General features: G+C 35.4%; 2 protein-coding genes and 1 long non-coding RNA gene across 4 annotated transcripts in view; all 3 read right to left on the reverse strand.

Moving 5' to 3' along the window:
- Positions 1–18,864: 18,864 nt before the first annotated feature.
- On the reverse strand, positions 18,865–54,142 carry LOC125647538 (uncharacterized). Of its 2 annotated transcripts, XM_048874249.2 has the most exons (30): positions 54,027–54,142; positions 53,686–53,767; positions 45,821–46,051; positions 45,356–45,430; positions 45,153–45,248; positions 44,631–44,783; positions 44,299–44,453; positions 43,301–43,346; positions 42,318–42,545; positions 38,834–38,908; positions 38,143–38,211; positions 37,960–38,028; positions 34,641–34,774; positions 32,799–32,844; positions 32,345–32,572; positions 31,891–31,965; positions 31,675–31,767; positions 29,136–29,225; positions 28,869–28,987; positions 26,923–26,998; positions 26,432–26,662; positions 26,196–26,270; positions 26,015–26,080; positions 25,776–25,856; positions 25,438–25,541; positions 25,269–25,323; positions 24,930–25,148; positions 23,522–23,596; positions 23,095–23,172; positions 18,865–20,040 (listed from the first exon to the last, which is right to left on the reverse strand). In XM_048874249.2, exons 2-30 carry the CDS (start codon positions 53,761–53,763, stop codon positions 19,567–19,569), a joined length of 3,594 nt encoding a protein of 1,197 aa, XP_048730206.2. In that variant the 5' UTR covers positions 53,764–53,767; positions 54,027–54,142; the 3' UTR covers positions 18,865–19,566. The 2 variants fall into 2 exon arrangements, with proteins under 2 accessions (XP_048730206.2, XP_048730207.2); XM_048874250.2 differs by lacking the exon at positions 26,196–26,270.
- LOC125647539 (uncharacterized) lies at positions 50,329–52,825 on the reverse strand. Its single transcript, XR_007359995.2, has 3 exons — positions 52,522–52,825; positions 51,573–51,658; positions 50,329–51,468 (listed from the first exon to the last, which is right to left on the reverse strand). It is a non-coding gene; the product is annotated as an uncharacterized LOC125647539 (long non-coding RNA).
- Positions 54,143–69,783: 15,641 nt separating the features above from the next.
- The window catches only part of LOC125646958 (uncharacterized), a 45,861-nt gene continuing 43,555 nt past the window's right edge, over positions 69,784–72,089 (reverse strand). Inside the window, exons 36-38 of the mRNA XM_056140651.1 lie at positions 70,336–70,413; positions 70,079–70,231; positions 69,784–69,913 (exon numbers count right to left, since the gene is read on the reverse strand). Of these exons, the coding sequence (XP_055996626.1) occupies positions 70,103–70,231; positions 70,336–70,413 (207 nt within the window). The 3' untranslated portion in view covers positions 69,784–69,913; positions 70,079–70,102. The remainder of the gene's footprint in view (positions 69,914–70,078; positions 70,232–70,335; positions 70,414–72,089) is intronic.

The raw sequence follows: 72,089 nt of genomic DNA on the forward strand, positions 1-72,089 counted from the left end.
CGAAGATATTGTCAATGGGGAACTGCAGCATATTTTTTTTTTCTAATTTCAACTTCAGAGTACTTGTGCGTGGAATCAGAGTGGCGTTTAACATAGTGATTTTTTGGATGACTGATCACTAGATGTGAATATTTCCGTTTTCCATTTTTGTTGAAGCAACTGTCTATGATGTCAAAAAGTCTAGTAATCGGTGGATAGGAATATTTGTTGAAGAAGCAACTGTCTATGATGTCAAAAAGTCTAGTCTTTAATTTATCGTGAGGAATGTTCGTGTAAAGTGTAAAAGTCATACGTTTTGATGTTGATTCAAGTTTACTAAAAGTTCTTTAGAATTTTTTAGAATCCACATTTGATTTATACCACTTCTGAAAACACCACTCATGCAATTTGTTTGTTCTGTGGAAAGGTCACAAAGAAAGATTAAAAAAATTCGTTTTACTGATGTTTGTTTCGTGAAATCATTCGAATTTCAAAGAAATATTATCCATACGTGCAATGAAAGAAGACGCTTGGTCGACTGAGATCAAATGAAGGATTGGATCTGTTACTGATTTACATGCAGCAGATGCAATGCATCATGAGAGATGTAACTCAAATTTCCCATCACTCTTCTCAACAAAAGAAACATCGGTTAAAAGAGGTCAACCGAGTACAACGAATGAATGATTTAAAAATACGATAAAGTACAGTCAATCATCTAGTGTCCATGAAACGAGATATGTGTGGTGATCCAACATACACTCCAAAGTTCATGTTTAAATTGTAATTGTATATTGTTTGAAGTTCCTCTCGAGAATATTTCACACATCTGTTGACGACACCATTGCCGGGGAAGGGCTGCAAAATGTAGGCCTATGCTCGGCGCTTATGGCCTTTGAGCAGGGAGGGATCTTTATCGTGCCATACCTGCTGTGACATGGGCCCTCGGTTTTTACGGTCTCATCCGAAGGACCGCCCCATTTAGTCGCCTCTTACGACAAGCAAGGGGTACTGAGGATCAATTCTAACCCGGATCCCCACGGGATTCATAGGCCTCTGATATTTGGTATATTGGTATACCATGATGATACAGTGTGTCGCGTATCAATTTGATGACCCTTGACCTTTTATGTAAAGGTCAAACAATAGAATTGTTGGACATTTTTTGTCCGGACCATACGCTTTTTTGTCTTTTGACATAGGCTTTTGATATTTGGTATATTCACAACACTGTTCATTGGTTGAAGCACACCATATACATATAGACCTCGGTGACTGTTTTTATATTCATATGAAGCAGAATTTATTAAAAATTTCAACGTGAGAAGAAACAATCTCTTGCTATGGCCTTCAATTCAACATTTAGATAGATCGATGACGTGGTACAGAGGTTCCAACAGTCTCGTTTAAAGTCAGTATTTCGCAAATTATATGGTCATTATAACGATCTAGTTTGCCAATACAGCCTGTCATTGGGTCAAATGCTGTCTGACGTGTTTCATACCGATTGTTAAGCCGTTTTTGGCACACTGATTTTAATTACGAATAACTCCATTTACCTGATTAAGATATAGAGCTCACGGCGGGTGTGATCGATCGACAGGGAATGCTTACTCCTCCTACGCACCTGCTCCCACCTCTGGTGTGTCTAGGGGTTCGTGTTTGTTCAACTATCTATTTTGTATTGCTTATTTCTGATAAATCTTAAGATGTGATAGAAAAAAAGTTGAAGGACGATGTTTTAAATTCTATGGAATGGATGTGTAACGAATATTGCACAACTTCTTTATGCATGCATGCGTCATCTCTAGTATCTGATGATACATAAATCCACACTATGATTGTGTGAAGATAGCATACATGATATGTTGGATGAATACCCCATTATATCCATATTTCTAACTGTTTATGTATGTATTACGATTCCGGATTTCCTCTACAAAACGAACCCATTTTGCAAATGAATGGAATACTAACACAAACTTACCCATTTCTATAAAGGTATCATTCTAGGACTTTATTCACCCACCCATGAACTACAACACCTTATAATCGCTGTATAAGAGCCCCTTTTTCATTATGAACATTTTGTGTACTTCCCTTCGAATATGGCGCCAATTCGTTCGGTACCGTACGATTTGCGCGTGGTTAAGTTCGGCCCTGCCAGACGTTAGGTATATAAACGGCTGAAAACGCTGGTAGAAGAGGAGATCGGGTAGTACCATCATGGAGCCATCAGAGCCCACAAGAATGGTAATTATTTTATAGATATAACCCGAGTATTTAGGTTGGGTAAGTCTGATACCATTTCATACCCAGTACATTTGGGTCCCCAATCAATATTCCATTCAGTTTAGACACGTTGGGTAAATTCCCAACGTCATTGGGTATATAGTTTCGTTGGGTAAATTCCCAATGTCATTGGGTAAATTTCATACCCACAGAAGATAATCATTATATATAATATATGAATGCTATTTCATGTTTTGATATATTCCATGCATTTACAATAATTAGTAAATTCGAATCTTAATAAATTCATAGAAAATCCAATAGCTTGTTTTCATTTTTGTAACTACCCAAGGCGGAAAACGTTACAGATGCATAAGAACAAATTGACACAATGTATTTTAATAGGAACGTCACAGAAATTATCGAAATGTAGAAACCTTTGTATTAATATTGGTGAAATTTTTATACAAAATGTCAAATGTGCCAAACTTCTAGGTGTTTACATCGAACAATGTCTAACGTGGTCTTTTCACACAGATGTCTTATGTAAAAAAACAAAACAAAAAAAAAAACAAAAAAAAAACCCACCAAAAAACACTTAGTCAGAAACTAGGAGGCACTACTCAAAATTTACAATACTATTGTTTTTCCTCATTTTAATTATTGTTGTACAGTATGGCAGGATGCAAAGAACAAGACAAATATTGATAGGCTTTTTAAATTACAAAAGAGGGCAGCAAGGATCATTTTACACATCAAAGTACCTTATTCAGTGTCAACTTCTTGTATGCTCTCAAATTTGGGATGGATGCCTTTGATTGACCTTTTTATTTATCGAAAATTATTCTTATGTTTAAAGTTTTACATCATATGACTCCAGAGTATTTGCATGTTTTTAGATTTGTGCATGAAATACAAGACAGAGCTCTACTAATTTAATTTATGTTACAAGAGCCAAAACAGAATATTTTAGAAGATCTTTTATCATTTCAGCAGCAATTTTATGGAACTCATTACCAGATTTTATAAGAAAATGCACAACTACCTCATCTTTTAAATCAGCCTATCTAAAAAACATTATTTTGATCCTCAATGATACTCATGTGTTTATTGTCTCTTTTCATTTAGTTCTTATCTGTATGTATATAAAGTGTGATATTTCCATGTTTTGTGATATACATGTATGTTCTCAATATGTATATATGTTATAGACAGGACCACAATGTAAACTAGTTTATATAACTAATTGTGCAATCCTGTATAAATAAAGGATATTATTATTGTTATATAGGAGTTAGGAGATTGATCCACTGTTCGTTATCTTCACCTTTCATGGAGACGTTGAAGTGTGATATTATTTGTCATGAAGTTGAGTTGATAGTTTGCCGATAACAACTATGTTCAACAAAATATCTAAGTGCAATGCAGATGCTGAAGAGTCTGTGGTGTCTTTTACTTCGAGTACACTGGGATACATCGAATCGACATACTGAATGACAATGATTATTGTGAATAGACAAAACCATCTTGTTGGTCGATATGATATATCTAAATGATGAAGGCTACAGCAAGTCTTAGAGATGTTTTTCTTCTCATTTGGAAGCTTTTGAATAAATTCTGGCTCATAAGAATATATAAACAAGTCAGCTAACAAATAAACCCAATATTTGCCCATGGGAATTTCAATAGACTGTTGGAAAACCTGATCACCAAAGACTACGAAGATATTGTCAATGAGAAACTCCAGGATCTGTTTGATATCAACTTAACAGTACGTGTGCGTAAAATTAGAATGGTGTTTAACAAAGTTATTTGTTGGATGACTGTTCACTATATATGAATATTTGCTTTTTCCATTTCTAATGACGAAGCAACTGTCTATGATGTCAAAAGTTCTAGTCTTTAATTCATCCTGAGGAATGGTAGTGTAAAGCGTTGACAAGTCGTACGTTTTGATGTTTGGTTTTTGTGGAGTTTAAAGCTGATTTTGAATATTTGTTGAAAGGAGCACAGGAACCTGAAGTGTGAATAGCTTGTATAGATCTTATGTACACCCCTTCTAGAATGAAAATATTTTGATACAGAAGCAATAATTTTTCCAAAATATGTTATTTTCCCATCGATCACCCCTATAAGTCGTTCTGAATAGTCAGTTCCTACCTTCTGTACGCTTTTGAGATAACCACTTGTGAGATACTAATTTATGTACATAATATGTGTGCGCGTTATCTGATTGGCTCTTCAATCTTCCGACAACCTCAGCCTTTTTCTTAGCAATGAAGGAAAATATACGAAAGAGCTTTTTAAGATTTATCAAAGGCGCATGGTTTTAAAAACAAAAATGAAAAATAGAAATATTAACTCAGATTATTTCATGGTAAAATGCTATATTTGATACATAACTTTATAGAATTAATTATTTGAAGATGATAACCAATCGAAATTGATTAAGCTGAAATACTTGCAATAAATGGCAGAATACCTATACGACAAATAAAAAGCTTACAGAAGGTAGAAACTGACTATTCAGAGCGACTTATGAGAGTGATCGGTTGGGAAAAAACATATTTTGATAATTATTGGTTCTGTATAAAAATAAGTTCCTTCTAGTGTGTACATAAGATCTATACAAGCTATCCACACTTCAGGTGCCCGCGGAAAGGACATGGTGCGTTAGGGTCTAGCTTTGGTACGATGTATATGTAGGTATTGTTGTTGGTACTGCATACATTGTTTTCTCCTTTTGGGTTTTCAGGGGTATTTATTCCTTCCTGTCAATGTTTTGTTTAGTTTCATGAGATAATACATGAAACTCCAATGAGTCATCCGTTAACTGTTCATGGAACTCTAACCCATAGAGTGGCATTTAATAATCAGATTTGGAATCTTAAAAGAACACAGGCGTTGATTCTCCCAAAAAGGAGGTTAATATTTTATCGAGATCTTACTTGGGAATGTGTTTGTGTTTTGCAGGTGGAGAGAGTCCATCTTGAAAGTTTTTTCTTTATTCCATCCAAGATGTCTTTGCCTTAAATCTCGGCCACGCACCCTATCAAATTGCCATCCAATGTTATTAACATGACTGTTAATCGCTGATCGTATACTCTTGAATGTGTTGTTTTGATATTCGGATGCTTGGTCTTTGCTCATGCATGTAGATAAATCAAGCACGTTTTCTTCATTGACAGACGGTTTTTTGTGTCAGTAGCAGAAATTGTGTGAAAATCTGTTGGATGCCCTATAAGTCTATATAAAAGGGGAAGTATTTATTATCAAGTCATAAATTTATGTAAACCCAGATAGCTTAATATAATAAGAGCGATGCAATTTATGTGGTTTACTTGGTCAAGTCCTACTCTTGGTAAAATATGTTGATAACTTGATTTATGAGATTGATCAAGTGCTACTCGTTACCGCCACCTTTCTCTGACATTAATGCAACAGGCATTTACCTTGTAACAAATTTATACCCCACTTTGTATTGGACTTTGTAGCCTTGGATTGTCTTTTACCTTTTAATTCCTGAGTTCAGTTGCATTGACAGAATTGAACCTTTTCCTGATGCCCGTCTCTTGCAGCATGACTCTCTGTTTTTCTGGGATTTAAAACCATACCCAACCCTTTCTCAGCTGCATTTGTTGATGTAGAAACATCAAATTCCCCATCAAATATTTCCTACAGGGTGCCCTAATTTATGTCCTCGATTTCAACAACTTTTGCTAATACCCAGCAAGTCAAAAGCTGCCATTCTTGTTTATAGCAGCCGACAACAAATCAAAGCCATATATTTTCTTCTTATCAGTGTCTCAAGTATTTGTTTTACATAATTTACGTGTGTTTTATCTTAAGCAGATAAAAATAACATTGAAAAGCATTAATTTATAAAAAAGAAAAATGTATCCATGCACTTTTCGTATATTTGTCCTTGATGTACATTAAATGATTTTTATAAAATGTATAACAAGGTGTTCATTATAACCATAATTGATGCTAAAAGGTATGTCTATGTCTTTAATTGAAAATTGACCGCAAAAACACCGTATATTATCAATTATTTATGCCTCCCCATGGTTTTCAAGTATGCTGTATTTTTTTTTTTAAATAATGAAAGATTTATTTTTTTACTACAACATAATTTTGATTACAAAACACTTTTAACTTCCAAAAGAAAGACTGGCCATAGGAAAACATGAAAAAAAAAAAAAAAAAAAAAATAATGTGGAAAAAGGTGAAATGTACAAAATCGCTATTTTAAAAAAAATAATGTAAAAATTTCACAAATAATTTACTGCAAATGAAGTTCAATCCCTATATTTTTGTTAAGCAAAATTATAAAGATATTTACCATAGAAAACTCAGATTATGCTATTTTGACCCACCCCCCCCACCCCCACCCCGAATACAAACATCTGAACATTAAAGCATGTTTTGATGCAACATTCCAATTCAAAAGATAAAAGTAAGAGATATATAAAATGCATTATTAAAACATTGAAATCATGGGAACTATAACAAAACAATGATAAATGTCACTAACCTTGACCTGACCTTTAGGAAATGCTCATTATCATATAAATATTATTTTTCACATCTAAAGACCGAATAGCTCATGTATCAAATCCCACCTCTGGTGTGTCCAGGGGTCCTTGTTTGCCCAACTATCTATTTTGTATTGATTTTAGGAGTTATGAGATTGATCACTGTTCGTTATCTTCACCTTTCATATACACGTGTCAAACACAAAACATGCTTACAAAACATGACAAATTTACTGTTCAAAAAATGAACAAAGCTTTGGAATGATATTTCCCAACAATTATTTTTATCTTTGGTAACATGTAGTTTTTCAATACAGGTTTTCGCAGTAAAATATTTCTCAGAACATCTTTACCATCTCTCTGTCAAATTTTGTAGATTTAGATCAGAGCATGCTATAATTTCTGCAGTAGCTAATTTGAGTACACCACGGGCAACAAGACAATGTAGAATGCCAATATTTTAGGCCTTTGCAAGATTGAACGCTTCTTGTAAAAGATGACAATTTGATGCATATGAATGTTTTACATACGAGGGTGAGTCAATAAGTAACCAGCCTATCCCATTTCCGATTGACCGAGACGGACACAATTTTCATGCCTTGTTCCAATACATGTTTTATACCTGGGTACAAAATTGCACGCGTATCGAGTCATTCTTTACTAAGATATTGAATGTCAAACATGGCTATTATTATTATTATACAAAATTTATAAAGCGCTAAATATGATATAAAATTACTCTAAAGCGTTGTACATAAAACAATCATGGACACAACAGCATAAAAATTACTTAATAAATACTAGAGCTTAAAAGTGCAAGTTGAAAATCGATTAAGAATATACATATAACTTTAAAAGGACTAGTAATGCTCACATGTAAAATTGCTGTGCTGTCCATTGTAATAAGGTCAATTTAAAAATGAGCAATTTTAAATAAACACTAAGAAGAATCTGGGTAAACAATGGTAAAAGGGTAAGTTTTTAATAACTTTTTAAAACGAATAGAATTCCTCTCAGATCTCAGGTCTTGGAGTAGATTGTTCCAGTGTAGCACTCACCTCGTCGAACCGTCTGTGCCCATATGTCTTAGTATGTGCGCGTGAGTGCACCAGAAACATAAGAGTTTTCTGATCGCAGGGATCTACAAGGTGTGTAAAATTTGACAAGTTCTTGTAAATATGTAATGGCGATGTTCCATTTAAAGCTTTAAAAGTCTGTAGCAGCAGCTTAATTGTACTGGATTCGCTGTTCTACGGGGAACCAATGTAAATTGACTAACACGGGTGTTATGTGGTCATATTTCTTTGTACGTTTAATGATTCTGGCGGCGGTGTTTTGAATCCTTTGGAGTCTAGTCAAGGAACTGGTACTTATACTGTACAGTAAGGCATTGCCATAATCCAGACGAGAGGTCACAAGTGAGCATATAAGGGTCTTACAAGCACTCTCCGATATTAAAAGTAGAATTCCGCCAATATTATGTAGTTGATAGTAACACGATTTAGCGATGCTTCGAACCTGGTGGTCCATGTTTAACATAGAATTAAAAAAAGACTCCTAAGGTTTTCACACATGATGAAACGTTAATTTTGGTTCCGTCAAAGTTGATGCTGAATTCATTAAAATAATTAAACCTTAAAACATTAAATTAGGAAGTTGGGACGCATCCAAGAACTAATATCAGATAGGCAGGTTTGCAAACGAGATGTTATGTTAATCCAGTTGCTGGTAGATGTTATTGCCATATACAGTAGAGTATCATCTGCATAGCACTGGGAACTCATGCTATGTTTACGGCATATATCACAAATTGGCTTAGCAAACAGGCTGTATTACACTATATAGCTTTGGTCCGAGGACCGACCCCTGAGGAACACCAAATTCCAGATGGAAGTCTCTAGCCTCTGAGCAACCCATAGCAATGCATTGATATCGATCACTGAGGTATGACCGTATCCAGTGATGCAAAGGCATGCTTTTCATCTAAAGTTGAGTACCGTGCTATAATTTGGTATTTGTATTTAAAAGGTAAAATAGGCAAGGAAATACACGACGAGTTAGCCAATGTTTATGGGTCTTCTGTACCATCTTATGCTCAAGTTAAATTCTGATAGGGGAATTCACACGCGGTAGAACGTCTTTAGGAGATGAAGCCAGGTCTGGACGCCCACTGGATGCCACTGACGAAGAAATGTGTAAGAAAGTTCGGGATATGGTATACTCTGATAGGCGAATTCAGGTGGAAGAAATAGCGCAGGCATTAGGCATTTCACGTGGTAGCGTTTCAACAATTTTACATGATCGGCTAGGTATGCGCAAGCTAACAGCCCGTTGGGTCCCCAAATCCCTTAGCAGTGAGCAATGACAATCAGAGCATCAGTATGCAGCGCCTTGTTGAAGCGTTTTAGATCAAAAGATGATTTTCTTTTGCGTCTGGAGACTGTGGATGAGACTTGGGTTCATTATTATGAGCCAGAGAATAAAGCTCAAAGTCGTCAATGGGTAGAGCCTGGGTCCCAGAGGCCAAAGAAGTTGAAGACGCAACCATCTGCTGGCAAGGTGATGGCCATAGTACTTTGGGACGCAAAAGGCGTTATTAAGTTGGACTTTTTACCCAAGAGAAGTACAATATCTGGAGAGCACTATGCAAACTTGCTAGACCAGCTGATAACCGCCATCCGTGAAAAACGCCGAGGTAAACTCTAAAAGTATTTTGCTGCAACAGGACAACGGGAGAGTCCACACTTGCAAAGTTGCAATGGATGCTATAGAGCGAAACGGGTATGAATAAATACTACATCCTGCCTATTCGCCTGACCTAGCTCCTAGCGACTTCTTCCTATTCACAAACTTGAAAAAGGATCTACGTGGACGTCATTTCCGGTCTGACGAAGAAGTCGTGACGACAGTTGAGGATTGGGTCAATGGAAAGGACCCTGACTTTTTCAGTTATGGACTGATGGAACTTGAACACCATTGGTTCAAGTGCATCACACTAGAGGGCAATTCTAAAGATAGAAAAAGAAGAGGTGGATCTCAACCGGAAATAGATTAGGTTGCTTACTTATTGACTCGCCCTCGTAATTTGCTTTTGTCATGCCACTTGTGCTCAAAACTTTAGCTAGCATTTTGACACCATCAACTGCATCATGAGCATTGTAAGATTCTGACAGAAATATTCTGCTAGAAATTCTTTCTTATAAGAACCAATTTTTGGAACTTTTGAACGAAATGATGACAAAGAATCCACAATGAAATGCTAAAACAAGATTTGAAAATTCATTCATCGTTCCCACTCTATATATAGCATAGGAAAGAGCACGGAAGTAAAAAAAAACTCTTCCATTGCGTGCAATCAAAACAACATTGCTAATATTCTTTTTTTTTTTTTTTTTTTTTAAATTGAAAGTGCTTCTGTTATTGATACAGTTGCCACTTGCTTTCCGTGCACAGTCATGTGTTCACCATCCCAGGATATCCCAGTTATCTGCTCAGCTTTTTCATTGATGGGTACTTTAGGTGAAACATAACATGAAAACTCGGAATCGGAATTCATAACTTGTGCAGCAATCTGTGTGATATGAGGCATTAGTCCACGCTGGACTGAAATAAAGATAGATCCATAAAATTTAATTTAAAACTTATGATAATACATATCTATATAAACTATCTAAATACATGTAGGCCCCTAGTTTACTCTAAATACAAAATTGGTAATGGTATTCAAAACTCTAACAAGAAACCCATAGGCCACATCACTCTCCTGAGTCACCTTGGGCAATATTTAAAGATTTTCCATATATATTTGCATGCATAACTTTGATACCATATTGTGGCCCCATCCTACCCCTGAAGGCCATGGTTTTGAGAAAATTGAATCTTCACTATGTCAGGAAGCTTTCATGTAAATATAAACTTTTCTGGCCCAGTGGTTCTTGAGAGGAATATTTTTAAAGATTTTCCTTATATATTCGCATGTAAAACTTTAAATCCCCTATTGTAGCCCCACCCTACCCCCGGGGACCATGCTTTTAACAAACTTGAATTGCACTATGTCAGAAAGCTTTCATGTATATTTTTATTTTCCTGGCCCAGTGGTTCTTAAGAAGGTTTTAAAAGATTTTCCCTATATATTTGTATGTAAAACGTTGATCCCCCTATTGTGGCCCCGGGGGCTATGATTTTAACAAACTTGAATCTGCACTATGTCAGGAAGCTTTCATGTCAGCTTTTCTGGCCCAGTGGTTCTTCAGAAAATATTTTAAATGGCGTTGTGAAAATATCCAATGGGGTAATTATGTTCTATAACGATGTTTTTGATATCCTTCTGCCGTTTTGTGCTGTCTTCCTGCTCCCTTTTTTGAAGGTATCCGACATAAAACGAATGATTATCCACTCAAAATGTTCATAATTAGTTTGTTAAAATTGATTATTGTTAATAATTCTTGGTAAAATTAATTATTGTTAATAATTTTGATATTAAATTTATTTTACTTTGCATGCAGCTGCAAAAATGAAGAAAGGTATCCTAATATGGATTTATGATTTGGGGACAAAGTTGTAAACGTGTTGTGCCGAAATGTCCTAGTGCCGAAACGAGTAGCACCGCAGGAAAAATGGCGGGTGTTGTAAGAAACTCTGAATCTGAAACAGACTCAAACTACGATAACAGTGAATCAAGGAAACAAAATAGATATGAAACAAGTAATGTAATTGACACAATGACAATGTATCTCATTGGAAAAGGGGAACAGCAGAACACTTTGGAATATTTTACAACGCAGATGCAACGGAAATGCTTGATTTCATGAAAATAATCTCGGACAGTGAGCTGAAGTTTGTGAGAGGAATCCCAGCACGGTATTCTTATCCACTGAGGGACAAATCAAAACTTCTTGTAGATTCACTTACAGATTTAACGAAGGAGGCTTTAAATATATCCATCAATATTGACGAGGAGAGACCGGATTAAATTGGAATTTGATGACTATATTTGAATACTATTTGACTTGTCAGTTGATGCAATTTGAGTCTTCAGTGTGTGACCAAAAGTAGGTCACCGTGACCTACTTTTGGACAGTTACATTTACATTTTCAGGTACTATTTGACTTAACATCATAAAACTTTGTTAATTGATAAATCTTGGTTAGTGAGAATTTTTGCCTGTTCTACAATGTATCAGAAGAGCAATTATAGGCCCATGGGCCTCTTGTACATGTATGTGTAGGAATGCTATTTACTTCTGAATACCTCTAGTTCATAGTTTCATTCAATAAATTAGAGCTGCTTAATGATGTTTAGCATACTAAGATGATGTCTCTACAAGGTTATATGGAGAAAATCTCTTCTAAAATCATTTGACATTTTTAATAACCCGAAGTAGCATGTTATGATACATACATACATGACTTATACATTGTGGGTTTCAATTTTGTGTATAAGTATAAACAATTAATATATTTTTGAAATTATGGTACATGTACTGTAATGTAATGCATTGGTCCAATAAATGAAATGCATATTAAATATGACTTGTGTTTATATTTTTGGAGTGTCTTCGGTGCTGAAATAAGTTTTCTTTTAATTTGTAATTACATCTAAAAATGATACCATTGATGAAGCATTTTCACCTCATCTACAAGAGGTCCTCAATACCCCCTTGCTTGTCGTAGGAGGCGACTAAAAGGGGCAGTCCTTCAGATGAGACCAAAAAAAAAAAAAAAAAAAAAGAGGCCCATGGGCCACATCGCTCACCTGAGTCACCTTGGTCCATATCAGAAGACTTTAAATATATATATATTTGCATGTAAAACCGTAATCCCTATTATGGCCCCAACATACCCCTGGAGGCCATGGTTTTTGCAAACTTGAATCTACACTATGTCAGAAAGCTTTCATGTAAATGTGAACTTCTTTGGCCCAATGGTTCTTGAGAAGAAGATTTTTAAAGATTTTTCCTATATATTTGTATGTAAAACTTTGACCCCCCCCCTTGTGCCCCATCCTACCCCCAGGGGCCATGATTTGAACAAACTTGAATCTGCACTAGTCTATGTCAGAAAGCTTTCATGTAAATATTAGCTTTTCTGGCTCAGTGGTTCTTGAGAAGAAGATTTTTAAAGATTTTCCCTATATATTTGTATGTAAAACTGATCCCCTATTGTGGCCCCATCCTACCCCATAGGATCATGATTTGAACAAACTTAACTCTGCACTATGTTGGGAAGCTTTCATGTATATATCAGCTTTTCTGGATCTGGGCACCTATTCACAAAATATTTTACGACTAAGATCAAAATTTACAAACACGGTAATTTCCTTATTTTTCATTTCTTGTAGATTTTCTTAATTGTTATGTAAAGTGGATCCATGGTTTATGACAGTTGAATACATACTTGTGACCTTCGGATCGGCATTTGATTATCAGACAGAATTTTTTTATTCATCTTAGTCGTAAGATATTTTGTGAATATGGGCCCAGGTTCTTGGGAAGAAGATTTTTAAAGATTTTCTCTATATATTTGTATGTAAAACTTTGATCTCCTATTGTAGCCCCATCCGACCCCCGGAGGCCAGGATTTTAACAAACTTGAATCTGCACTATGTCAGAAAGCTTTCATGTAAATCTCAGATTTTCTGGCTCTGTGGTTCTTGAGAAGAAGATTTTAAAGATTTTCCCTATATATTTGTATGTAAAACTTTGATCCACTATTGTGGCCTTATCCGACCCCCGGAGGCAATGATTTTAACAATTTGAAACTTGAATCTGCACTATGTCAGAAAGCTTTCCTGTAAATATCAGCTTTTCTGGCTCAGTGGTTCTTGAGAAGATGATTTTTAAAGATTTTCCCTATATATTTGTATGTAAAACTTTGATCCCCTATTGTGGCCCCATCCGACCCCCAGGGGCCAGGATTTTAACAATTTAGAATCTGCACTATATCAGGAAGCTTTCATATAAATCTCAGCTTTTCTGGCTCAGTGGTTCTTGAGAAGATTTTTCCTATATATTTGTATGTAAATTTTTGATCCCCTATTGTGACCCCATCCAACCCCGGGGGTCATGATGTTAACAATTTAGAATATGCACTACCTAATAAAGCTTATCTATAAATTTCATCTTTTCTGGCCAAGTGGTTCTTGAGAAGAAGATTTTTTTAATGCCCCTATTCTATTTTTTATTTTCTTGATTATCTCCCCTTGGAAAGTGGCCTGGCCCTTTATTTTAACAATTTAGAATTCCCTTTACCTAAGGATGTTTTGTGTCAACTTTGGTTGAAATTGTCCCAGTGGTTTTTGAGAAGAAGTTAAAAATGTTAAAAGTTTACAGACGGACAGACAGACAGACGGACGAACGCCGGAATACGGGTGATCAGAAAAGCTCACGAGCTTTTAGCTCAGGTGAGCTAAAAACGAGGTCCCGTGTCACAGCAGGTGTGGCACGATAAAGACCCCTCTCTGCTCAAAGGCCGTAAGCGTCGAGCATAGGCCCGAATTTTGCAGCCCTTCACCGTCAAAGATGATGTCTCCATTTGAGAGAGAAATTCTCAAGGGGGACGTTAAAGAATTTCAATTAATCACTTCATCTCTAATACAATACAGCTGTCCCATCATCACCACTCCTTTGTGTTGATGTTACGACTTTCACGTTGTCACACCTTTAATTGTATATTGTTTAACGTCCGTTCGAAACATTTTTTAACAATACGATTTTTTAAAATTTTGTACTGTAAGTGAATGAGAGGAATTTATGAATAAAAACTATTTAGTGAGGTATGATCATGAGCATTAATAGAAAAAGTCTACCCCCCACCCCACCCCACCGCACCCCACCCCCACACATGATGTTTGTAGGAAAATGTTTTGAGGCACTCATAATAGAAGACTCTAGCACCACCACGATTGAAGAAAATGAAACCTGAGAGAGAAAAAAATGTGGAAATCACTGCAAAAGATTCCAACACCACCCACTCCACTCCACCTCCGAATTAGGATTTTGCAGATAGGACAAAACATTTTTTTTCTCGTTATAACGCAAGATAAAAAGATTATTTGAAAAGCCAACATCTAATTTATGTCAACAGACCTAAGTTGTTAAAACAGGTAGTGACAGTTCCATCGCCAAACGCTCGGCATCAGGTGTGAATGTCACGGGTCCTCGGAGATGACCTTAAAAACTGATGGCCCGTGTTACAGTAGGTGTGGCACGCTAAAGAACCTTCACTGTTCAATGGTCATAAGCGCCGAGCATAGGCCTAAATTTGAAGCCCTTCACCGGTCTTGGCCCTTCACGACGTCTCCATATGAGTGAAATATTCTCGAGCGAGACGTTAAGCAAGATACAATCAATCTTTTTTACACTAAGGGAAGAGGTAATTGATACCTATTAACAACACCCTTTGGGAGATTGGGGTAAGCGGGGGTGTTTTTATTGAGCATTGCTCACAGTACCACTTGTTTTGCATGATGAAAGGTGAAGATAACGAACAGTGATCAACCTCATAACTCCTATAATTATGATACAATTAAATTGCTACATTATGTGTAAATCTGACTTTAAAATAAAGGATATTGATTTTACATATGATACAGTTACTGTATATAGTTGTTAGCATCTACATAAGTTACTTAAAGATACACTACAGCTCATTTTGCGCAAAAATCTCAAACTGTCTATTTTCCCAGAGCTTTTTGAAATTTTGTTGCATAGTTGAATGTATAAATTTTGCGAAAATAACACATTTCTGAAGTTGAAAATTTTCCTTTTAAACGCAAAAATTAATACTTTTTAACGGCCCTGTATAAAAATACTTTTGAGACTCCTTCTTTCGGTCTGCATACGCATGCGCACAGACAGTAAATAATGTAGCATTTCGTCCATTGAGAGAAAGCGTATACAGGTTCGTTTGTTGTAAAAGTTTTAACATTGATTGTATATACTGTTTAACGTCCCGCTCGAGAATATTTCACTCGTATGGAGATGTCATCATTGCCGGTGAAGGGCTGCAAAATGTAGGTCTATGTTCGGCGCTTACGGCCTTTCAGCAGAGCGGGATCTTTATCGTACCATACCTGCTATGACAGGGGACCTCTATTTTTCATCCGAAGGACTGTCCCATGTAGTCACGACAAGCAATGGATACTGAGGATCTATTCTACAGTGGACATACCCAGAATTTAGATAGATTATGCGGGAAAGGGGGTTAAAATAGAACGAGATACAACTCATTCGGATAAAGATGAAATTTACGTGGGGATCAGTAACAAAGAGCTAGGAGACACACGCAGGGCTGTAAAATGTACGTGCTATTTTTATCCTGAACACGTCGCGTGCTAGTTTGAAGAAAAAAACCCATTACATTTTGGGGTCAATAGGGACCTGCATGGAAGGGTTTCCGTCAGAATAATGATTTTAATTGATTTACATGATTTATTCTTGAAAAGCGAGTGTGGACCCCTTAAGTGATATTTAAATGTTTGCTGTGAACGACCAAGATTTAAATTGAAAACCTGATCTTGCCATCTGACCGAGGGCAAATGCTCTAAAATTCTGTTTGTCTAACCCTGAAGAATCTCATTTTCCCCATGACAATTTTGACCCCGTATTGTGGCCCAATCTAGTCCTAAAGGGTCACAACCTAACTAAAAATGAATTCACATAGCACAGATATGACTAACATAATCTCACTGTTCTGGATAATACCAAGGTCACAGGTCGTGATATGATATGAAAAATCTTGCCATCAGAAATATATATATATACAATATGACAATATGTAAAAGCTCTATTTCATATAGTTCAGGAGATATTAAATAAGACTGATTTTATTAGGTCACCTGAGTAAACTCAATTGTACTAATTGAACATATTTAACTTCATCTTGATAACTAATATTCCAATTCTTTTCAAATTTGGTATGAGACATCTTTGGGACAAGAGGAGCATAAATTGTAAATTTCAGGACTCCTGCACCCCTAGGGGGTGGGGCAAAAACTGCCCAAAATTGACCAATTTTCAAAAATCTCTAGAACTGCACATGTTTAAGAAAAACTAAATGCATAATAATGTAGAGCAGGAAGGCCTCTACTACAATTGTAAGTTTCATGATCCTCAGGTTAGGGGTTTTGACCTCAGGGCGGGGCCAAACTTAGTATATAGTGTTTATGTGTAAAACATTTAATTAAAAGCAGTTAGTGCTATTGATACTAAATTGAAACTAAATGGATATTTAGAAGGAGTAGTTAGCCTTTTATCAAAATTGTAAATTGCATGATCCTAGTGGTAAGGGTTTGGTTTCAGGGTGGTATCAATATTATATTAATGATTTGAAGAAGTTATCTAAGTTTGCTGATACTTTATAAAATCTAAATGCATACTTAGGAAAAGAAGAAAAGGATGTACAAAAAATGGTGAATTTCACAACCCAGGGTTTTGTCTCTAGGATGGGTCCAGATTAGTGATATCTTTTAATGTTAATACACCTATTATATTCTGTAAAACCTTCCATCAGTATATGCACTTTTAAGGACAGTAAAGTTTTAAGAACACATCTTGATTTATACTGTTGTTGAACATTAGAATTTAACTTAGATATTCAGAACAGGAATTTTTCTTCTTCTAGATTTGATAGCTTTTTGGAGTAATGATACTTTTCACTAGTACTCATATGACAGATAAGGCCTGTGGGCCTCTTGTTTAAAGTAGGCCAAACTTCCAGGTCAGGATCAAAATGCCAAACACTAAAGTATAACAAGGTCTTGGCATATAAAATAAGAAAGCTTTACGATAAATAGTTCAGGATATATCAATTAGGTCAGGTTTTTAAGAAACTAGGTCAAGGTCACAATATTAAATACGATTGATCACAAAGTTTTGTCATAACGAATCTATATCAAGCTATGAAAGCCCTACCTCGCATAGATACGAAGATATATAACGGGTTACATTTTTCTAAAAAGTAGGTCAAATTTCAAGGTCATAGGTCATAACATGAAATAAAAGGTATTGCTATTACAAATCTATATACAGAATATGAAAACTTTACCTTAAATAGTTCAGTAAATATCGAATAGGACAGACTTAAGAAGTAGGCCTAACGTCAAGGTCACAAAGTCAAACTTCACGAGATTATAAGATCTTGTCATAAAGAATCTATATACAAAATATGGAAGTCCTACCTTGAATAGTTCAGGACATATTGAATACGTCAGGTTTTTTTTAAAGTAGGTCAATCTCCAAGGTCAAAAGGTCACACACCATTGTCCACAAAGTCTTACCATAAAAAATCTATACACAAAATATGAAAGCCCCACTTAGAATAATTCCGGATATGTTTACTAGGTTATGTTTTCTTGAAAGTACGTCCAACTCCGAGTTCATGGTCAAAGATCAAAATATAAAATGAAGAAATAAATATACAAGAAAGATCTACATTAAATAGTTCAGGACATATTGAATAGGCAAGATTTTTACTGAAAGTAGGTCAGACTAGAAGTCTAGATAAAGTTCACTATTGCATCACTTGAAGAGTCTTTCCATGAAGTCAACAACAAAAAGACAAACAGGTGGTGACAGTTCCATTGCCAATCAGGTGTGATTGTCACAGGTCCTCGGAGATGACCTTTAAAACGGATTTGTCCCTTATCAAAGTAGCTGAGGCACGCTACCCCCCCCCCCCCACCCCCACCCCCCCCCCCCCCACACACACACTGCTCAAAGGCCATAAGCCGAGCATAGGTATAAATTTCGCAGCCCTTCACTTGCAAAGGTGACGTTTTCATATTGGTGAAAAATTTACAATATCCAACCAACCATTTGTGTAGACCTTTATTGTAAAGGTCAAATAATAGAACTTGGGCATTTTTTCCCCAGATCATAACTTTTTTGCCTTTTCTCATAAGCCCTTTATTTTTGGCATACCATGATAAGACAGTGTGTCGCGTGTCATGTGATGACTTTTGAACTCGGCATTTTCCGTAAAGGTCAAAGAAATTTTTTATTTCTCCGGACCATAATTGTTTGTCTTTTAACTAAGGCATGTGATAGTTGATATGTTGGTATACATGCACCATGATATCCTGTGGGGATCCTAGAGAGAGGAACGTTAAACAATATTCAATCAATCAATCTTTTTTCATTATACATTGAATACATGTACCTTAAATTCATGAATGTTACTGAAGTTGAAGTAAAAATAGTCAATTAAGTAACATTGAGTCAAATGCTGTCTGACATGTTTCATACCGATTGTTAGGCCGTTCTTGGCACACTGATTTTGACTACGAATAACTCCGTTTACCTGATCAAGATATAGCGCTCACGGCGGGTGTGACCGGTCGACAGGGGATGCTTACTCCTTCTAGGCACCTGATCCCACCTCTGGTGTATCCAGGGGTCCGTGTTTGCCCAACTATCTATTTTGTATTGCTTATAGGAGTTATGAGATTGATCACTGTTCGTTATCTTCACCTTTCATTCTACGACATTTCTCTCCACACAATTTATTTCATCTGCTTATATTGTAATAAATGATATAATCAAAGCAATATCCACAGAACTTTGAACTGCCTCTTTACTATCGATATCATTAGAAGCTACCATTCTTCAATAGGCATATTTGTTTTCGTAGTTTTGTAGTAATATGTTTCTTGTCCTGCTTCTTCATCTTGAGAACCTACTTCCATTCTTTGGATGTCAAATTCCTCAATCTTTCTTTGTTTTCTGGTTTTTCTTTTGCGGTGTCTTTTTACTCCCGTGTTTGTGATATTTCCATTATCCGTTATATCTTCCGTTTCTTGAACAACTTCGATAAATTCCTATTCAGTTTCGTTTTTCTCCTGTGTATTGTTTATATTGTATATAGAATGTTCCTTTTCTTTGTTTTGAAGTCCCCCGTCCATGGTATGCAAGATTCCGTCTTCATCGTCTCTTTGTTTTACTGTCCCACCTTCGGGTCTCATCGGGCTTTTAGTTTGTTCCAGTTCTTGTTCTTTCCCATTCTCTTTTATGGTTTGCCGGATTTCTCTATTGTCTACATTTTCAGCTTTATCTTTTATTTCACTTTCTTTTCCAGCTTTCTTTTTCCTTCTTTCGGTTTGTAAATCCTCGTTTCTGTTCTGATGATACCTTAAATTTTCAATAGCATTTTCTGCATGGAGTATGTGATGTCTGTTTACGACCAATTCTTGCTGAATATTTCGCATCGCTATAAGGGAATGATTTTCATTATTGTCTCCAATTCGTTTGTGAAATCCTCTGACGAGTTTTAGTGACAGAACCAATACCGTGATCTACAAATTCAAATATTGATGAAATACATTTTTATAATTCACATCTCTATAAATTGTAATTGCTGGGGGTAGTTTGGAAGTCGTGAAAACCTGTTTAAAAAGTATTCATTGCAATTTACTATATTAAACATCTTGCAGTATGGTTTTTAAATATTTTCACGATAGTTATTCTCTCTATATTTACACAGTGCGGTCAATTACTTTATGATCTTCTTCTTGCGAAACATCACACAAATACATTTAAAAATTCCTTTTGGTACACAGGTGTACACCTTTAAAATATTCTGCCTTTGAATGTAAGATCATCCTTATCATTTCTGAATGTAATGCGAGAAAACTGGTTATGAACAATCGTCATCATGCTCAAAAGGTTTCCTCTTGGCGACGATGTGTTTATACTCGCATGTTAATGTTGGTTAAAATACTAGTATTCGTATTCATTTTTCAGCATGTCTTTCTTATCATATTGTATAATATCACTTGCACATCTCTATCTTTTAGTGTTTTATTTTGTGATTTGTAATATATTGCATTATATGAAATCTAATTAGAAAACCTCGGAGAAGAATGCCTTAAGTGAGCCACCTTCTCTAGATAAAATATTATCATTATAAATGTAATCCACAATTCCTCGTGTATGTTCTCTGATTGAGTCGCCCCTGAAGCAGAGTACTCTAATCTGACATACTTTTAGGAAATACATTGTCCATTATCTGCCTTTCTGTCCGTCTGTCAAACCAAAAGAAAACTCTATATGTATGAAAACAGACTTTTGGTGTTAGCATGAAAGGTGAAGATAAGGAACAGTGATCAATCTCATGACTACCCATGATAAATCTAAGTCGTATCATGATTGACCATGCTGACGCAGATGCGACACAGATGATCCCTGGAATATTCGTACGCTAGTTATGTCCCCTTTGTACCTGTCGGTTGGTCGGTAGACCACATGTCCGCTCAATATCTTGAGAACTATTCTTTGATCGTAATGATATTTCTTATGGTTGGTTATGAGTAGAAGAGTAACCCTATTGATTTTGAGGTCAAAAGGTCAATCCCCTCTGGACATAGAAGGATACTGTCCGATCAATATCTTGCGAAACCTTTCCTTAACAGACATAAAACTTTGTACACTGGTACATTGTAAAAAGTAGATGCCCCTTATTGATTTTGAGGTCACGTGGACAAGGGTCAAACTGGACATTGGAAGATACTGTCTGCTCAATATCTTGATAACCCTTTTATTAACATTACTTTATTACAGTAACAGATACAAAGTGCAATATACAGCTCCTGAAACGTGATACTACATCCACTTCAAAGGCGTTTCATACCGTTAAGTGCACAGGGTTTTACAATTTTCAGCCACTTGGAGCTATTACAGACTTCAGTTTATGAATTGGGGTAAGACATTCAACTTAGAAATGATATCCAATGCTGCACATTCTATGTAATAGCTAGTTGCAATGCTCAAACATTCTGGTTAGTTGTATATTGCCAGGGCCCAGCTAAAAGTCGACCAAAAACAATAGGTATTTTTCGGAATTCATTTCTGCTTATCTTGGGAAGTATACGGAATTTCGGGTTTAACTTTGGTAGTAATGTAGATTGATTATGTATATATGTATCATAAATACAGAGTAAAATTTTATACCATTTTGTATTTTGTTTTTACATCGGCAAACTCAGGTACCCTATATTTAAAGTTCTATACCTCTACTCTTTAATAGTAAATTCGAACCCAAACGATGTTATTGTCTGTGCTTGAACAGTACAGCTTTGCTCTAGAGTGCCTCAACTTCCACCCAACAGACACATCATTTGCGTACAGCCTGTGTACGAATAAAATCGGGAATGCAAACTGGTTAAGAAAGTGGACAACATGAAGGAGGAAAGAGATCATATGTTAGGTACATATATATTAGTATTTTGAATAAAATTAATTTCAAAACATACTGACAAAGAAGTTCTAAGCATCTCGCTGAAAGCTTGGTAACTTGCCAAAATTTTCGCTTCGAAAACCATGTTTTTCTATGTTCACGAACACTGGAAATAGGGGGCTTTTCAATGATTGAATATCGCAAAAAGGAATGATAAAGTGCCCTATCGCACAAAGAAGCAGAGACACACCTTCCAGCGAAAATATCGGCGTTGTATCCCACAAGAGGTAAAAGAAGTGTGACCGACCTTGGCTTTCCGACGATGATGCTTTCATCGTGCTTTAATTTCCAAGTGTCTGTTATTTATTTATTTTATTTTTTTTGGACGGCATTTTTGTTATCAATTAAATCATACATTGGACAGAATTAAACATCAGATACGACTAATACTCCCTTCGCCACCCCTTGAAATTGATGAAATGTTTATTCTAAACATGTTCTCTATAAAATCAAAGAAACTACACCTTATTATTATTAGAGATATGATACAACCTGTTAAACTTCAGCAAAAGAAATATTTTGGTACTATAAGCTTTAGTATACCCTATTTGTTTTTAAAGTACTATTTATCTGAAGCTTAGGACCGCATCGCTTAGCACGTTCCCTACTTCCGGTGTAAGGGCAATAACTGTAAAAATAAAGGCCATTCAAATTTATTTCAATGCGAAATACTTCGAAATTTACAAAGTCTTAAATAAACACCAGTATACCGATTCTTCATTTAGATGGGGGCATCTTAACAACAACAAAAATATTGAAAACGTTGATTTTGTGTGAAATGTCTGGAAGAAATTAGGTTTACAATGTACCCCTCTTTCTCCGTGTAACTGTCCCGTCTCATACCATCATGTACATTAGTGAAGATCTCTATACGCAATTCGTAAGAAGTACATATCTAGTTTTAAAAGTCTTTCAAACGCTTTATTGTGAAACAAGAGACTTGTCTTCATGTCATGATTGTACCGATTAATTTTCATTATATGCAGTTTATCTTAAGGCTGCTAAACATGTTTCTACGGTTTTGTATTTACTTAACTTTGTGACCTCAAGGAAGATTAATATACTGCATTAATCGAAATACATATCAACGAAAAGTAAAATATTGTTGACTTACATGTATAATGAAGGTTTCCACGATGTACGCCATCAAAACACACGCTGATCCAAAAAATAGGGCACTAGATTTATGTACCTATATGAAGAAGATGGACGGTGAATTACATAAGAATACTGAGCAAATTACAGTATAAAATGTTAAACTTTGATGTTTATTATTTTCTCTAAAACGCAGTGCGATGTGGGTCTAAAATTCTGATAACTGATTTTTCAACTGTTTTCTTCCACAATAAAGGAATTGTAACCGTCACCTTGAGAACCGTGTTTGCAAGAAAGATGTGTCTATACATTTATAGGAATTGTTTCGATATCATCAGATGACGTTTAGTTTTTTAGTAAAATCAAACTACGAAATCAGTATAAAGCTTTAAAAAAACCATTCAAACTAAATTCAAATAGTCCTTGCATTTTGCGTCTATACTTACAGATTGAAGAATGACCGTCGAAAAGAAAAAATAAATGATATCGCAGATGCCCAAGATGATATCACATACAGCAAACTAGAAAATGAAAGAGAAATTTTCTGTCACAATGTAAAGCAGAACTATAGACAAATATTTTTTTAAATGATCATCTAGAGAACCATGTATGGTATATCCTCACCAAATTCAACATTCGTGCAGTATTTCAAAAGCAGTAATAAATGTATTTTGTGCAAGAAGCCTGTTGTTATTCTCAATTTGGTAAAAATCATGTAGAACCGGATTGAAGACATAACCACGACGTTTTGCCGCCATGTTTAATTTTTTGACATACAATGGCTATTTGTTCAAGCAGTTGGGAGGGTTTTTTTTGCATCAAGGAAACATCGAATGTAGACTTAAACAAAATAACCCAGTAGCTAAGTACTTCGTTACTAGCTTGAAGATGTATATTTAAGTGCTGTTATAAAATTTAGAAATTCATTTCAAAATTAAGGATTATCTCCCTCATGCATAGCTCTTATCCTTGGAGGAATTTGGCTCCACTTGTTTGGCACGCTGTTTTTGGCTATATTTAGATCTAAAACTTCATAGTTATTTCGGATTTCAGACATTTCGGTTGAGCATCACTGAAGAGACATTATTTGTCGAAATGCGCATCTGGTGCATCAAAATTGGTACCGTATAAGTTTTAAACTATAACACATGTTTATCTTTCCAGTACATATATGCGATAGAAACATTTTATTCTTGTACAAAGCTTTTTTTTTTCCAGGATTTTCCCCCACAAAAATCAACATTTTCTAACTTAAATGTTGTAAGGTTAAGAAATTGCATCACTTCTGGTGCAGTTGTAATCTAATTGACTATCTATAAGAGTCAAATTTTGCGAAACTGTAATAGACATGACCTATGCTATGAAATGAACATTTTTTTTTATTATGGCCCAGAAAGACTGTTACCATACATGTATATGTACATAGTCAAGTTTAGTTATATTTCAATGCCATTGATTGCACATACATATATTAGATATTGAGTACATAACTAATAATAGGGCAAACATGGACTCTTATGCTCAAATTCTTTCATATGAATTACTGTTTGTGAAAATACTTTCATTCACATGTTACTATATTCCGGATTCACGTGACACTAAAATGCAGCTTTGAAAAGCATATAAAAATGAATGCATATATGTATGCAAAGTCAGCCATCGATAACCTGTAGGAGTCGGATATTTACTGGGGAATGCAGACTTGGATTGGAAGTGAAGTTGTTCCGTGTTTGAAGTAATTACACCTCTGGTGTGTCCAGGGGTCCGTGTTTGCCCAACTCTCTATTTTGTATTGCCTATAGGAGTTATGAGATTGATTACTGTTCGTTATCTTCACCTTTCATTGATACATACCGTTATAAACACTTCTTTTTTCTGTTTAAATAATGCTACAGTTCCCAACACGTGATTGGCGGCATCTAGAGGAACAACCGGTATCAATGAATACATTACTCCGAGTAATTTCGTTTTGGTATTACTAGATAGGTTGGAAAGAAAACTAGACTGAGTATAGAAATATCCTGGAATTAGTCCCATCAAGATAATTCCTATCCAAAAGGCGAAGTTCAAAATCTGTTTGAAAAGAAACATAAGTAACATAGTATAATGAAAATGGATACGTAAAATAATAGTCAATATTCCATTTTATATCCATTTCAAGTTTCACAGATTTTGAAGTCTGCTAAAACATACCACAGATATAACTTGTATCCCAAGAAATATCCTCTGTGTTTTAGAATATTTTTTTCTGAAAAAAAAAGATATCAAAACCATCAATGAAATGTTGCTCTCTCTCTCTTTCTCTCTCAGAGAGAGAGAGAGAGAGAGAGAGAGAGAGTTAGGGAATAAAGAATAGTCTTACATTTCTCCAATAATATTATGCCACAATCGCATTGTCAGCCGTTTGCAGTCATTTCTCTTTACAAGATAGGGGTTGATTGCATCTAAAATAATCAGTAGGGCTATCTGAAAAATGGAAAGAGAACACCCTATCAATGCTATAGTAATGTATTGATCATTGAATGTATGGTTAATTTATCACAGTGACATATCAAATAAAATGGAGTACATTGAATGTCTTTCTTTCTTGGGGGTAGAAAGAGGAGGGTCATTTATGAAAGGTGAAGCTATCGAACAGTAATTAATCTCATAACTCCTATAAGCAAAATATAGAGTTGGGCAAACTCAATAAATACATACGTCTAGAATGATATGTAGAATGATGTAGGCAACAATCATTCCTGATTGAACAAATATCGTACTCCCAAGTCCTGTGCAAGCCTAAACAATCAACAAGAGTGGAAAATGTGTTATTGACAACTACTAGTCTAGTTTAAAACTCTGCCCGTGAAACATTTGATGCAAAAATTAAATTGTGTCTTAAATGAATGGAACTTATATTCTAAATGTATTATACTTTTATAGCAGGCGATCCTTACCGTACTTCGACTCGGTTCCACATCCTCTGTAAATCTGAAGACAGCAGAATCCATACAATTGTAAGTCTTCAATAGAAAAATATGTGTCCTCAATATGATATATCTTTGAAAAACTGTCATGTACAATTACACAATTCGTCCAGGAATTAGTACGTGTTACTGAGTAGAAAAAATTCTATACCAGTTTAAGTACATAAGATGTGTAGCATAAAATGAGGACTTCTCCCAGCGTCCAGACGATAATGAATACAAATATCTGTAATGAAGAAGGACTGAAAATTGTATTCGAAATAAAAAATTATTGACTATAGTATTTATAGCTTGCGCTTATGAATAAATAAAATTGTACGTCTATATGACGTACAGAAGTAGACCCTATTTCCTTCATTGTTTTTTTAGTCAGAAGTTTGATGTTACCGTGTATAAAGCAAATGTTGTCCTTCTGAAGGAGAACCAGATGAAGACAGCTACACGGAGAGCTGTGGTCAGTGGAATAATGACAAGCACAGTAATGGAGACTCCTCTGTAGAGGGACTCCATGTTATAGCGATAGTATGTGAAACGGTTAAGACTGTCAAGGAAATGGTTTGAATCACCCTCCGTGAAGTAGTACGTATACAGAGATATAGCAAAAACAATCTCAATAAACTACAAATAAAAGAAAGAACTAAAAGTAGGTAACTTCACAAATTATTTACAGAGGTATAGCAAGCTAATAATCTATAATTCCATAAAACATTAATAACATAATTATGTTGCTTGGTTGAAAGTGAATTTAAGAACAACAAGTGGCTTTAGTTTTTAATTCATGGAGATGAACATACATATTGTTGCATGCATTGATCACACCGACTTTGAATTCATATTTTAACTGGAAAATAAACCGAATTCAAACGGAAGACCATTACCGATCCAACCCCCATCAGGATACAAAACACTCCAAACATCCTGCTGTAATTTGGCATATTCTTTTCGTTGATGTATCTACAAAGACATTGGAATTACGATAGGATACGATATGATTATGTTATACATATAGCAATATTCCAGTATCACCTGCATATGGTGTTTATATCTCTCAACCGATTCGATACGCAACAGCTTGTTCTGCGTATGGTCAGTTTTTAAATCGAAGCAGGCTACTGAGAAATAAGTTGATGGTTCAGGGGTTTCAACACTCTTGTTTAAAGTCGGCATTTTGCAAATCATATGGTCGTTACAACGATCTAGCTTGCCAATATAACCTATCATTGGGTCAAATGCTGTGTGGCGTGTTTCATACCGATCGCTAGGCCGTTCTTGTCACACTGATTTTGACTACGGATAACCAGTTTACCTGATCAAAATGTAGGACTCACGGCGGGTGTGACCAGTCGACAGGGGATGCTAACTCCTGCTAGGCATCTGATCCCACCTCTGGTAGGTCCAAGGTTTCGTGTTTTCCCAACTATCTATTTTGTGTTGCTTATGGGATCTGTGAGATTCATCACTGTTCGTTATCTTTACCTTTCACACATCAAGAGGGAATGTTTACTCCTCCTAGTCACCATTTGTAATGTTTCCAGGACTGCATGTTTGTCTTGCATTTTATTTTATATTCTTTCTAGGACTTATGAGGTTGATCACTGTTCGTTATCTTCATCTTTTTCATTATAATAAAATGGCTAAATACCACGAGGAAGCCAAATCGTCGCGCTAAATACAACAAATACACTCTGTTAAGGAAACATGATCCTCGCTTCATTTGCAAATTCGATATGTGTATCCGCAACATAGATAAATTTTGTGTTCAGAACAATATCTAACTAAGCAACAGGGCTCGCGGTGGGTGTGACCGGTCGACAGGGGATGCTTACTCCTCCTAGGCATCTGATCCCAGGGGTCCGTGTTTGCCCAACTATCTATTTTGTATTGTTTGTAGGAGTTATGATATTGATCACTGTTCGTTATCTTCACCTTTCATACAGTTTGGCAAGAGACCATAGTTTGCGGCAAACATTTGGATATGGTAAGGGTAATCATGTCTTAAAACAATCGCCAAATCACGTGACTTTCTTTGATTCTAAAACAAAATATATATACTCCCGGAACGGAACGACAGGTTGTATTTGCAAATTAGATTAATTTAAGAAGTGAATTTGCAAAATGGTGAAATCTACATATATTAGGTGAGAATAACGAACAGCAATCAATTTCACAACTCATATAAGGAATACAAAATAGTGAGTTGGGCTCTCAGATATATGAAAAGTGTGTCTGATTACGTCTGCGGTCTTTAACGTTATATATAATAACATAGAAACAATGTTAGCATGCCTACAAAATTCTACACCTTGATCGAAACATGCAAATCTGAATATAACTTGAAATTTTAAAAATCATATTTCCTGGTCTCCATTTCATGAATTCAAATATTGACCTCAAATAAATGGATATCATTCATTTTGTTAAGAAAGTATTCTTTGTAATGAAGTTACCAACTTTTCCATCTGATTGAAATCCGTAGTCAGAATCAGCTAGCCAAGAATAGCTTAAGAATTGGTACGAAACACGCCAGACAGCATTTGACCTAATGGCAGGTCGTATCGACAAACTAGAACGCTATAACGACCATAGAATTGGCAAAATACTGACTTTCAACGAGACTGTTAAACCCTGTAACATCAACTTGTTTGTCAGTAGGCTACCTCGATTTAAAAGTTTATCATACGCAGTACTTACTAACAGTAAAGAAACACAATTTTCAGTCGTTCGCGATCGGTGCAATATATATTCTGTATTTCAAAACGCATAAATTCATCATCATTTGTAATAATACAAAATTAGACATTGTTGATACTATAAATATACGCACCTATTGTCTGTTACTTTATACCATATATTCTTGAAAAGTTCAGAAACACCTTTGAAAATACCTAGATGACCATCATCACTTCTTTTAAAGTATTTGTAGCCCAAACCGATAGACAGGACCTGATGTAGAGCAAATATTGCATACTGTTCACTTCTTTTATATGTATCAGTTTGAATAAATTATCATATTTAACTCTTTCAATAAAACTGTTTTACATCACAGTTTCAATAAATTATAATCATTTCCTCTTTCAAGAATTATTCTTACCTGTGAAGTCAAACTTAGCATACCAAATCCAAACATCAACCAAAACTGTAGCACAGCATAGTCCCGCACGTTCTCCGTGTTACTACAAAACTTTTGAAATGATGGAATACTTTAGCATATTATGTTTGTTTATTGCATTTGTCCCATACGAATTTTTTTTCACTCGTGTAGAAACGCCACCAGCCACAAATGTTGACAATTACGGCCGTAGCAGTGAGAGTTCCTTATCGTGCCCAACACCTTCTGTGACAAGGAACGTCTGTTTTGTAAGTCATATCCGAAAGACGCATGAATTACTCTTTCGTTAACGGACGCTTGGTGAAGGAGCAGTCACTAATTCTGATAAAGGTCCTAAGTTTGATGCGGCACCGGAATCAAGAGCGCCCGAAACCACTATGCTACCGCAACACATAAACTATATAAGTAGTAATCCTAATTGTTTCTTTCCAGCTTATTGGGTCATTCGGGTAACCTATTGCAGTTGGTCAGCGTCCGTCGTCGTCCAAATTGTGCTAACAATTGAGCCTTTTTGATTTTCGTCCTGGTAAGTAACATTCCAATTCGTTTTTTTTTTTGGTATGAAGCATATTTGGGGAAAGGTCCCTCGCTTGTCGTAAGAGGCTATTAAATTGGGCGGTCCTTCGGATGAGACCGCAAAACATGTCTAGTGTCACAGCAGGTTTGGGAGATCCCTCCCTGCTTAGAGTCCGTAAGGGCCGTACAGAGGTCTAAATTTTGCAGCTCTTCACCGGCAGTCTCTATGTGAGTGAAAGATTTCCAGAGGGACGTTAGACAAGATACAATCAATCAATCTTTATGGAAGGTGAAGATTACGAACAGTGATCAATCTCATAACTCCTATAAGCAATACAAAATAGATAGTTGGGCAAACACGGTCCCCTGGATACACCAGAGGTGGGATCAGGTACCTAGGAGGAGTAAGCATCCCCTGTCGATCGGTCACACCCGCCGTGAACCCTGTATCCTGATCAGGTTAACGGAGTTATCTGTAAACAATTTTTTGTGTTATTCAATAAAACATTACAAAATTGCACTTAAAATTTGTGGCGCTTTTGCGAGCCCAGTGCTTTTGGCATGAGAGAAATCTGCGAACATGTGAGGGAGTGAATCCCAAATACTTCAGGCCATGACACCCCCCACCACACATACACTTCCTTTAGTTCCTATTCGACATTAATGATAGATACCTTGCTGAGATTGTCATTTAAAGAATTTATAGACACATAATTCTGAAATTAACGGAAGTAGGGGAACGGATAGAAAACCACAGAGGACTAGACAAGGCCATAAAACACTTTGAAGCGGGTGATCTGTTTCAAAGAATGACAATCTAGTCAATGTATAACGTTAATATTTTATATCTATTTGTGTCCAGGGGTCCGTGTTTGCCCGACTATCTATTTTGTATTGCTTATAGGAGTTATGAGATTGATCACTGTTCGTTATCTTCGCCTTTCACTGTGGGATTTTTGTTATTATGGTATCCTTTTGTAGGATTTATCAAATGAAAGTATTCCCCAGTAGGGGTTTTCAAAATGTGGATTACTGATTGATATATTTTACCTAGAATTTAGCATTGAAATCTAGAAGTAGAACATGTTTTATTAAAAGATGTTTTTAAGAAATTATATTTTCATACAAACATCTTGGTAAAAAGTTACATTCGCTTTCTTTTTATGAAAATATGAAATAGAATTAATCATTTACAGCACACACACATATATATATATATATATATATATATATTTTTTTTTTTTTTTTAGAAAAGTAGACTTCTTATGATTACCAGGGGCAGATAACTTTTCAAAAACTTTAAAGTGCAGAGAGGTCAGCTTCTAACCATTTACCAGTAATGTGAATTTAATCTATTTCACTTTCATCATTATTTAACAATAAACATTTATGTTCATTTAAAATATTCAAAATTGATCATTATCCTTTCGTAATACACGTACATGCTTCTCCATCGTCAACTTCCCATATCTATGTAGCAATATTTGATTATCACCTGCATATGGTATTTATATCTCTCAACTGATTCGATACGCAAGATCTTGTTCTACGTATAGTCAGTTTTTAAATCGAGGCAAGCTATTGACAAACAAGTTGATGGTACAAGGGTTTCAACAGTCTCGATTGAAGTCAGCATTTCGCAAATTCTATGGTCGTTATAACGATCTACTTCGTCAATAGAACTTATCATTGGGTCAACTGCTGTTTACTACCGATTGTTAGGCCGTTTTTTGGCACACTGATTTTGACTACGGATAACTCCGTTTACCTTATCAGGATATAGGGCTCACGGCGGATTTAACCGGTCGACAGGGGATGCTTACTCCTCCTAGACACCTGATCCCACCTCTAATATGTCCAGGGGTCCGTGTGTGGCTAACTATTTTGTATTGTTTATAGGAGTTATGAAATTGATCATTGTTCTTTATCTTAACCTTTCATTCATTAAATACCTTTTATATATAATTTTGATGTCATTCAATTCTTCTATTTTAAAATCACTTACAAAAGCTTTCGAACCACCGTGGAAAGAAAAATCTTCCGATGTATTGTCCTGATAATGAAAATGACAGTCTGTGTCGTTCGAGCAACAATACACCTGTAATGATCATGACATGTTTACCCAAGATCTAATTTTATAAGTATCCCAATAATTTACATCTTCAAAAAGTACATGTAACATTAAACATACGAAGGTCTATTTGATATCATTTGACAATACCAGTTTTATCTCCATGGAAGTCATTGATATGGCTGAAAGTTGTAAAATAACTATAGGCAATTCCGACCAGAGTATCTGAAAAAGTAATGAAAATCAAGATCGGAAAAGGGCATTTCCACGAAAGTAGAGGACGTTTGCTTTAAGAAAGAGGACGTTTGCGCGAAAAAAGGATATTTGCTTTAAGAAAAGGAGGACTTGGATTTGCATGTGTCTGCTGAAAATTAGGAGGACATTTGCGCTACATTGAACGTCCAGGGTATTTTACGTAAATTAAATCATTCCATGTGTGGAGTGAGAAATTAACAGGTAGGTTCACACAAATGTCCTTACAATCTTTCGCGCAAACGCCCCTATAATTACAGATAAATTTGCGCAAATGTCCTTCGCCCATCAAGACAGAATTGTCAGCTTGAGTGAGAGATAGAGATATAGGTGAGTATATATAATTCCTTACCAGTAATGTAACCTTTGGTTTATGCATCCCAACAGAAACCGTTTTTCCACATTGAAGAAAGAATGACACAGAAATTGAAACAAGACTAACAATAATTGCATTGTCTCTGATCGTCGACATGTTTAGATATCCAATTGTAATTGCATGTAAAACATCCGATAGATCAGTGTCGGAAGAATAACCATATCGTACGATGAGAAGTCCAGCAAAGTATACACAATTAACAACCTGCAATACATAATACAAAGCCACACATATATTTACCTGTTCAAAGAGTCATAGAATTGTTCGATTAATTCAAGAACCATGGAAATGAAATCTTGGTGTGAAATTCGTATCTATACCTTGGACAAACTGCAGGTAACGACTGTAGATCTCTCTCTCTCTCTCTCTCTCTCTCTCTCTCTCTCTCTCTCTCTCTCTCTCTCTTGTCCTCTCTTCCTTTATTACTTACGCATATTATTAGAGATACTCCAATCAAAACAGCTACCAAGGGATGTCTAAAATATATACGTAAAAACTTTAGAGATGATTCCTAGTTTCAGTAGGCACAAAATAGACGGTTTCTCAATGCATTAGAAAGAACTGAGCACGTTAACTCTCGATTCCCGCCTACATTTTCGACTCGTATATTTTCAAAAAGCTTTGTAATTTTGCTAAAGAAATTTCTTAATTTGCAAAGTAGAATTCATTAGTAATTGATTATTAACTTTGGTACCCATGTTAATTGATTAATTGCTCTTAATTTCAACTCCTTTTAATTAGGCGTTATTTTAAAATGCTTATTGATATCAATAAATAAGCATTTAAATTGACAAATCACTTTATGTATTGAGTAAAAACTGGTCAATCTCCATTTTCACGCTTTAACCACATTTGCAATTAATCAAAGAGTGAACATTTTCGCCGTGTTTTGGTCTGTAAACATATGCCCCTCCCCCCGTGTAACATAAAAAGTTTGGCCTAAAGCTAAATGACAATTTATAATACCTGTAAAAAGGAATTTGTGTTTCACTGGGGGTGGGGGTTTAAAAATAAAAATATTTTCCGTTTTCCTTTTATATTTATAGTGAAATATGTTATTTTAGCCCATATTTTAGTGTTATCTCTCTTTGATTTATCATTTATTGAAATTTATATAAATATCTATATTTATATAAAAATCATTTAAAATTTATAACTTTTAGAAATTGATCAGAAGGTAGGGACTATCGTTCCTAGTTCTTTGTTTGACCAAAGCTTGTTCTTTACACATTATCATAAACCATTGGATGCGTCAGTGTTCAGGGATCCAAAATCATGAGGTTACTTAGACACTATTGGATATCATGCTAGTCATTACAAAACTCCTTTGGTATGCCATGAAATAAAAAGAAGTAATGAATATTCACAAGTATGAAATACTTACTTCCCATGAAAACTAATCATTTTTATTGCTCATGACTTATTGAATGAATTATACAGTCTTCAGATATCTGCTGTGGATTACCGTTTGGCACAGGGGTCATAATCCAATTAGATTTAATACAAAGCTGTACCAATATGTTTACTTATTTTAAATATGTTACTGATTGTCAACAGAATTCCATAAATTTGTCGGGTTGTTGAAATCCATTGAAGGCGAGGTGAAGCCAAGTCTTTTGTAGATTTGAACAACCCGACTTTCTGTAAACAGTGAGTAAAAAACCTAATGTGTGTTTGTTTTGTCGAAACCAATGTGTTTTATATGTAAATATGTATAAGAAGTAACTACAACTAAAATGTTATTCCGGACCTATGTTGTTGTCTAAATTTTGCTACTCGCCGTCTAAGATTTAAACGGTAATCACGTGACGTATTCTATCATATAACAGAGTGTCATTCTAGTCCGAGGCACAACAAAACCTGTACATGCCTGAACATCATTATTTTGTCAAATTTATAGAAAGGTTTCATAAGATGTTTCCTGTATATTTCCCGATGTGACCCAGCCTTGATCTGTAAGGATTAACGTATTGAAAAAGTCGCATTGGTGGTCTAATCTCGCTTTCCTTTCCCGAAATGGTTCAGATTATTAATTTTAGAATTTTTAATACCTGTAACTATTAATAATACAACTATCAGATTGCTATAATTTTTAACAGACCTATGGCAGCAGTAATATAAGTATCACTGTTGAATGGGTGGTTTCTGATGACAAATATTCGCAACAGAGAGAGATTGCAAATTAGATGGAGAATATCCCATTCCAGTTTGAGTCACAGAAGCGAATTCAAAAGGGCAATTCTTTCTGATTAATTTTTATATTTAATATTACCTTTTCATAGATAAAAATACTGTATAGAAAAATCCAAAAGTGTCTTTTTCAGATGTTTCGAACTTTGGTTGTGGTGATAGTTTCATCGAAAAAGAACTTTTATAAACACGATCCGATATTATAATACACCATACCTGAAACAAAGACTGTAAGTTATACACAAGGTTATAAAGGTATACGACAAGTACACAATGGTTAATGTTTCTTTCTATCTAAATCAATTATGTCACAAATTCGCATATTTAACAAGTATATTGATATACAGTTTTTAAAATATGAACTGCTTCGAAGGAGAAACTTCAGACGTATTGATACGGCGGGTGTGACCGGTCGACAGGGATGCTTACTCCTCCTAGGCACATGACCCAACCTCTGGTGTGTCCAGGGATCCGATTTTGCCCAACTATTATTTTGTATTGCTTATAGGAGTTATGAGATTGATCACTGTTCGTTATCCCCGCCTTTCATTCACAACATATGCGAGAAGTGAAAAGGTGTAATTCACATGTAGATTCTAAAACATTCCAGCGATTGTTTAGTAAATTTGAAATCACAATACTTTTTCCAAATTAACAGCATCAAAATCTATCACTTTTCGACATTTTACAGGACCTCACGATTAATTAAAGACTTATCTTTTTGATATCATAGACAGTTGCCTTTTCAATAAAAATGGAATACGTAAACATTAATATCTTATGATCAGCCATTCCAAACATCACCTTCTTAAACACCACGCTGATTCTAGGCACAAGTACTATGAAGTAAAATATGCTGGAGTTCCTTGTCGACACTATCTACGTGGTCTTTGGAGATCAAGTCTTCCAACAGACTGTTGGAATTCCCATGGGCACGCATTGTGTTTCATGACAACATGTTTTATATTCGTTATATTTTAGACAAGTTACTTACACTGCTTACCAGCTAGTTTCAGAACCCCATTCACTCCTGGTAGCATAGTTACCAACCTCCAACATGTAAAAAGAGGGTCATGACCCTTTTTGGAAAGCTAAAAATCTTCTCATAATACGTAACAGCATTCACAACATTTTTACCAGGATTATGTGTGTTATAAGTGTTTATTTTTCAAAAATATTTACAACAGAAAGATGTGTTTTGTGTACTATTTTGTTGAAGAGAAGCATTGTAACTGACAGTGGCACATTTTGAATTTTTCAAGACTGATGGAGACAACAAAGGACACCGATTGATTAAATTTACTCCTTCAAATGAAATTCAATATTAAGAATTTTACACGATTTTACGTTTTAGCATGTTTTGTCAGAGCATTTTTGAGCTCCAGACCCAATAGTGTGAGTTACAGAACGGACAATAAGCTTCCTTTTTTTTACCCATGAAAAGTCTTTTTTCCAAATTTGTTGGTCGATACATTAAATATCGTTTTCTTTTTGTTGGCATATATGCTGGCTCTGATAAGGATCTCTTCTTGGTGGAAGCCATTTTGCATAATGACGTCAAACATCCCGTGGAGATCCGGGTTAGAATAGGTCCTCAGTACCCCTTGCTTGTCGTAAGAGGCAACTAAATGGGGCAGTTCTTCGGATGAGACCGCAAAAACCGAGATTCCGTGTCACAGTAGGTGTGGCACGATAAAGATCCCTTCCTGTTCAATGGCCATAAGCGCCGATCATAGGCCTACATTTTGCAGCCCTTCACCGGCAGTGGTGACGTCTCCATATGAGTGAAATATTCTCGAGAGGGACGTTAAACAATATGTAATCAATCAATCCCCCATTTGTTAAAACAACTCACAGATAATTGTTACCACCTGCTTTAATAACTTATCTGTAACGTACAGGACCATCGGCATTGTTTACGTACATTCAGGCTTGTGTTGCAAACTGGAAATTACATCTGCGAACTAATTTATAAAACCTTATCCGAAAATTGGATGAATGGTATGACCTGCCGGATCATAAAAACAATCGAGTAACTGATAGAAACACCAGGTGTAATTTTGTTTTCTCTCGAGAATCATCTCATTCAAATCTCTAATCATAGAAGTGCGTAAACAGTATAAAACTCGAAACGGAATAAGGGCTATCTAAAATAATCTCGAGTTCCGAAATATGCTAGGACTATGTAAACCCCAGAGGATATCGAGAGTATTGATTGATTGTTTATTGATCGTTTTGATGTTTTCCACCATACTCAACAATTTTTCAATTATCTGGTGGCACCCAGTTTTTGTTGGTGGAAGAGAGAACCCAGATACAATGTACCTGGGAAGAGACCACCGACCTTCCGAAGTAAACTGGGAAACTTTCTCAGTTACCGGCGTGAGCGGGATTCGAACCCGCGCCGACCAGAGGTGAGAGACCGTATAATTTTAAGCGTGATGCTCAAATCACTCGACCACGTAGGTCCTTCGAGAGTATTGGCGCTCTATCTATCAAGACTATTCAAATCTCTGAAACCAGCTGGCAAGCAGTGTAAATAACTTTTGATTGGCAAATATCTCTCATGGGGTACGGAAAGAGATACATTGAGTTGCAAGTCTTTTTTTGTATATTATGAATAAGTCTGATAAGATTTTTTTTTAAAACGTGGATAAATTAGTGTGCTGTGGTAATGACACATGTAGTTAAACTTTCTAAAACATGAAATAAATGTAAAAGAAGACACCATAGATCGGAGAGAAATATTTATTCGTGGTTCGAATTCCCCCCATTGTTTACATATAGGTTATAGTGCAATATCCTTGACCCAGACGCCTATGTAACTTTAGGACAAATGGTATGACTTCTCTATCATCAACTTCCCATATTCATATAGTAATATTCAATATCACCTGTATATGGGAAGTTGACGATCAGTGTTTATCTCTCAACTGATTTGATATGCGAAAGCATGTTGTGCGTATGATCAAATTGTGAATCAAGGCATGCTACTGACAAATACATTGAAGTTACATGAGTATCAACAGTCTCATTTGAAGTCAGCATTTCGCAAATTATAATTATTGTCATGGTAATGATCTTTTGCAAATACAACTTGTCGTTATGTCGAATGCTGTCTTAAGTGTTTCATACCAATTTACATGCTGATTTTAACTACGGATTACTCCGTTTACCTGGTCAAGATAGAGTGCTCACTACGAGTATGACTGGTCAACAGAATATGCTTACTCCTAGACACCTGATCCCACTTCTGATGTGTTCAGAGGTCTGTATTTGTCCTACTCTTAATTTTGTATTCTTTGTGGGATTTATGAGATTGATCAGTGGTCGTTATCTTCATTTTTCATGATGATGAAGACAGATACTTAATTACAAAGAGGGTAAATTCAAAAACTTACTTTCAGAAAGATGTGAAAAATTAGAATACCAGTAGATATCCATACGAATGTTGTTGATATACAGACTTGCTGAAAATGTCAAATAAAATCACAATAATTGTTATTACATCAAAATATGCAATATTTATAGAAATGATTATGCTGTTATTCTACTCTAAGGCTATCTTAATATCCAACAGTTACCGGCACTGCAGGCGTGGTGGGGCATGAATGGGCATTGCATTCGGACGGATCCTTCTTACAGTCATACACCTGAAATAATTGATAGCAGAAAAATACACTAATGATTAATAATTCATTAACCGAAGTGTTCATTTGATACTAGGTGTAATTTTAAGATATTGGGATTAGATTTATAGCGCCGTGCAGGAAAATCTACCAAGGATGCATGTGTTGAGGTTTATTTTGAAATTAATTTGCAAAACCTGAGCACTTGATGAAAGTGTTGGTAGGATAAGTTGATATCTATGTAATGTTATAATTTTCACAAAATTTCCATTGAAATCAATTCTGAAGCCATGATACCTTTGACATCAACGCTTATACTGATCCAAAATATCGAACATTTACTTCAAAGGTATTTTCAATTCTTTGTGACTTACACTATCTGGAAATACGTGCATTGTTCAGTACTAGATGAAGTTTGATCAGTGTGAATCACAGAACGACTGTTTGACGCAATCCAAAAAATCTATTACAGGTCTTAATTCATTTTAATATTCTATTGAATGATTAAAATTAGGTTTCCATATTTGTATTGCGCATTGTTATAAGTAAATGAATATTAGTGTATAACTGTAGATGAATAAATTACACTTTATTATACAATGGAAAAAGCGTCACTTTTTAATATCGAGTCTTGAAATGTACGTACAGCTTTAATGATAAGCGACGCAAACACCAAAATGATAATCTCCACCACCAGCACAAAGATATCGGAACAAACATACTAAAAGTAGACATATAGAAATAATCAAATCAACACTCACCTGATTCATATATAGATCTTCATAATTTTGGATCAAACCATGGTATGCTAAGAAATTAATTCTGAATATATATATATAATGATCTTTGAGAAGACGCCTTTATGATCACCAATACATTCTCCTGTCATATGTTTAAGCATCAAATATGATTCCGCCCGGGGTTATGTTTTAAAAATAAAACATGAAACCTACACTACACTTGCGCATTGGATTGATACGCTACAGCTCGTATAAACAATATTCGAATATGTTTTCTTGAATATTATCAGAATAAATGTTAAATCATAGTTGTGACTCTGGTGTCGGAAGTCACGGTTTGAACAAACTTGATATCTCCATATAGTTTTGTCAAATGATCGGTGAGAAAAAATTTAAACTCCCCCTTCTTATATTTTTACGATTTCACTTTCCTCTAGTATTGGGATTGGGCATGCCCCTCGGTTGCACAGACCTGAATGTATATGTTGTTAAAAGTTTGTTCAAAAAATGGTCCAGCAGGTTTGGAGAATTGACAATTTGAAATGTTAAAGACAGAACAATGATAAACGACGGACATATTTTATCAGACAGTATGGCTCAATTGCATAAATAGCATATTTTACTTATCTAGTATATTTCGATAAAGTTACATAAGGTACTTATCAGTAAATGCATTTCATACAATATCAAAATATTCCAAAAATATGTAGATGTAGATATCAAACATGTGAAACCAGTATACAAATATATACATTATCCATTTGTATCTACTCATTGTACACGCAGAAAAAGTAGCTCGTGCTTACCACATCAAACCTTGATTTTGTTGGTTGTAACAGGTATTACCCGGACGAATATCATACATTACATATTTTCGCTTAATCAATAATTATATCACATATTACTTTACTTGCTGCAGCAAAACCTACCTGTGTATATTACGGCATGCAGTGTTTTACAAGAACAGTACCCATAATACAGTACGCAAAATGGCCGCCGTTAATAAATCCTACAAACATACCTGACGTTTTGGTTCTATTTTTCCCACCAAAATAAATTAAAATGTATCCTACGTTACTAGTGCTTGGTTATGCAATCATTTGACTTTATTACAGCTTGTAATCTTGTGGGTATTGATTTGTATAGTTTTTATACGCCGGACATAACAATGCGGGCGTAGTATGCTATATCACTGTCGTCCGTCTGTATATCCGTCTGTCCCTTTAAGATTGTCTTCGTAACTCCTCCTAAACCGTTTAGAGGATTTTGATGAAACTTGGTACAATGAAAGATCACAATGTGGAGATGTGCATATTACAAGGGGAATGCTGCACCACTATTTGTGAAGGAGTTAGGGCCCTTGGACTTAGATTTATTTTTAGCAAGAACCTTGTCTTTGCAACTCCTCTTAAACCCTTTGGGGGATTTCAATGAAACCCTGTACAAAGGAAGATCACGATGCGTACATATGCATATTACACGGGGAATACTGTCCCACTGTTTTTGAAGGAGCTACATTCCTTGGACATAGATTTGTTTAATGCAAAATACATTGTTATTGCAGCTCCGACGAAATCCTGTTGTGGATAATCCTTTCTTACTTGTTCAAATTCCTGGGTCAATGATGTATGCGGGCGTATCATGTACCGGTTTAGCGGTGTCTTATTTTTTTTTAATTGTCTCTAAATCGATGAAAGTCTATATTTCCTTCACTATACAATCAAGGTCATGGCGATTTTTTATTTTGTCCAGTCGGTGTTCCAGTCGAATCTTGATTGTTCTTCATACATTTTCAATGATGTTAATATCAGATGATTGACTGGGCCGGGTATGTGTGGATAGATTGTTTCGTTGTTTTCCATTCATCTGTCCGTCTAGATTGATGTACTGAACAATTATCCTGCTGCAGTATCAAGGTGCTTGCAGATAACTCCTTCGCGAGAAAGGGCCATTAATGATTATCCACGACTGAAATATACTTTTCATAGTTCGAGTTCAGTCAAAGTTTCAACACCACTAAGAGATTTACACCTTCAGAACATAGCCGATATGCGAATGGTTGCTGTACATTCCAAGACAGTCGGGCTGACATTGTTCTCCCGACATAAATTTGTCTGTCCTTGCCTAAAACAATATTTATCTCATCACTAAATATGACATGATTCCAGTTTTGCTCCACTGTCCACACCAACGTTGATCTACACCATGAAACACGGTAACTGAGCACCGCTGTTACTTCTGCTCCCTCAACCTCCTGTTCTGTTGGAGACTTTCTCGGGTACAGATTCATTAAATTCATCAGTTAAGTCTAACAGAGTGTGACGGCGATTTTTCTTACCAACCTTTACAAGACTCGATCACTTCTTTCCTTCCACCAATTGTTTTCTGCCCGGTAATTCTTTGTCTTCCAAGGAACTCCTTTCAGTATTTCGTTTTACGGACGGAGTTTGCACTTATTCCAATAATTTCTGAAATTTTCCGGCTACTAAAAACCACTCTCTGTCAATCTGATTATCGTCTGCTATTCTTCTGTTGACAAGTCTTTTCCTCTCAGAGCCATTTTGTTTGACGTATGTTTTGATGCTAATAATAGATGCATGGAACTTCTTATAATCCATTACGTCAGATATGACGCTAATGTATTAATGCCTGTAACTGCCATGATTTTTGACCGCATATCTACCGAGAAAATTGAGAAAGAAAACACCACAGTGTAATTTCTTTTATTTACGGCGGCCATTTTGTGTAATGCATTATGGCCAGGTACTCCGGCGATAAGTACACGTGTTTACTACAGTAAACTGCTTTACTCAATTTGACAATATTTACCTGTGTTAACCATATCAGATATTACTTTCTGTACATATAATTAACTGTGTTCATCCCAGTAGAAACTACGTGTTGTGAAAATAATTACCAATATCTAGCCTGTAGTGTCGCAATAATTACATCGCATATTACTTTCATTTGCTATAGTAATAAGCACTTGTACTTATCATAGGAATCAAACTTTGCAGTTTTTGCTGACCGGTCGCGGTAGTGGTAAGTCGTGAGTTACATCACGCGTCAAGCCCAAGACGTAAGGACGCTCGGCATTAATAAGTGAGAATCATGAGTCTTTCGGATATGACCTTAAAATTGGAGGTACCGTGCCGCAGTAGGCGTTAGTACGTTAAACAACCCTCACTGCTACGGCTGTAAGTATAGGTCTAAATGTGTGGTACTTCACCGTGACGTCTCAATGAGTAAAAAATTCTTCACGGGACGCAAAACATACAACCAAACCAACATTTTCTGCTGTAACAATGATGTAATATACATAACATAGGAAGGAATTACAATATAACAGAACTTCTTATGCTTACTTTGATAAACATCACATGTACTTACAGCAGCGAACAAATTCTTCTTGGTGAAATATATTCCACAAAAGTATAAAATCTTTGCAACTAGTGACCATATAAGCAAACAAAGAAAGGCTATTAAAAGGGCATCCTTGGTGTATCCCATGTTTATGCTATATGGTCCACTGATGTGATAGAGTATATCTGTTGATGTTATGTCATACAAGCTGAATCTACTGGCAAGAATGGTTACAATAATCCCTCCATCAAAAATCTAAAGAAAAAGATGCATGTATCAGATTGAAGTTGTCAGATCAGATGAATAATGTACATACGGCACATAAACGTTTATATACACACATACAAACACACCTACTGATTGTTAGGGCGTTCTTGGCACGCTGATTTTGACTGTGGATAACTCCGTTTACCTGATCAAGATATAGGGCTCACGACGGGTATGACCGGTAGAGAGGGGATGCGTACTCCTCCGAGTCCGTGTTTGCCCAACTCTGTTTTGTATTGCTTATAGAAGTTATGAGATTGATCACTGTTCTTTATCTTCACCTTTCACACTGATCCCCCCCCGGATTACTACAAAGTTGAACCAGGTCAAATGTCAATGTTATGTGAAAGGGTCAATTATTTTGGTGTCAATGGAAAGGTCTTGCCACAGTATGAAATATGAAAGCTCTACCTCGTATGGTGTAAACGATATGACGAATGTTAAAGATTGTTTTTGCCACAGACAGACAGAAGGACAGGCGAAAAAAACTATATTTTCCCGAATCTTCGATTCCGGGGGCATAGAAATAAATCTCCGGGAAATGTTATACATTCATGATATATTCTAGGATCATCAACATTTTATATGACTAGCATAAATCTTAAAGCTGTGCATACACAAGGCATCAAAATCAAGTAAATTTTGCTTTAGAACAATGAAAGTAATTTTAAGAACGAATCATATAGATCGCCGTTTATCAATTTATCAAAAAGATATGCATAATAGTAGATAATCATGTTTACCACTGAAAATGCTGATATACACCCAAACAATGAAGACAGTCGATTCCTGGAAGAAAAAAACACACCAGTAATCATAAATGTAGCCTTTAACTTCATAATGCTTCAACATATCCACAAAGCAAATGTCACTATAATCTCTTAACCTCTGGTACGTCCAGAGGTCAGTGTTTGTCCAACTCTCTATTTTGTATTGATTATAGGAGTTATAAAATTGATTACTGTTCGTTATCTTCACCTTTGATAAAGTTAAGCATTACAACGTACAGTGATTTTCTGTGGAATATAATATCTACAGTTTGAGCTCTCGAAATCACATATGGGGCTCACGGCGGGTGTGACCGGTCAACAGGGGATGCTTACTCCTCCTAGGCACCTGATCCCACCTCTGGTGTGTCCAGGGGTCCGTGTTTGCCCAACTATCTATTTTGTATTGCTTGTAGGAGTTATGAGATTGATCACTGTTCGTTATCTTCACTTTGCATATGGTACATGTTCAGATTTTAATGCCATTTATAGAATTAGATGGTACATGTATGTAAAGTTTACGATTGTTATACTTATTTCCAAGTTGAATTATGCAAACGCTGAAAAAAAATCTAATTTTTAATGCGTGAGATATTAACTTATTCATTTGCCAAAAATATCCCAATAATTTAAAAAGAATACTTTTTTCATTATCACTTTCATCTACGAAGAGAAGAATTCAATAATGTACAAATTAAAGGCGAAAATGTATTTTTTTTTCTTTTAAAAAAGGAATATACTTAATCTTTGCTTGAACCTTTATAGTTTGCTCAAGTATAATCTAATCTCTGGACGAAAACGTATAATTCATAATGCATTGAGATTTCAAAAAATAATAACAGAGTCTAAATTTCTAAGGTCGCCTTTTAGGAATTCTAATAGCCTCTATTTATGGAAAATATGTTTTCAGAACTTATTCCACACTGAATGACCAGCTATATGTATACTCAACTAAAATATTTCATAACACGTACCTTGACCAATTTGTTCTAAGGATAAAACAGATTTGACATAAAATCCCGTTGCGAAATTTGTGAATATTTCCTCTGTCTAATCGTGGAATATGTTTCGTTTTTGAATCAATCGTTTGGAGTCTATGCAAGTACTCTGTTCCAACAATCATGGTTATCTACAAAGAAAGGTTTGGGTATGTTCATTTGTTACACATTTCAATTGAAAACAACGTGCTTTTTAATAATACAAGACGTTTTCATCAACAAATGTCTAGTAGCACAATTCCGTTTTGAAATTAAAAAAAAAAAATTAAGAGTAAGTTTATGATATATTTTGTTATCATAGTACTTGCCCCTGCAACGATGTTCGCTATAAGTACTGCTATATAACAGCTTCCGTAAGTATTGATGGTGCCTGCTAGGTAATCAAAACATCCGACAGAGAAAGTGCAGCCATTTGTATACAGTATATCTATAATTGTTCCATTGAAACCACAACATCGCATCTGTAGTTTATACAAATGAGATAAAATTAGACTTTTTTCATGTCTATCAATCTGAAAACCGAATCTGAATTGAAAGTCGATACACATTGCTGTTCGAGATCATTCTTAATTCTCATTTAAAGAAGCCATAAAAAAATTTAATGCTATATATAAATTCATTTATTTGTCTTTGAACGTTTATTCATTTCAGTTTTTCAACGATTCATTGAAATTGAATTTTCAATTGTATGTCTCATTCTGTAGAGATGGCATCCTCAACCAATCTAAATTGACACGCTATTTCATATATGAAATGATGTTGATAAAAAGTGTGATGAGATGCTGCAAATGCTTTATTGGTGAATTCTATAAAATGGCAGTAATACTCACTGGGACAAATTTTGAATTCCACATCAGTTTGTCATGGGATACCGTCGTCCAGTGGTGGTACATCTCATAAAACGAATTCTGGATACTGTGATTTAGCTTTTTTCAAATAAGAAATGAAGCAACAATCTGAATGTTAAAGACATTCCTCTATAGGTATATAGTGCACACCCTGTTATTCAAAGAGAGTGATATATAACAATTACCTCAGCAATCAACCATGTCCACAACCCTGTGAATATTGTATTGTACAATATTATTATAATGTTCATAATGGAACTCTACAAAAATGAATACATGAAGTCAATATATAGTTATGGATTAGCTTGTTCCAAGATGACATAACCTTACGTTAGATTTTTATTATAGTTTATTTCATAATTGTTAATGGACGTCCTCGTTATTTCGTAGGAAAATATTTTCAGTTTTTCTGTAATTACTATGGTAATTTGATTTCATTGTATGCCAAAGAATCGACTTTGCTAATCTGATTTGATAAACCGCTAATAAAAAAAAGAAATTGATTGATATTTCACTCACTTATAAATACAACATTCACGAACATCATAAAAATCTTAAGCCAAAAAAAAATAAATCTCCAAAACATGCAAGATGTGTAGTAAACATTTAGTAGGTAATATAAGATGTAGATATTGAAACAAAATATTAACTGCTCTTAGACATCCGTTGCTTCTTTTACAAATTCCACCGAATGAGAAAATTGTGTTAATTGTGTTGAAAAACATCGACGGTATCAGCGAGATCGTCAAAGCGTTGAGGAGTGAACCAAGTGGTAGAGTGCCCATGCGCAAATTGTTAAGCATCCTGATACTACCAAGATGGAGCAGTGGTTCGTGGAACTTGAGAATAAATCCACCCACTACGTAGCCCAGGGAGAAAACCTTAAGAAAATGAATTGAAACATTCTTTTAAATGAAAATTGAAGATAACGAACAGTGATCAATCTCATAAATCAAACAAACTCATCCACAGCAAATCAAAGAAGTTGTTGCAAACCTCGACGATATGAATAAGTGTCGGAATGTTTAGTGAAATGCATTGTACAAGTGTAAGATTAGGCTATTTCTACTGTACTAAGTCTAGATACATGTACTTCATTACTGAGAAAATGAATCATTCAATATAGGGACATTTAGTTACCCATATTTAAAATTCTATTGGCTAGATGCAAGTTAAAGAAGTTGTAATGTATCTTATTTATGAAAACTGACGATTTTTTTATGTCAACGTCCAAGTCATTTACGTTTGAACCATGCAACTAATATATTTTAACATGCAATTAAGTTATCTTAATATGGGATTTCATTTATCAACATGACGGTTTCTTCATCTTTTATGCAAGGCTATCAATGTATCTAAACTCATTCTACGTAGCAATGCTGCATGTAAGACATGAAAAGATGAAGATAACGAACGGTAATCAATCTCATAACTCCTATAAGGAATACAAAATTCATTTCATAAATATAATGGAGGAGTAAGCATCCCCTGTCGACCCATTACAACCACCGTGAACCCTAATCAGGTAAACGAAGTAATCCGTAGTCAAAATCAGTGTGCCAAGAACGGCCTAACAATTGGTATGAATCACATCAGACAGCATTTGACCCAATAATAGGTTGTATTGGCAAACAAGATCGTTATAACGACCATAGAATTTGCGAAATGCTGACTTTAAACGAGAACGTTGAAACCCCTGCACCATCAACGTGTTTGTCAGTAGATTGCCTCGATTTAAAAACTGACCATACGCAGAACTGTTGTGTATCGAATCAGTTGAGACATCTAAACATAAACACCATATGCAGATACATTTGTAATAATGGAATATTGTTACATAGATATGGAAAATTGGCGAAGGAGAAGCTGAATCCATCTCATTTGGCATAAAATGTTGTTGTTAGTTTGCCGTTGACATCTATGTTTAGTACAATATTGAAGTACGAAGCAGATGTGGAAGACCGATGTCTTTTATTTCGAGTTCAATGGGATATATCGAACCGACATATGAATAAAAATGATCATGGTAAAAAAGATAAAACGTCGTCGATATATTTAGATGCTGAGTCCAAGACCACAACAAGAGCTTTTTTGTTGTCATGCCTCATAAGAATATAAAAACAGGTCAGCCAACAAAAGAGCACGATTCGTGACTATGGAAATTCCAACAGACTATTGGAAGACTTGATCACCAACGACTACAAGGATATTGTCAATGAGGAACTACAGCATTTATCAACTTCAGAGTACTTGTGCTTAGAATCACAGTGTTGTTTAACAAAGTACTTTTATTGAATGACTGATATTTCCTTTTCCATTTTAGTTAACGTTAACAACTGTCTATGATGTCAAAAAGTATAGTCTTTAATTCATCACGAGGGATGGTCGTGTAAAGTGTTACAAAACATCGTACGTTTAGACGTTGATTTAAAAAAAATTCTGTGATTTCAAATTTACTTAAAGTTCTTTAGAATTGTTAAGAATCCACATTTGATTTACACCACTTCTGGCATATGCTGTGGTACAATACATTTAAAGTTTCTCCTTCACAGCTGCTGATAATATCGTGAGGAGCAAAGATAGGGACTTGGTAGAACATTTACTGCATCCAGTAATGTACTTTGTAAAGGTTTGTGTGGAGTTTAAGAATCCAGTATAGGTACGGTAATTCATATTCATCTGCCCCATTGACTGGGATATCAAATGTGTTTAAAACTGAAACATGATTTCAAAGAAGTTTTGAATACATTGAAATTGTTAATTGTTAACTTATATACCTCGCATGTCAACACTATTATACTACACGTTAAAATAATACGTTGCACGGTATCATTAAACATGTTTGTTGACATAAAGGAGTTGCATGTCAGGATAAATAAGCTGCATAATAGCATATCTATCTTGTATGTCAACATAATTAAATTGCATGTTGCAGATTTATCTCACATGTCGACTTGAATAATTTGCATCTCACAAGTAGGATGTATTGACGTAGGTATTTGTTGTTGTTTTTTATTTTCATTTTAAACAAATTTCAGCGGTGATGTTATCTTGCATGCTAACATGAACATGTATTATAATTTAATAAACGCGAATGTTGACATGCGAATGTTGACATATTATGAAGAACAATATTTTCCATACAATGTAGAGGGGGAAAGTATGCCTCCACTATTTAATGAAAGGTGACGATAACGAACAGTGATCAATCTCACAACTCCCACAAGGAATACAAAATATATAGTTGAACAAACACGGACCCCTGGGTATACCAGAGGTGGGATCAGGTGCTTCGGAGGAGTAACAATCCCCTGTCTACCGGTTACACCCGCCCTGAGTCCTCTATCTTGATAAGGTAAACGGAGTTATCCGTTGTCAAAATCAGAGTGCCACGAACGGCCTAACAATCGGTATGAATCACCTCAGACAGCATTTGACCCAATGATAGGCTGTAATGGCAAATTACATCGTTATAACGACCATAGAATTTGAGAAATACTGACTTTATACAAGACTGTTAAAATCCCTGCATCATCCACTTGTTTTTCGGTAGCCTGCCTTGATTTTAAAACTGATCATACGCATAACAAGCTCTTGTGTATCGAATCATTTGAGAAATATATTTACACCATATGCAGGTGATAATGGAATGTTGCTACATGAATATGGGAAATTGACGACGGAGAAGCTGAAATCATCCCGTTTGTATTGAATGTGTATTATTTATAGGAGTTATGAAATTGATCACTGCTATATTCACCTTTCCATGCTATAATAGGTGATCGCAATTGTACATCTTCACATCAACTTTAGGTTTTCATCATATATATATAAATATAAAAAAAACCAACAACACCCTACTTTCTTAAAGTGTCGGATCTGAGAAGATATAAGACCAGTAAAGAAATTTGTAAAAGCACTGAAAAGGCCACGACACTGTTAGTTATTTAAAACTCAAATTTTCGACGCAACCCGCGTCTTTATCAAGAGACATATATTACATAAATAAATAACACACACTACTGTGTTGTCAATGTAGTTTATTGATACTTGTCGTTTTTTCGTGGTGTGTGTTATTTGTTTATGTAATATATGTCTCTTGATAAAGACGCGGTTTGCGTCGAAAATTTGAGTTTTAAATAATCAACAATGCCGTGGCCTTTTCAGTTCTTATATATATATATTAAAAGAAATAGAATAAACAGTACACAAAGTTAAAATTTTAACGCAAGCGCTTTTATTGTATAATCCTCAGGCGCTACATTTTAAAATAGTTTTGAAATGGCCTGACGTCATAAAGGCGTCCTAACATTTCACGTACATAACGACGTCATAAACGAATGAAAGGAAAAGCAAACTTCCACCAGAGTTCGTTTGCTCACAAACTATTCGTAGGTGACGTAATGAGGCCTCGACAGGGAGTTTGAGGAAAAAGTTATTACGTTAAGCATATTATATACACTTCTAGGACATATATCTTTTACCGTTTGTTACAACATACAACCCAATGAACTCTAATGTTACACCTATCGTTCGGCAACTCACGACCTACTAAAAACAGATGAAAAAATGGGGAAAATTATGAAGAAATATACTTTTATCAACAGCAAGAGACAACCGAAAAATCTTAGGAGACTTAGAATCCAATTTTCAGGAAAAGTCCAACAGAAAATTGTTTACCGTTACCAAATGTGACGATCGGCGATGCGGAACGTGTCCATACTTAAGGTAGCTATTGATAGCTAGCCCCCAAAAAACCGCTCATTGAATTTTTTTCAATTTTATTTATTACAACATTTTGACTTTATCCTAAAACATATCAAAAAATCAACAGAAGTAATCAGGTTAATTTTCGAGGAAAGCGAGATTGAAATCCCCTCTTTTGCAGCCCCAAAAGGCAAAATATGCCAAAATTGAGCAAATTAACACAAAAGCCAATAAATAATTTATTGACACCAGAAATATTGTTTGTCATATATAGTTATGTAAATTAAACACAAACAGATAAAAAATCAACATGGATTAGAAATTCAAAATGCATCTAAGGAAAACATTGGCATGATTCGACTTGGCAATTGGCCAAATTTACCCTAAATATGACGTTTCTCAAATACTATCAGGCATACATTTTCTGACAACAACAAAATTCTGCTCATAAAATTTCTGATTTTATTTCATTTTTACAGTAAGTCAAGTAGTATCTAAAATATTGAATAGAAAAATATATACCAAATGAGGTTTAATCTGAAACTATGTCAGATTTTGTAACCCTACCCCCTCCCTTCTAGAAATGAATTTTAAGAGATACAGTCAGCAGATATAAACTATTGACCTTAAATGATTAAGCATTCCCAAATTACCATATTGAGCATTCAAACTCACAATACTAGAAGTTTCTATGAGCCATTTAAGAATGATATATAGTGTGTGCTATTGCAGTTGACCTTTTCGCACTCACAATGATTGCCTTAATATTTAGTTATTTTTCATACAATTTCTTGTAATAAGTGGACCAAATCTATTACCTATACATATTTTTTGATAGAAATTTATATCACTATACAGTATAATACACCAAATATGTTTAAATAACCATTTCATATTTCAATAAATAATTAATATCAATGGAAAGAGACCCATGGACTGCCCATGGATCACTACATGTAAGTCCATCCGAGTCATCTTGCCCTCACAGATAGGTGTGTCTTTCATAAGTTTAAGAGTTCTAATCGTAGTTTCACATGGAACCAAAAACTCACTATTGGATAACTGAGAATGCATGTACATGTATATTGCATTAACTAACTGAAGTTTTCCCCAGGTGAAGGTCTATGTTCACTGTATGTATAAGGGGGGGGGGGGTAGTTCCATTTGATATACATTAATGTATCAATGATGTATGTTTCAACTAAATTTTGAATTACAAGGAAAATTCAAACACATTGATTGAAGTTATAAAATTGATATTCTATCATGTGCACATTTTTGACTAATATATCTAAGAAAGAATAATCAACATTGAAATTTCCTTTACATCTATGCAATATTATTGTCTTTCAAAAGGCATGTACATGTAATATACGAGTACATGTACTTGTTTTCCCTTAAATTCACAATTTAGTTTAAAGTATGTTGTACAACATCCACTGCTCTGAGCTCATATAAGTGAATTAATGTTTTTCATCCAGTCCCAAATTTTGAAGTAGTTCTTTAATCTTCGGAACTTGATCAAACATTTTTAAATTTGTGGAGTTGTGGGGGTCCAGGGGATATGTCATCATCACTGTAAATGGAGTACCTGTTCAAAATATAGATAAATATATTTAAATATAGCAAAAAAGATGAATATCTGATATACTCAGAATTGTCTTTACAAATGTTTATCAAAAGAAAATATAGTACCTCTCTTGCTGTTATACTTGTTGACTCGAAATCCACTTCAACCTGCACTGGTCCTATCTAACCTCCCTCGGTCTTCAGGCTGATGCCTAGAAAAACAAACATCATAATTGATATTTGCACAGCTAGGTCTATATTATACCATTGAGTAATTAGACTGTGTCAGACAATGTGAATTTTAAAACTGTGTCTCAACACATATTCAGTTAAAATTTAAATACTGATGTTTCAAAATTATAAATTGAAATATGAGATGACATGTATATATGTTTTCATAAACTGTCATAGACTTATCATATCTGTTTTATTTACAAAATGTGGGTCAAGAGAAGGGCATACGTGTAGTATACATATCTTACTTATACATACAGTGCATACATTTGCCTATGAGAGGGCATATGCAGACTTGTGATTAATTTACATTATTTAAAAAGGTTTTGCCAACCTACATGTTTGTGTGAAACACGAAACCTCAGGTTTGATATATTTCTTAGGTCACTGAAATTTCAAAGTAATAGTATATGTATACTAGGGAATTATAATTCAATATATGCCCCCCTCCCCTTCCACTTTTTATCCGGTTCCCTCATACCCCTAGATAGTAGGTCTATACAGATATTTGTTTTTCATTACTTTTATACATGTAGTTCAAGGTATGTTATTTTCGTAACGGTTATTTTCATAACGATATTTTCTTAATAAAAGAGTTGTGAGAGCCCATGTTTACAAATGTGGTGTACATTTACATGACATCCGTTCGTTTACAATCACATGCACAGGTGGGAGTTATATTTTATGCACACATGGAATACATATATACATACAAAATAATACATCTACTGTATGTCGTGTGTTTAAACTTACAGATGTTATTATAAATCGCGTTGTGAAATAGCAGAGGAAATGTGAGTTGAACTTTTGAATACAAATTTATGGCATTTTTTTCACTCACCAAACGAAACTATGATTTCGTTGTCCAAGTTGAATGCATCCACCAACTTCCTCTTCTTGCAAGAAACCTTGTTTAGCCTCTCAATGACTGTATAAACAGTATTTAATCTCGCAGCATGCAACACGCGGACATTACGATGTATCAATCAACAACTTTGTTTACGTTGATTTAACATTTCGATTAGCAAAAAGTTTCACACAGATGAAACATTTGATCTACCATTATTACAGACATTGACGTATACTTATGTGGTATGTACATATTTTCTGTAGGCGAGTCAGTCACAGCAACAAAACACTTTCGGAACCCCTTTTTGTTTTTCGACTATTCTATGACGGAGTAAGGAATTCCGGAAAACGAATTCACGTGAAAATACACAATTTTACTGATCACGTGGTTGCTATCCGTCGTTACCTTAAGGGAAGGAAATTCGTTCAAATTTAACAACAAGAAATTTACGGTAAATTCAGATATGACGTGTTCCACCAAAAATTTCAGTTATGTAATAACATGTGCTGGCTGGGAAAAACATTATATCGGTGAAACTGGAACTACTCTGCGAACTCGTATACGAGTTCATAAACAACACAATTCAGCACCCGAATACAGAAAAATTAAAGTTAGTGAACATATAGATGTGTGTGGCCACGGACAATTCAGTGTATTTCCGTTTTATAAACTGTATACAGAAAATACTATTTCCCGACGAGAAAAAGAAAAACACTTTATTAAGACTTTAAAACCGGCTCTCAATAGCTTACTGTGAAATATGTTTACTGTTATTATCTATGACGTCATGATATGCTTAACGTAAAAACCTTTTCCCTTCATTCGTTTATGACGTCGTTATGTACGTGAAATGTTAGGACGCCTTTAAGACGTCAGGCCATTTCAAAACTATTTTAAAATGTAACGCCTGAGGATTATAAAATGAAAGCGCTTGCGTTAAAATTTTAACTTTGTGTACTGTTTATTCTATTTCTTTTAATATTTTATACCGGACACTGTGATTTAAAAAAACCCACAATTTGGATATATATAAAACACAATTTGGATATATATATATATATATATATATATATATATATATATATATATATATTCAATTAATGTAGTAATAATGTGTACCTCCGCATAGTTTACAAAGCAAAACAAAAGATTTACCCGAATAATTAGGACGCATGATACAATGACGATGGAGATATTTTTCCAGATAGACTGAAGCTTCCTGTTGTATTGCATATTTCTGCAAATAAAGATGAAACGCAAGACATTATAACACTAAAAGGACGTTATACAATAGAAGAATTTTAAGCGTCTACTATATCGTTTTTATCGTTTGAGTTGGTGTGCCATCACTGCATAACGGTGCGTGCTGAACACAGCCGCATTCAAACATTTGTAATAGAATCCTCTACCTGTATGGGGATTTAAAAGAACTGTTTTTCACAGTAAATTATAACACTAAAAATTAAAAAATTTTTTTTAGATATACATGTACTTACAAGTAGCTTCAGTTTACTTTGCAATTTCTCGGTGCAGTAAACATATATCCTGTTTAGTTAGACAAAATCAATAAATCTGAAAGCAGCCAAACCGTAGACTCTTATCAGAAAAATTGTAGACATTTCTAGTTGTTTAAAAGGTGTCAAATATCGATGTTCAATATATCTAAAGGACGAACGGAGTCTACTGATAAGAAACTTCGCAACGAAGAATTAAATGTAAAGGATAAATGTAACGAACATGCAGCGATCAATTTCATACATATGTAAAAAGAATACAAAACAGGTCAATGCTATGTATGAAAGGTGAAGGTAACGAACAGTGATCAATCTCATAACTACTAAAAGCAATACAAAATAGATAGTTGGGCAAACATGGACCCCTGGACACACCAGAGGTGGGATCAGGCGCCTATCTCATTCCATGCTAGGGATCAATATCCAATGTTCTCCATGTTAAATCTAAAACATTGACCCATCACAGGTTATTCGAATCATTCGTTATTTCGAATTTAATTCGTTAAAACAAATTCTGGTATTCCTTTTAACAAATTCAACAAATCCGTTATTAGGGATCTAAACAAATTTTAAGTTTTGAAATAACGAATTTAATTCGAAATAAGGAGTTCTGAAATTCGTTATTTCAAATTAAGAAAATATGTTTTGATAGTTCCTAAATGGGCTTCCGTAAATTACTAGACTATCTTTTTTTCCCTTACATTGTATATATTTGTACATATATTCTAGTATTAAGAAATTAAATAATTAAATAATATGTATCTTAAGTCAAAATGTAATACATGTTGTATACCGAGATGGCGCACCAAACGTCAAGAAAAATCAAGAATTCTTACTATAGAATATATGTTGCTATTTTTATCATGTATACCTGTATCTGTACATGTAATACTGTACGTAATGTACGTTAAAAAAAATTCTTTTGTCTGTGCATGAAAACAGTGGACAATTATACCGTTATGTTATAACAATTTTGAGCTTCAATTTTACAGGTACAGATTATTCACCTACAGGAATGTAAAACTTGTACGGTACCAATTTTGATACACCAGATGCGCATTTCGACAAATAATGTCTCTTAAGTGATGCTCAACCGAAATGTTTGAAATCCGAAATAACAATGAAGTTTTAGAGCAATTATAGTGAAAAACAGTGTGCCAAAAAAAGTGGAGTTAAATTCGTCCAAGGATAAGAGCTATGCGTGAGGGAGATCATCGTTAATTTTGAAATGAATTTCTAAATTTTTTATTGATGTGAAATCTACGATCTTGCACAAAAATAAACAAACAAATGTATTCTATATTCCCTACCTGATTATAAGATGAGTTCAATCCAACGGAAAAATCCTAAATATTCCGAATGAATAGACCATTTTGTGTTCACCGTGCGCTCACCGTTCACCAAATTGCGTTCACCGTTCGCTCTGTGTGCGTTCGCTGTGTGTTCACCGTTTGCTCTGCGTGCGTTCACCGTTCGCTCACAATTCGCTCACCGTGCGTTCACAGTTCAAGTGAAAAAGTAGAACGTTTCAGGGACTGCACGCTGAATTAGAAATAGAAATATCCATTCACTTGAAAATATATTTATTATATATGAAATTTATCTTGCGCTAAACGCCCAATAACATCCATTCATAATGGTGAATATTTGAAGATAGGTATTATGATCGGCCTATTCATGTCATTTTACGCGGGAACTGCAACGCCAGGCGACGTAAACAGTACATTGTGGCGTCACATTTTGTTTCAATTTTGTTCTCTTTCAAACCAAATGAATTTAAAACAACAATGTATCCCATTTGCAATTTACAAGACATCTGAAAATAAACAGAATCCACTAACGAATTCATATTGGTGAAAAAATAAGTATATATATAATACATTATATTTCTATTTTAAGACACGTTCATCTACTTAATCGTATTACTGTTATCCTATTTACTCATTTGGTAACAACTGTTACAATAATAATCATACCATTTATTTTGAACAAATTGAGTAAATTACAAATTGAACGTCAGAGTCTTGTATTTTTGGCTGTCAAATTTAAAAATTGAATAACTGTTGAATCAATGCATGAACAACAACAACAAAATGGCGGAGCCCATACGGTTCACAAAATTTTCATTGAAAGTATGTAGAGAAAATCCAGATAAAAATGATATACGAAAATCTTCATCATATCAAATTTGAGAGTTTAAAAGGACATATTAGGAATAATGTCAATTTCTAAAATTTCTCATAGTTTCCAAGTTTTGTCTTAAAATTTATAATAGGGTTAGAGATAAGCTTTTTTTAAATCATTGACGAAACTACTAAATTTTAATACAAAATTTCGAGTAAATTGATTTAAACTTTTTTAACAATTGGTGTTCTGTTTGGAAAAATATATCAACAAAATTAATGAATTACAACATTTGTCCTACTTTCAAGTTTAAACTACTTGTATCATAAATCATAAAACTGAAATACACGCATAGCAATATCAAAATAAAGGATACATTCCATATAACAGAAACTGAACTATCATGCTGATTTAGAACTTTTTGATTAATCAATCCTTCCGCCACAAAATACAGTCCCTTTAAAAATTTGAATTGACACCAAAAAAAAAAAAAAAAAAAAAAAAAAACCCCAACTGGACAGGGTTCAGTGATAGATATGTAATATGTTTGCACCAATGTGATCAGTATTGAACAAGTAAATGCTTAGCTTAGCTGCGTAGTTGTGCTCAAAAGTTCAGGAGCTGGCTTTACTTCGCATTAAGGTAAGGTTTGCAACAACAGGGCCCGGTTTTTCGAAAGCTGGTTAACTTTAACACCGTGTTAACTCTGTGTTAAATTCTATGTTAAAGTTAACCATGTGATTAACTGTTTTTCAAAATGCGAGTTTGCGTTAACACTGTGTTAACGGTGTGTTAACTTTAATTCACCTCCAGTACCTGCTTAAGTCTTAACACAGTGGTTAAAAATGGCCGCCGACTTCATTTTCTGTCCGCCTCAGACCAAAAATCATGAAAATCTGAAAGGTTTAGACATTCTGAGGTGTGTATTGATGCTGAACTCTGACGGTGTGTTGTTTATGTTGTCATAAATTGATATTTTCGTCAAATCTCATGAAATTTACCTAAGAGACACAGCTAATGGAAAAAAACTAGTACAGTTGGATGATAGTGTTACACTTTTCTGCCAGTGGCAATATCTTGCACGCATCTATAGATACTTTCGGCAGAAACTTTCAATAAGGGGGGGGGGGGGGGGGTCAATAAAACTCGTATTATATTCACTTATATGAAATCCTGCAACAGGACCCATGCTTAAGATGTAATTTTACCTAATTTTTGGCTTCCAAATGTCAAAGTGTATGCAGGCCCTTAGTTCATGATGATAATCTCCATTGAAACACCAACTTTAAAAACACTATCGTCTGCACTGGCCTTGACCTTTTGAAAATCCCTTGTATCATTTACAAATGATTCAAATGAAGATGTGCATGCATGAAACGTACATACATGTGTTTTCTTTTTTGAAGGCTATCTAATATGAACAGTATTCAATTCAGGCTAATACAGAATAGTTGTTAACACAAACTTAGGAAGAAGAGTTTTTCATTGTTGATATTCCAGATTAATCTCCCTTAGTAAAAATGGAGTGGTGGATCAAGTGTTATGTTTAAAATAAAAAGAATATTAAAATAAATAAATGCATAAAAAGAACATATATATATAATGCTATAGATATGTATGTGAACAGACTATCATAAAGTAAATTTATTTATAATTTTCTTCATGAATATTTTTAACTGTTTTGGGGAAAATAAGACTTTTAAAGAGTATTAAAAAAAAAAGGAAAGTTAGGTATTCTTAGAAATTTAGAATTTTTTATAGGCTAGCATCGTCGTTAAACCCCTCCCATAAAAATTGTCCAATTATGAATCAAGCCATATGTTTTATTTCCTATTTCAAAACATGTAGCACCTCACCCCCTTATTTCTGACAACATACGTTTACTGTTATTTTTACATGCAAAGTCTGACATCCCCCTTCCCCGCTTTTTCATATCATAGCACCAGTGATTGGTAGTTGAAATGAACGCTTGAACTGAACTCGTATATTTTACTGATAAAGGATGAAACCGACCCCCTCCCCCATCACGCAACTTAGGATTTTAGGTTCGGCCCGTACAGAACAACTCATTTTAGGGAGGGGGGTGTATAAATTATTTTGTTTTGGCTTGTCAAGTATTTTCAGACAATTGTGAAGTCAACTTGTTCGACTCCCTATAAACCCCCACTTTGATAAACTACCCCGGTATGCAATGAGCCTGCTCTCTACAACATAAGCACCGTTTTTCTCAACTAGGCTTCTAAAGGCCTAGTATATATCATTATATCTAATACCTCTATGATTATTCAAATTGAATAGACTAACAAATGCATTTATACAAGTATAAGTGCATGGCTCACAGTCACTGTCATGTATTTCGAAACAAAACAATACATGAACATTTCATCAGCTATCTCCCACAAACAAGACTTTTATTTACTCCTGCATTCTTATTGTTTACATAGGAAGTACATGTGCATTATGGGTAATCAAATGATTAGCAAGTGGTTAACCCGGTTAACACAGTGTTAACTAACCAATGTGTTAAATTGCTTTCGAAAAACAGAATTTAACCATTGTGTTAGCTAATCACTTGGTTAGGAGTTAACACTGAGTTAAACTTAACCACTGTGTTAAAGTTAACCAGCTTTCGAAAAACCGGGCCCAGGGATATAACTCTTGATATACTTCAGTGCACTTCGCGCTTTATGACGTCACAATGAAAAAATGCGTCACGACATCGTTGTATTGTGGGAAAATGTTATAATATTTACTTGTTTTCTACTACCGCTGTCAAGTCTCAAGCGGCGTATGTGTAAATCTCCATGACAAAATAATATTAATGTTTCTCAAATGATCATTTATCAATTGTTTTCTTTGATATGATAAAAGTATGCAATACTTTTATATATAGTATGCGCAACGGTAATTTCCATTTTATGTTGTGACCTTGAAATCGCCACTAATGGGCATCGCCATTTGGAATGCAGAAAATCAGTTGTTTGTAAAGAACGGCATGGCTCTGGTAAAAGATGATGATCTGATATTTTGTGTGAAACCATGAGATGATCACATGTAATCTCTGCGAATCTTGCTAGGGAAAGTACCGTAGGATTTTTCTATACTGTTATAAACGATCATCGTTTGTGAATAGTATCCTCTTTGGCAAGGTTAGACATTTACGACGCGCTAGAAGTGCCATTTTTACTAACTCTTACGTTACATGTACCCTTCCTAAAGATCCGACACTGACCGGGCATTGTATTGTCGCGAAGGTGACAGTCGTGTGTTCACCTATGTAAACAAACATCAAGCTATGGAGCAAGAAGAGGGAATTTATCTTAAAGATGTAGTATATGACAGGTCCGGGCTAATGAAACACGGAATTTATGACGAAGCAGGACAGTGGAAAACCCGCTGGGAAATTGAAGATATAGATATAGATCTCTCAACTCATTCGATACGCAAGAGCTTGTTCTGCGTATACATGTAGTCAGTTTTAAATCGAGACAAGCTACTGACAAACAAGTTGATGGTACAGGGGTTTCAAGAGTCTCGATTGAAGTCAGAATTTCGCAAATTCTATGGTCGTTATAACGATCTAGTTCGTCAATACAACCTATCATTGGGTCAAATGCTGTCTGAGGTGTTTCATACCAATTGTTAGGCCGTTCTTGGCACACTGATTTTGACTACGGATAACTCCGTTTACCTGATCAGGATATAGGGCTCACGGTGGGTGTGACCGGTCGACAGGGGATGCTTACTCCTCCTAGGCACCGGATCCCACCACTGGTGTGTCCAGGGGTCCGTGTTTGCCCAACTATCTATTTTGTATTGCTTATAGGAGTTATGAGATTGATCACTGTTCGTTAGCGTCGCCTTTCATATTACGGATGTATATCTAATTGCTGTGATAAACTTTAGAAATTCATTTCAAAACTAAGGATTATCTCTCTCATGCATAGCTCTTATCCTTAGACAAATTTGACTTCACATTTTGGCACTCTGTTTTCCCCTAAAATAGCTCTTACAAGTTTATTGTTATTTCGGATTTCAAAACTTTCGGTTGACATTAATTGTCGAAATGCGCATCTAGTGCATCAAAATTGGTATCGTATAGGTTTTACATATTACATTGTATTGAACTTAGAAATAAACAAACAAATAAAAAAACCAACATCTATTAAATTTCTAATAAATATGATACTACAATACTTGACAAATACATAATTATGATTATCATTTATATTTTTTGGGCTGGGATGGTATTTTGTTCATGAAATTGCTCAATGCACTCTTCAAAAGTTTTACAATTCAAAAACAAAGTTATAAATCGCATAAATGAAATAATTCTTTTTAATCTGTTACCATGGAAACAAAGCCTGGTGGGTAGTAATCTTATATGCTTTCTTAAATGTTTAAGGTCGAAATATTATTTTTAAAGTGAAATTTTTCTGACCTAGTCCTTGTAAAGCTGCTCAATATGCATTTTTTGTTGCCATGACAACCAATTTTAATTTTAATCAAGATATAAAAAGTGCCAGTTTTTGTGTTTTGAAATAACATTTCTTCACCCATTAGTACAATCTGGTAGATGATGCTCTTTTTAAAAATTCTACCAGCTTTTTACTCCATAAGTTTGAAACCTGTAATTTTTATACCACTAGTATTCCCTTTTGTACAACAATTCTGAAAATGTAAACATCACACAATTAAGCTTATCGGGTCAAAAAACGGCACGGGCAATTTTTTTTTTTAAAAAGTCAATTTTTAAAAGATAAATTCCTACTGAGCATACTGATATGTAATATGACTTTGTTTGCTACATGTCAATGTCGCAAACCCTACCTTAAAAAATTTAATGCGCATCCGTGTGAACGAGGCATACATTTCATTCATTTTTCAGTTACATAAATATTGTATTTTCTATCTTATTGAAGCTGGCCTGTTTATATATTTTTATAAAGCAGAGTTAATTCAAAAGTTTCTACCTACGAAGATTGATTGATTGTATATTGGTTAACATCTTGTTCGAGAATTTTTCACTCATTTGGACATGTCACCTTTGCCGGTGAAAGGCTGCGATATCTAGGCCTACGCACGGCGCTTACAACCTTTAAGCAGGGAGGGATCTTTATTATACCATACCTGCTGTGACACTGGGCCTCGATTTTCATCCGAAGGACCACCCCATTCAGTCGTCTCATACGACAAGCAAAGGGTACAGAGGACCTATTCTAACCCGGATCGCCACGCAATCTGCATGGGAAGAAATAAATCTCTGGCCGTGGTCTTCAACCCTCATTTAGATTTATCGACGACGTTTTATCTGTTTACAATAATTGTCGCGTTCTTAAGTTTTCCTTCAGTAAACACATGTGGATCTCCTATTACTGTGCGTTGAATGAAAACAACAGAATGAATTATGAAATTATACAATTTATTTAGTATACAAAAATACATATAATGAAAACAAGTTGCAGCACTGGATCCTCCTGGAATGCCTCGCATGGATTACCTGTAATAAAAATCTACCCCCCCCCCCCAATCCCCTAAGCTAATGACCGATTGTAAGATAAGTGTTGAAAGATATTCTTGAAAAAATATGTTGAAGTAAATCAGGCATAAAATGCTGGCGACCAAAGTTTAAACACAACTATAAAAGTGTTGATTCAGTTTCATAACGGACAACAGGTATACTTGAAACTAAATGTCAATAAAGTTATGCAATCAGCATAACTTGAAATATCCCACTCATGGGTATCGGTAAACATACAATGTTGACCATTAACTTTCAAAGTATAAAATGACAATTACCCAACGGTATTCCTCGACTCCTAACTACTGGAGCGCCATACTATGGTCTGAAGTGGTAAGTTGCTTCCTTTGGAAGTGCTGAGACAACGTCTGCCCAAAATTTCCTAAGTCTCCACTGTCAGATGACATCATACATAATCGCATTTGGCGCCATACTTCAAGAACATTTAACAGGAAGTACTACCGATAATTCAGAAAACGCCCGTGGAATACGGAATATCGTATCCGGCGTAAATATCGCGCCATAATTTAAAATAATTGATTATAATAATAATCATCAAACAAACTATGACTAAAGCTACATATACTTTAACTATATGATGAGGTAAGCTAATGGATTGTCAAACATATGTTCTACAATAATAGTTTGCTTCCTTTATACTTCGCGGCGTATGTATAACAGAGTAAATTCGGACTACACTTGGTTAATGTAGCGATTTCATATACACAGTATAAAGAAAATCCCAGTGATGAATATGAAATAAAAATATGATATCTGGTAACAATATCTTGTATGTATTATATTAAATGCATGGCAAATATCATACTATTTATTTATATAAAAGTTACAGAATCGTAACATGACCCCTCCCCCTCTTTGTCAACATTCGTCCTCGAATGTGTATCTGTTATATATCAAACCGGAATTCGCAGGTTCTCGTATTAGTCTCTCCCTGTGTATGAATACATAGTATACATGTAGAAAAATTAGTTCCAAAGTTAATGCGTCAAAACATCGCAGTACTAATGTGCTCTGAGTAATTATACTCATTTAGGAATGTATCGATTAATTACAATGTAGCTAATTTTTTAGAATAACTAACTGCTCATTCAAACAATCCAGTTAAATGATGTGACCTGATATTTTCGAAATGCGGGAATTTTGCACGAGCGTACTAGAATGATGGAGGGAAACTATGCAGGATGTGTTCAACGGGTTGTCGAGAAATGCAGTAATGACTTATGCGACTACCTTCGCCAACTGAGTTTATGAGCAACTACCATGTATCTGTTAGTGAGTAAATGATCACATATAACTAAACGACGAGTGACTGTTATAGTAAATCATTTATATTTTGATCAACTTGTTTGTCATGCGTTAATGTTATATGCATGTCATACAGTGATACATTGTACAAACTTTAATCATTGGAATATAAAGGTAAATGAACGTAACATTGTCCAAAATATGAAATGAATATATATTTTTAAAAAACGCACAATGCTTTCAGCAACAACAACATTGTCTTGAAATGTCCTTAATATCATATACATGTTCAAAACAAAGTGTCAGTTTTATGTTGGGCACACACGCAAGACTTCATTAATCCTCCCACAAGTCTGTGGTTGTCACACGAGACTTCACTTTGTCATTGATTGCCTGGGTTGGTCCCGATAGACCGTAATAGTCCGCCTCGACATAAATTTGTCTCAGAATTGCCTTGTCACTTGGCAACACCATGGCGTTGAAGTTTGTGGTTCTCAGAAAGTCCAAGATAAAATCAAAATAGCGAGGGTTTCTGTCGATGAAATATGATTTATTGTCGTCGCTTTCTTGCACTAATCATGCTAGAAGGGATTCTGGGTCTACCATCATGGTGGATAAGCTCGTCTCGAAACGGCGACCTCCTACGTTAAGTTGTATGCACTGTTTCTGTTGTTGTCTCAATAGCTAAAGGGACATCTCCTTCCTGCTGGTGGGGCGGTAGACGGGGGCTTCTACTTACGCAACTTCATACTCCCCTTTCTTCGACTCCTCCAGCACTTCCTCGGCATGCAGGGACACCGTGTCCGGTTCCGAGTCTGAACTATCTGATGATTTGTGTGTTTCTGGCTCTTCATCAGAGGAATCTGATACTTCACTCAGGATGTTGGATGGCCCGAATTTTCTGCGCTTGATATCTGTCGATGCCAGGTAGGTTGGTTTTCACCAACATATAATTTCAATGTGTTGTGATGTAAGACATCAATCACCCTTGTGTCTTGGGCTTTTCTTAACCCTGTACAAGACATCGTTTATCTTCTTGGTGACTACAAAAGGACCTGACCAATTTCTAAATAACTTCCTTGACTGCCCTGGCTTAGGTTGTGGATAATATACCCACACTGGATCCCCTGTATTATATACATGATGCTGAATTTTAGCATTATAATCTCGCAAAGTTTTGTCTGAATTTAATTTCAATTTCCTTCTTGCGAAATCATGTAATTTGTCCATTTTATTTCTTAAATTGTCTATATACTAGTATTCAGAATTACTCCGTTCTATTGTAGGTTCGGGTTTCCCTAGAACCATGTCGATTGGTAAAGAAGCAGGACGTGCAAACATCATTTCATGAGGACCACACCGAGGACCTATATGCCAACATTAGTAGTGGTATCAGTTCGTCCCAGTTTTTCTGGTTTTCGTGAACAAATAGAAAAAGCATATTCTCAATTGTACGATTTGCTCTCTCAATCATGCCATCTGATTGAGGGCGGTATGGTATGGTCCTGGTTTTATTAATTCCGAAAATTTTGCACACCTCTTGAAAAATCTCTGATTCAAAGGTCTTGCCTTGATCAGTATGTAATTGCATGGGGGTTCCGAATATGGTTATGATACGATCAATGACCTTTTGAGCCACTGTTGAAGCCTTTTTGTTTCTAATGGGTATGACATCCACCCATTTTGTAAAATAATCACCTAAAACTAGTAAATATTGATTCTTTTTAGGTGTCATAGAGAGTGGTCCGAGTATATCAATTGCCCAACGTTCATTTGGGACTCCTACATTGTATGTCTGACGAGGTGCCTTTGGAAGTTTACTTGGTGACTTCCTGGATGCACAGACATCACAAAGGCTACAATGACGTTTAACGTCGTTTATCATATTATACCAATAGTATTTATCCCTAACTTTGGATAGAGATTTTTTAAAGCCCAAGTGCCCCCCTGCAAGGTCATCATGTGTCCCTTTGAGTACATCTCTCACCAATAGTTTTGGTAATACGATTTGCATTTTAGGAACTACATCATCCCATTTATGGTATAGGACCCCATTCACAAGAGAAAGTGAATCATATCGAGCCCAATAAAATTTACAAGTTTCATTAGCACTAGCCACATCTTGCCAAGAGGGTTTGGTGCTAGAATTGACCCATTCCATAACTATCTGTAAATCTGGATCATTTTGCTGGAGGTCTTTAATGTCAAAACCCACATCTTAAGGAGAGTCCTGTTTTAATTTTTCATTACTGTGTTTTGTAGGACTAGAAGACTCGGGTACAACAATTCTACTAGATCTAGTGACCACAGAACAGTTTGCAGGTATTTTTGCATTCGCAACTGAGTTTTCCTCAGTGTTAAGCATGTTAGTTCCTACACTGGTCTGACCCTTTTTATCAGTGTCCACCGTACGACTACTAATTGTTGTATCTTTAGTATTGACTTCTTTTAATTCATACCGTGCCTCCGCTGAAATGCAGTGTGTACAGTTGGCACATGGCCGACGAGATAACACATCCGCGTTATTGTGTGAACGGCCTGCTCTATGTTTGATATGAAAGTCGTAAGAAGAAACGAATTCGAACCACCTAGCTATCTGACCATCTGGGTTCTTAAAATTTAACAGCCAGGTTAATGAACCATGGTATGTCCTTACTTTGAAGGGTTTTCCATACAGGTAATGATGGAAATTCTTAATAGATCTTACTATAGCTAGTAATTCCCTCCTCGTTACACAGTAACGACGTTCTGCCGCACTGAAAGTTTTGCTGTAATAGCAGATTACTTTTTCTATGCCATTTTGGACTTGGGATAAGACAGCTCCCAACCCATTATTCGAGGCATCTGTATCGAGAATAAAGCCACCACTTGACTCTGGGTATGACAGTATAGGCGAAGTAGTTAAATATTTCTTAAGTTGGTCAAATGCAGTTTGACAATATTCATCCCAGTTGAAGTTGATTTTTGATTCGGTTAGTTTATGTAAAGGTTTCGCAATGTCTGCGAACTTGTTTACAACTTTTCTGTAATAGGAACAAATACCCAAGAAACTTCTAACCTCTTTGCCATTAGTAGGGATTGGCCAATGTTTGACGACTTCAATTTTAGATGGATCAGTTGCTATCCCATCCCCACTAACTATATGACCCAAAAATGATACTTGTTTTTGCAACACAATGCACTTTTAAGTTCGCCTCTTTGAGTCTGGAAAATACTTGTCGCAAGTTGCTCAAGTGTTCATCGAAATCTTTAGACAAAATGATTATGTCGTCTAAATAGACTAAGCAAATTTTCCAAGATAAATTTGCTAGTACCCTTTCCATTAATCGCTCAAATGTAGCACCGGTGTTGCACAGATCATACGGCGTATTGTGAAATTGCCAATGTCCACCCCCGGGATTGAAAATGCTGTCTTAGCTTTATCTTCAGGTGCCACGGGAACCTGCCAATATCCACGTTTTTAAATCAATGGTAGAGAACCACTTTGACCCTGATAATGCATCTAAAGTACTGTTTATACGAGGGATTGGATAACTATCCTTAACAGTCACATTGTTTAATTTCCTATAGTCTATGCAGAATCTTATGGAGCCATCCTTTTTCTTCACTAAGACTATTGGAGAGCTCCAGGGGCTATCTGATGTAAAACTTATACGGTACCAATTTTGATGCACCAGATGCGCATTTCGACAAATAATGTCTCTTCAGTGATGCTCAACCGAAATGTTTGAAATCCAAAATAACTATGAAGTTTTAGAGCTAAATATAGCCAAAAACAGCGTGACAAAAAAGTGGAGCCAAATTCCTCCAAGGATAAGAGCTTTGCACGAGGGAGATAATCCTTAATTTTGAAATGAATTTCTAAATTTTATAACAGCAATTAAATATACATCCGTATTTTCAAGCTAGTAACGAAGTACTAAGCTACTCGGCTGTAGAGACCCTCGGGGACTAACAGTCCACCAGCAGAGGCCTCGACCCAGGGGTCATAATGTAAAACTTATACGGTACCAAATGCACATTTCGACAAATAATGTCTCTTCAGTGATGCTCAACCGAAATGTTTGAAATCCGAAATAACTATGAAGTTTTAGAGCTAAATATTTTATCACCCCTTTATTTAGCATGTCTTTAATTTCATTTTCAGCCTCTTCCATCTTGGCAAGAGGAATTCATCGAGGGTGTACATGTTGTTTTATGGGTAGGGCATCCCCTGTATGAATTCTATGTTTAACTAAATTAGTTAAGCCCATATCAGAAGAATCTTTAGAGAAGCTATTCTGAAATTCTGTCAAAAGTGCTTTCAACATTTGTTGTTGTTTTTCGTCAAGATTTGGACGAGCAGATTCAAATATGGATAGAAGGTGTCCAGGCAAGTAATTACTTTGACTTTCATTGTTAGTTGATACTACATTAATGTTTTCAGAGTCGACACTCTGGGTGCTTATATTTTGCACAGTTTCTGTAACGCTTTCAATAGTGGTTATTTTGGTTCCTTTGAAAAGGTTTCCACTTTGATCACTCAGGTTTAAATATCGAACAGACACTTTCCCTGAATCGACCCTGACTAAAATCTTTGGAACAAGTACTTCATGTTTATCTACTAATTTTGAAATTACCTCCAGTATTGCAACTTTGCTATCTAACAGAGGATTTTCTACCTCAGCAGGTGCAATATATTCACTATTAGGAGGAATTTCTATAGTTTCCGAAAGTATAACCTTAAAACTATGTTGAAACATAGCATCGTGCTTAAAGCACAAGATTTCCGTATTGTTAACTTTCAATTTCATTTGCCTAAGCAAAATATCACAATTGTGATTTGTCATGAAGTCTAACCCCAAAATACACTCATTTTTAATCTCCGCCACTAGTGTACTCTGATTGACTTTGAGATCCCCCAGGGAAATTTCTACGCAGCATTCGCCCTGCACTTGTACTTTTTCCCCATTAGCAACGGTCAAATAAAGATTTGAAGGCTTTAAATCAAGCTTATATATCAAGCTGGAATTTTTCACTAATTCGGAGCTTAGTATCGACACACTAGCCCCAGTGTCAACTAATATCGCCATTTGAATTTGTTCTATTTGCCAATGACGTAATCCCCTTATTATCAATATTGATATCGCTAACACTCTCATTCCTAACTGAATCAAGTTCTCTATCAGTTCTCATTTTTGTTTGCTCATTCTCTTTTAAATTTTGATCACCCATAGGATGATCAGTATCTAGAGGACCCTTCCCCACTATTTCTTTGTCACCTGTGTGTGGAAGTCCCCTTTTCTTTGAATTATCTATTTTCTGTTGGGGTCTGACCCCGTCAGTCGATTTCCGACCCCCGAACTTGACCCTGGAAAGTTTCCCTGATTTTGATATGTATTTTGAGTATAGGAAGTTTTATTTCCATGTCTATTATTTCTATTTTGGTAATATCCTTGAGGATTTGAAGTCCTACTTGGTCTAAACCTATCATTTTGTGCTTTTTTGAATTTGTCATTTTGCAAATTTTTGCACCTATGGTCTTTTGTATCTTTGGATGAGTTATATGACCAATTTGCTTGAGCATAGTTAGATCTGTCATTTTGACTACTGTTTAATAGGGCTTGTATTTCCCTTGTCAAAGATTGAATATCATGTCTCAAGGCTTGATTTTCTTGTCTAATCGAAGTTACCAAAGTGTTATCTGTATTTGAATGAATCGCATTGACTCTTGTAGTCCTCTGAGCATCTGCCAGTTTGTGTGTCTCGAGTCTGATGGCCAGAGTCTCAGCCTCGTTAATGTTTTGAGGTCTGCTCTCTCGCAAACGTAGTCTCGTGTCTGGGTCAGGCAAATCGTCTATAAAATGATCTAGGGAAAGTACATTAGTCAGGTCAGGATCTGCTGTTGGATATGCCTGACGTGTGAGTTTCTTGATTGATTGAGCTAGTTCAGAAAGAGATTCATTTCTACTTTTAGTTCTATTCTTTAGTTTAGCCCTGAACATCTCAGAACGCTCAACTGAACCGAAGCGTCTATTTAGTATGGCTACTAATGAATCAAAATCTCTGCGTTGAGTGTCGCTTAATTCACTAAGCAAGGCCCTAGCATTGCCTATTAAACTGCTTGTCAGGTACAATGATTTTGTCCTATAATCCCATTGATGTAAATCTACTAGGATTTCGAATTGTACTAAGTATTCCCCAAAATCTTCCGACCCATCAAAAGTAGGTTTTTTTTACATTAACCACCGACTTATGTATGAAAGGAGAGGATACCCTGTTGTCATTTACATTTGGTTTATCATTTCTCATCGGCAAACTTGGGTATCCGATATTTAGAGCTCTATGTATTTAGTTTTCAAAAGTAAATTCGAGTCCGTATGATATAATTGCCCGTGATCATGACCGCGGATTACTCCATTTACCTGATCAAAATATAGGATTTACGTCTGATGTGACCGGTCAACAGAGAATGATTACTCCTCTTAGGCACCTTACCTATTTCTGGTATATCCAGGGGTCCACGTTTGCTCTTCTCTTAATTTTGTATCTTTTATAAGATAACTGTCAGTTATCTTCACTTGTTCATACATTATTGTTCCCCATCGTCATCTTTGCAATCGTCACAATATGGGTGTAATCAACTGGAAGTGACGAAAACAAACAGGGAAATCCGTAGATGAATTGACACAACTCTACCTCATGAAATTAAAGTTGTTAATTAATATATAAAATGCGATTGTATTCTGTCTGAAGCTATCCAGTAATTCCAATATACCTGAATTGGCATGCTACGATGAACTGAGCAATATAGAGGAATGAAGCAAAGTAGGGAAAACAAACAAGAAATTAGTTTACTGAAGTTTATTCAAGTCTATCAATATTAGTTCCTCATAAGGTTAATGTCCATACCAACAAATAAATCACCCCATTTGGCAGTTTGGAAGTCTTTCGAGATACTGTTACTTGTGTAATTGTCCTGTTGGAGATAAAACAATTCACTCTTATAAAAAACATGGCATAACCCAATTACATGCAGAGTGGGGTCAAAAACAGAAATATGATTCATTACCTTGTTTTACTCTAACAAATGTCCTTACATGTTTCGAGTGTTTCTCTTTTTTCTGGAAAAGCAATATTTTACCTGGTATTTCACGCTCTTCGTAATTTAGGAAGCAATTGTTTCAATTGAATCTCTATCACTCTTCACATCTTGATTTTTCGGTGAAATGTCAGTAGGACTAACTCTAGGTGTACCTCTTTTAATCAAGAAGCCACTCAGTATTATTTCAAGTACCTAGTAAATGAACATTTGATTACATTCACAACATTTAGATTATAATTTTATAAAAATAAGATCATCCATGCAATGTGCATGATTTAGCATCAGCATATACTTACATGACAGGAGAAATTGATGACGACATATGCTACCATTATTGCTGATGAATCAAACAGTAAATCTGAATGTTGGCATACCTGCTTAAACGATAAAAGTGGAAGAAAACAAGCTTTGTAAGTATGTATTGTTTTTACATCTCAACCAAACGCTCCCTTTTTTGTTTGTATGGGTTTTTTTTTACTCAGAATTATACAATTAACCATTTACCATTCGACAATTCTCCACAGAAGTGCCACACCCTTGTTAACCTATCACATCTACAGTGAGTCCATCTTGATTAGGCAAACAGAGTTGATGAGTATTTTAAGAATAACATTATATTTGGTATAAAACGTTCCTTTTGTGACAACTTACATTTCCATACAGGTAACTTTATTTCAGGAAAGCTAAGCATTTTAGCGATTATTATCCGCAAACCGTGCTCGATACATAGCCAACTACAACCACCCATTGCTAACTTAAAGAAATTATTACCGAAACCAATTAAATTCAAGACTGGAAAAGTATAGTTTCTAAATGTCGTAATCTGAGGTGCGGACTGTGTCCTTGTCTAAAAATAGAAACTTTACTACTTTCGAATGCAGAACAAACGTTTTGTTAACAAATACATGTCGTGCAAATAAAAAATCCTACTCTATTGAATCAGATGGAACAACTCTGGCGGGCAATATATTGGCCAAATAGGAAGCAACTAACATCCAACGTGCGTGTTCATAACCAGCAAATTTGATCCGAGTGCAAGAAATACCCTGTGTAGTGAACACTTTGACGTGTGTGGGATCTGGGTTAGAATAAATCTTCAGTACCCCTTGCTTGTCGTAAGAGGCGACTAAATGGGGGCGGTCCTTCAGATGAGACCGTAAAAACCGAGGCCCAGGCATAGGCTTTAATTTTGCAGCCCTTTACCAGCAATGATGACGTCTCCATACAAGTGGAAAATTCTCAAAAGGGACATTAACCAATATACAATAAATCAAACCCCCAAACGACCCGAAAACTCCTCAGCTTGAAATGATTTTCTTTGTTGACGTAGCCATGTTAGGTAGCCAGCCAAATTTAAACCTGTTCATTGTCATCCTCGTACTATTTTCAAACCAATAATATATACATGTATGTGAACAAAAAAGCCTAGAAATATATTAAGTTACATACAAAATATTCCCAGTTTGTTTAATTGGTTGATTGACTGAATATTGTTTAACTTCCCTCTCGAGAGTAATTCACTCATATGGAGACATAACCGTTGCCGGTCTTGGCACACTGATTTTGACTGCGGATAACTCCGTTTACCTGATCAGGATATAGGGCTCACGGCGGGTGTGACCGGTCAACAGGGGATGCTTACTCCTCCTAGGCACCTGATCCCACTCTGGTGTGTCCAGGGGTCCGTGTTTGCCCAACTATCTATTTTGTATTGCTTATAGGAGTTATGAGATTGATCACTGTTCGTTATCTTCACCTTGCATACTAACAAGCAAACGAAATGCAACGGCAAACTAAGACTTCAATTTTGTGCCCAGTGGGATGACTTCAGCTTCTCCATCGTCAACTTCCTATATTTATGTAGCAACATTCCATTATCACCTGCATGTGGTGTTCATATCTCTCAACTGATTCGATACGCAAGAGCTTGTTTTTCGTATGGTCAATTTTTAAATCGAGGCAAGCTACCGAAAAACAAGTTGATGGTACAAGGGTTTCAACAGTCTCGTTTAAAGTCAGCATTTCGCAAATTCTTTGGTCGTTATAACAA

The sequence above is a fragment of the Ostrea edulis genome, chromosome 6, assembly GCF_947568905.1.
Source record: "Ostrea edulis chromosome 6, xbOstEdul1.1, whole genome shotgun sequence".
NCBI lineage: Eukaryota > Metazoa > Mollusca > Bivalvia > Ostreida > Ostreidae > Ostrea > Ostrea edulis.

Excerpts from the sequence above, each read along its gene's own strand:
- LOC125647538 (XM_048874249.2), bottom strand. The coding sequence starts at position 53,763 with ATGCAATACAACAGGAAGCTTCAGTCTATCTGGAAAAATATCTCCATC. Across the intron at positions 45,249-45,355 it reads GGACATGGTTGATTGCTGAG|CTAAATCACAGTATCCAGAA; the intron begins GTAATTGTTATA and ends ATTTGAAAAAAG. Across the intron at positions 31,768-31,890 it reads CTTCCATGGAGATAAAACTG|GTGTATTGTTGCTCGAACGA; the intron begins GTATTGTCAAAT and ends TGATCATTACAG.